Genomic DNA, 72,089 nt, shown 5'->3' with positions numbered 1-72,089 from the left:
TGTAATAGCAGTGTGTGGAGACCCATACAATAATTAAGAAAATGGAAACTCCCATCCTGGGGCATCCTGCTGTGTTCTCAGTTAGAGGGACAAGAATTCCTTGAGAACATAGGCAGTGCCTAATAAAAACAGACAGTATGTCAAGCCTTAATATTAATGCAAGAACTATGAATCTCATTCTTCAAAAATTGAAATTCAGTGGTGCTGAGGGGAGGGGTAGGAAAGAATAGAATAGCTGGAAATGTAGGGCATTTGTAGGGCATCAGAATGATCTTCCATAATGGCATGATCTTCCATAATGGATACAGGCTGCTTCAAATTTTGTCATTTCACTCTTTACTGCCTCCTTTTGTATTTAGTTGCTCTTTGGTTGTAAACTGATTTGAATCACTTCTCATTTCCTTTTTTGCATAGTTTTTTAAAAATATTTTCTTTGTGATTGCCATGGGGGTTAATTTAACATCTAAATCTGTAACATTATCTTTAGATTTGATACCTACCTAACTTGAATATCATCCAACAGCTATGTTCATGTACTCCTCCATCCTCCCCTCTTTATGAAGTTGTTGTCACAGATTACATCCAAATTTGTTTTGAGTTCGAAACCATACATTAATCATTATTAAGGCATTTGCATGGTATGTTCTGTATGTGGAGTTACTTGCCAAAAAGTACAATAAAATAGTACTGGCATTTATAATTTCCCAGGCAATTACCTTTACTGGAGATCTTTATTTTTAATGCTGCTTTGATCTTTTTTTTTTTTTCCCATCTGATGAACGCCCTTTAGTTTTGCTTGTGGGTCAGGCTAGTAAGATAGGAAATCAGTAGATGGATGTGGAACCTGGCAAGAAGTCCACGTGGACATCAGCAACCCCAAGATGGCTGCTGGAAGGTTCTCCCCGAGATTCTGCCACTGAGAAGAAGACTTCCTCCGGAAGCCAGGAGAAGCCCCGGATATTCCCTAAGAACTTTATAATTTGGCCCTCTTGGGAGATGGATGGAGGAAATAAGCAATCAGAACAGTCAACAGCTGGAACTCCTTCCTTGCCATAAACAAAGGGGTGGGATAATTAACAGGTCAAAAGGCAGGCAGGCATGGGGCCTAAGCAAGCTCTAGTGTGCTCTCTTGCCTCTGGACCTGGAATGCAGCTGCTACTCCCATACTTGAATCATAATGTAAGTAAAACCTGGGCATTTATAACCTATAATGGGAAATTATAGCCCATAAATCAGCCCTCTTTATCACTTTTCAGCCCCTTCCTCTCTACCTGGGACCCCTGCTGTTATTTTCTCCCACTTCTCTTCCCTCCCTGCCTGAATAAATTACTGGCCTAACTCACCCAGCCTGCTCTTGAAATGCATTTCTGCAGCATAGCCAAGTACCGAAATAAAATCTGGTAAAAGGTGAGGAACACTCAGCTTTTGTTTATCTGAGAATGCCTTAATCTCCCCCTCAGTTTTGAAAGAGAGCGTCTCTGGACATAAAAACTCTTGGTTCTAATGATTTTCTTTCAGTACTCTATAAGTATTTCTTCCAACTGCCTTCTTACCTCCAACATTTCTGATGAGAAACTGGCACTTAATGTTATTGGGGCTCCCTTGTACATGACACAGTACTTCTCTCTTCCAAATTTCAGTATTCTCTTGTTATCTTTGGTGTGTGGCTCATTCTTTTAAGTAAAATTAGACCTTGTTCCTCTCAATTTCTTGAACCTGTTGGCTTCTTTACTAGAATTCTGGAATTTTGACTCAGCCCAGTGGTGCTTTCTCCAAAGTTATTTAAGCAATGTCCTTAGAAACGTGTGCCCCAGAGTACCTGGCATATTCCTTTCCATGGGTTTTTGTTTAATGTGGTGCACTGTGGCCCGTAGCTGATTGCATGTGTTTTCTGTGAAGCTTCAGAACTGAAATTGTCCATTGATGACAAAACACTGAAAACTGCCAAGTTAACTTATTATTGATTTATAAAAGTGAAAGTTCTGCTGAAAGTTCATTACAACAGTAATGCAATTGAGAAGATTTGGTTGCTTCTGCGAAATTGGGACCAATAACACTATACTGTTGTCTATGGTAGTGAAAAAATGGTGCTCACTGGGACATGGAGACTGGGGATTGCAGGCAGGAAGGAGTTTATTGTGAAGCTCTCCCACTGGAGGGATCTGAAGATGAGGCTTAAGCTCACTCATGGAAGGTGCAGATGTGAATTTATACAGTACATCAATAGGCAGGAAAGCATTAGTTTGAGGAGAGGGTGTTAGACTCTGAGTATAGCCTCTGGTTAATAAGGGGCTGTAAAAGTGAATTATTGAGGCTCTTTGGGACCGCGCTGTTTCGGGGATTTTTGCTGGTTGGAAGGTGTCTGGATGTCAATTCGGTGGGAAGGTAACAGAGAGGATACGTCTATAATATATAAACGGAGGTCTCAGCTGGGCTCGGGAAGTTCCCTCCTTGGGTGGGCGGAGCCACGGGGTAGCGGGCGCTCCTGAAGCTCCGGAGCCACGGCGGCCAGGGTTTTTGTTTTCTGTTTTTCCTTTTTCTGGAGGCTTTGCGGTGCTGAGAAATTTGCGGATACTGGGCTGGCTGGTGAGGGATTGTTGGGACAAGACTCCTTTGCAGATCGATTTGGGGAGACAGACGGTGCTTTGTTGTGAAGCGGGGGACATTTTGGTCGCCGGACGGGGGGGGTAGCGCTTCCGCCTGGAGGCCCATCCCCACAGGTCCGACTGCCGATCTGCAATGGAATTGGATTTTGTGCAATAAGGGGACACAATTGGGAGACTGTTGTAGGGTGCAGTGAGGGAGGAGGACATGTCTGGAAGCTGATTGGGGAATATTTTGCGAAGTTTGGGATTTCGGATCTTAGAGTCTGTTTTCGGAGTTTCCAGCTGAAGCCCACCCCACCCGGCGGGGCTTGGGATCTGGGTCATTGAACTGGCCATGGTGTAGAGGCGCCCTCAAGTGGCCGTTGTGTGGGAGCACAGGGAGGGAGCGGTCCAAAGGCTGAAACCCTGAGGAGTAGGTGAATTTCAGGGATCAGACATTCAATATAGAATTCGCGGATCTGGCTTCCCCCACGGGGCTGGCACCCAGCTACGGGGATCCCTGAGGGCTGTGTTGCACTGCGGGGCTCCTAAGCTTTCTGTGGACCAGATTTGAGGTTGCCAGGTCTGGGTCCCCTGGACTCTGGCGGTCCACACCCCAGACTCACACCTCTTGAGTCTTCAGTGTCTCAGACTTTCCACCCCTGAATCCATCATGCCCTGGGGTCTACCTGGGGTCCATGAGTGCCCTGGACCTTAACGTTTGCGTTTTATCTTTATTGGTTCATATTGTTTTGTTTTTATTTTCACTCTATCTTATTTTTTACTCTTTTTGACGCCCTGATTGCTAATATTGCATTATCCCCTAGTCTTTTCTCCTAGCGTGTCCCCCAAAGTCCTTTTTTTTTTATACAGTTATTTAGGGGTTTTTTTGGTTGTTGTTTTAGATAGTATTGCAATTGTGACACGTGTATACCTGCATCTCTCTTCCCCCTATCTGTTCCCCACTGTTTGCCTATCCTCTTTTTATTTCTTCCTTTCTTCTTGTCTTTCTTTTTTTCTTTATTATAATTAGTTTCTTTTTTTTTTCTCGGTTTTCTCTTTCCCTCTTGTCCCTCATTTTCCATTTATTTTATTTTAATTCAAGTACACAATAGGTGCTACAGGGAACACCTCACATTTGCTGGGTTTTCCCATCCTCCACTGCCTCATTTCTGTGTGAACTGATTTAGGCTACCTACACTATCCCCCTTCCCCTGCATCTTGATATCCACTATCATCTTCTGTCTCTCCTATATTCCACCCCCCACCTCCCGTTCTTTGATCCACAAAGTGTCTAACTCTTAATTTCTAATGCCTTTGTTCTGTTTTCTGTCTGTTATCCACTCTTGAAACTATTACCTTTCTTTTCTTTTTCCCTCTCTCATGAAAACAATAACTTTGTAGTTCATACCATATTCCACCCATATTCAGTCATCTACTTCATAAAAGGTACTCTACCTACAGCTATAACTCTATACAATCTACATGAATCTAACCTCCATCCTCCCAGATCTCATATTCTTGCTTTGTTAACATACATTACCAAAACTACTTTACACTTTTCCCTTGCTTACACAATTGCCTTTCCCCAACACTAATACTTTCCTCTAAAGTGAACTTAACCAACAACAAGTAACTAGAATAAGAAGAAAAAAGTGACAAAGAGAAGATATAACACCTATGCAAAAATAACAACTAATTAACCTCCAAAAGCAGACAAAGAAGCTAAGGAACTGATTAAATTCGTCAAAATAAAGAGATGACCAGAAAGCAACAAAAATCTACAAACCAAACCAATAATCAGGAAAACATGACTGAATCCAATCAACAAACCAATAATCATGAAGGGGAGCAAAACTTGGCACAAGCAATGAAAGAACTCAGAACATTTATCACCAACAAATTTGATGCAGTAATGAAAGAGGTTAACAACATGAAGACATCACTTGGAGGGGAAATTGCAGACATACGCAAAAACATAACAGATATGATGGGAATGAACACCACAGTTCAAGAAATCAAAAATACACTTGCAGCAAATATCAGCAGACTAGAAGAGACAGAGCAGAGAATTAGTGATGTGGAAGACAGTACATCAGAAATCAAACAGATAGTAGAAGGGGTCAATAAGAAGATAGAAAAAATCCAGTTAGGATTTAGGGACCTGAATGACAATGCAAAACGCTCAAACATACGTATTATAGGCATTCCAGAAGGAGAAGAGAAGGGAAAGGGGTCAGAAGGAGTGTTGCAGGAAATAATGGCTGAAAACTTCCCAAATCTACTGAAAGAGACAGAGGTACATATCCAAGAAGCACAGCACACTCCACAAGTCATAAACCCCAACAGGCCCACCCCAAGACATATACTTATCAAATTATCCAAGGCTCAAGACAAAGAGAAAATCCTAAAAGCAGCAAGAGAAAAGAAAACCATCACATACAAGGGAAGCTCAATTAGATTAAGTGCTGATTTCTCTTCTGAAACCATGGAGGCAAGAAGACAGTGGTATGATATAGTCAAGGTACTAAAGGAAAAAAACTTCCAACCAAGAATACTCTATCCAGCTAAACTAGCATTCAAACATGATGGAGAGTTCAAAATATTCACAGACAAACAGAAACTGAAAGAGTGTACTAACAAGAAACCTCCCCTTCAAGAAATTCTAAAGGGAGTTCTGCAGGAAGAAAGGAAAAAACAGGAAAGGCAAAGTTGGAGGAGAGTATAAGACCAACAACAACAACAAAAAAGACAAAAAAAATAAATCTCTGGACTGACAATGTGATAGCCAGGTCCTGAGCCTCAACAGACTCCAGCACCTATAATCTGATTTATTGGACTTACCACACTCAGCTAAGATGGAGTTGAAGAAGGATAATCACCACACCATGGAGCCTAGAGTGATTACAACTGAAAATGGGAGGATTGCATCCAGCATCCATGTGGAATCTGAGCCTCCTCTTGACATAGAGGTGCAATGGACACAACCAATCCAATGTCCACATAGAAGAGGTGACATTGGATTGGGAAATGTGGACATGGTGGACGATGGGTATGGGGAAAGGCAGGAAGAGATGAGAGGTGGAGGCGTCTTTGGGACATGGAGCTGCCCTGGATGTGCCTCAGAGGTAATCACTGGACATTGTAAATCCTAACAGGGCCCACTGGATGGAATGGAGGAGAGTATGGGCCATGATGTGGACCATTGTCTATGAGGTGCAGAGGTGCCCAAAGATGTACTTACCAAATCCAATGGATGTGTCATGATGATGGGAACGAGTGTTGTTGGGGGGGGAGAGGGGGGGTGGGGCGGTGGGGTTGAATGGGACCTCACATATATATATATTTAATGTAATATTATTACAAAGTCAATAAAAAAAAGTGAATTATTCTCCTTCAGGGCTTGGGGTATTGGGCTAGGAGGGTATTCTTGGAATGCAGGGGCTTGGAAGTGATGGTTCCTTATTGGCTGCATTTCCATTGAGCTGTCCTCTGCAGTAAGCAGCTTTGCTCAATGAATAGGAGTGGAGTCACAGCCTTATGATCTGTTAATCAGTGCAAGCCTTGTAACTCTAACATTCCCAACTCTTAGATTATATGTATATGATGAAGGACCTAAGTAATGGGAATACTGGGCAGAAAGAAAGGGCAATTGCAGGCAAAGATACATTGGGAAGCTTTCACAACCGAGAGGATCTGAAGAATAAACTTCAGCCCAACTCTGGCAGAGGCAGTCATGAGTGGAGGAAAGGGGGTATCGACTCATTCTGGCTCCTTTCTGCTATTAGGGGGCGTTAGGGGTTCTCTTCTCATGTAGCTGGTGGGTTTGGCATTGTGGGGTGGTTATTGACTGTTCTTGTAATAGGAAGGTTTCTTTTACATATTCTTGGGTGGTTTGAACAACTTGGTGGATGAAATCAGGTGAGAAGCTGTAGGAGATAAGAACCACACATGAAAAGGAGAAAAATTATTAGTGGGGTTATTCGGGGTATTAGTATAGCATTAAAGATGAAGGAAAATATGAGAGGCATGTAAAAGCGAAAATGTTCTGAGAGTTTCCATCTAGAGAGATTGTGAAAAAGGCATCTTTGACGTCCATTACTGTGTAATGTGTGGTTTGGGGAGGGGTATGTGATAGGGGTTGGGGACTAAAGGGACTATAGGTTGGGATGCTTGGTTGACAGCTCTTACGTCTTGAACTAGACAATAACTGCCACTAGGTTTTTTAACAGCTAGGATGGGTGTATTGAATGGAGAGTTTGTGGGGCATAACAGGACTGTGGCACAGTTTGTCAATGGTGGCTTCCACTACCCTGGATATGTGACTGACAAAGATTTTCTCCCATTGAATTGGCTGCCTTTTCACCCTTTTGACAAGATCCTTTGAGGTGCAAAAGTGTTTAATTTTGAGGCAGTCCCATTTATCTATTTTATCTTTTGCTGCTCCTGCTTTGGGTGCAAAGATTAAGAAACTACCACTGGTCACAAGATGTCAAAGATGATTTCCTACATTTTCTGTGAGCACTTTTATGGTTGTCTCTTTAATATTTAGGTCTTGACCCATTTTGAATTAATTTTTGTGTAAGGTTTGAGATAGGTGTCCTCTTTCTTTTGGCTATGGATATCCATTTCTCCCTGCACCAAGGGAGTAGACTGTTCTGGCCCAGCTGGGAAGGCCTGACAGGCTTGTCAAAAATACTTGACGATAGATGTGAGGGTCTATTTTTGAATTCTTAATTTGTTTCCTCTGGTTAATCTGTCTTTATGCCAGTACCATGCTGTTTTTACCACTAGCTCAGTTAATATCCTTTATTTTTCTATATTTTAAAAAGATCTATTTCTTTCTTTATTCCCCTTCCTGCTCTCTGTGTCATTTCCTGTGTGTTCTTCTGTATCCACATGCATTCTTGTGAGTAGCACTGGGAATCTGTGTCTCTTTTCATTGTGTCATCTTGCTGCATCAGCTCTCCATGTGTGCTGTGTCTCTCCTGGGTGAACTGTGCTTTTTTTTTCATGTGGGGTGGATTTCCTTAGGGGGTGCACACTCCTTGCACGTCACACTTCCCTACATGGGGCATACCCCTGCGTGGCACGGCACTCCTTGTGCACGGCAGCACTGTGCGTAGGCCAGCTCACCACGTGCGTCAAGAGGCCCCGGGTTTGAACACTGGACTACCCATATGGTAGGTGAACACTGTATCAGTTGAGCCAAATCTGCTTCCCTTGGTAATATCCTTTAAAGTCCAGAAGTGAGAGTCCTCCAACTTTGTTCTTTTTTCAAGCCATTTTTTTATCTGTTCAGGGACCCTTTCCCTTCCAAACAAATGTGATAATTGGTTTTCCCATCTTTGCAAAAAAAGGGTGACAGGACTTTTATTGGGATAGCATTGAATATGTAAATCTGTTTGGGTAGAATTGACATCTTAATGATATTTAGCCTTCCAGTCCAGGAACAAAGGCTGCCCATTTATTTAAGCCTTCTTTGGTTTCTTTTAGTAATGTGTTGGAGTTTTCTGAATATGGGCCCTTTATATCTTTGCTTAATTTTATTCCTAAATATTTTATTTTAGCTACTATTATAAATGGATTTTTTTTCTGATTTCCTTCTCAGATTGCACACCAGTAATGTATAGAAGCGCTATTCATTTTTTTTGCATATTAATCTTGTATCCTGCCACTTTGCTGAACTTGTCTATTAGGTCTAGTAGCTTTGTTATGGATTTTTCAGGAGATTCTAGGTATACAAACATATCCTCAGTGAATAGTAGAAGTTTTAATTCTTCCTTTCTTATTTGGATGCCTTTTATTTCTCTATCTATCCTGATTGTTCTAGATTGAATTTCTAGTACAATATTGAATAACAGTAGTGACACTGGGCATCCTTGTCTTTTTCCTGATCTTAGCAGGAAGGCTTTCTACTGCTGTGATCAGCTCACAATAGGAAGCATCTTAAACATCTACAATAAGGTAACATTTACAAAAACAGGAAGAAATTGCAACGTCATCTTTAATAACAGGAAGCAACAAATAGGTAAACCAGTTTCCCACAACATTCTACCTTTCACCATTGAGTACCATGCTAGCTGTAGGGTTTTCTTATATGCATTTTATCATATTGGGAAAGCTTCCTTCTATTCTTATCTTTTGGGTGTTTTTCTCAAAAAAGATGCTGCTGTATTTTGACAAATGCCTTCTCTGCATCAATCAAGAAGATCATGTGATTTTTCCTCTTCAATTTATCAATGTGGTTTATTACACTAATTGATCTTCTTTTTTTTTTTTAAAGATTTATTTATTTATTTTCTTTCTCTCCCCTTCTCTGCCCCCCCCCCCCATCCCGGTTGTCTGTTCTCTCTCTCTATTTGCTGCATATTCTTTGTCTGCTTCTGTTGTTGTCAGCGGCATGGGAATCTGTGTTGCTTTTTGTTGCATCATCTTGTGTGCCAGCTCTCCGTGTGTGCAGCGCCACTCCCGGGCAGGCTGAAATTTCCTTCACACTGGGTGGCTCTCCCTAGGGGGTGCACTCCTTGCGCGTGGGGCTCCCCTACATGGGGGACACCCCTGCGTGACAGGGCACTCCTTGCGTGTGTCAGCACTGCGCATGGGCCAGCTCCACACGGGTCAGGGAGGCCCAGGGTTTGAACGATGGACCTCCCATGTGGCAGACGGACACCCTAACCACTGGGCCAAGTCCACTGCCTACATTGTCTAGTTTTTTGCACACAGTACTTCATAGCATCCTTTTTTGATCTCTCATTTCTGCAGGGTCCATGGTAATGTGTCCCTCTCATTTTTTATTTTATATATTTGCATCTTTTTTTATTACTCTCCCTAAGAATTTGTCAAATTTGTTGAACTTCTCAAGGAACCAACTTTTCATTTTGTTGATTCTCCCTATTGCATTCATTCACTCACTTATTTATTTTCATTCATTCATTCATTCCATCCCCCCCACTGAGGTGAGGCAGGCTGAAGTCTGGCTGGCAAGCATAGCCGCGCTCAGTGGGGGATATGCGCAGCCCACCACTCGGGTGTAGGGCGCTGGAACGGGTGAACTGCCCTCAGCCATGGAACGGGCGCACTGCCCTTGGCCCCACCCAGGCAACGGACACCGGCTTGCTGATAGCCAGCAGGAGCTGCCTACGCTCACATCCCCCCTCCCGCACTGTCAAGCCGCAGCACAAGCCGCACCATAAAAGGCAAGGAACTAGTCCCTACCAATCACTCCCAGCCCTGTTCCCCTTTCCCGCCGGTGCCGCCCCTTCACCAACCTAGAATCTGCCTCTTCCCCCCACCAACTGCTCACCACCGCCAATCCAATCCCCCTTTGGCCACAGCCAATCAGTCCCCTGCTCACTCCCCCGTAACCCTATATAAACATATGTACTTCCCTTAATAAATTAGACCTGCGTGCTCACCTCGTCTCCGTGGTGGTTTCTCCGCCACGCGCCCTCCACGCCTGCGAGCCCCCGCAGGAGCCTAGGCCTCTCCTGCCCCATTGTCCACCGGACAGGACGTACCGACCGCACCCCACCCCCCACCCCCACCCCTTGCAGGTTGCTTGCTGTCTGCTCTCTGTGTCCATTCACTGTGTGGTCTTCTGTGTCTGTATTTATTTTTTATTTATTTCCTCTCACCCTCCCCCTTTGTGGCTTTCTTGTTTTCTGTTATCTGTGTCCATTCACTGCGTGCTCATCTGTGTTTGTTTTTCTTGTCTCTTTTATGTTGCATCACCTTGCTGTGTCAGGTCTCTGTGGCACTTGTGGGCAGCAGCACTCTGTGGTGCTTACAGCCTGGGCAGCACTCTGCGGCGCCTGGGCCTGTGGCTCACCACAGTGTATGGGCAATCCTGCCTTCACGATGAGGCCCCAAGATGCGAACCCAGAGCCTCCCATATGGTAGATGGGAGCCCAACTGATTGAACCACAGCTGCTTCCCACTCCCTATGAGTTTTTTTTGTTCTTTATCTCATTTATTTCTGCTCTGATCTTTACTATTTCTTTTCTTCAGCCTGGTTTAGGATTAGTTTGCTGTTCTTTTTCTAGTAACTCCAGAAGTGCAGTTAGCTCAGTTTTAGCTCTGATTTTTTGTTTGTTTGTTTGTTTTTATGTACCAGAGCTGGAGAGTGACCCCTGTACCTTGTATGTGGGAAGCAGGTGCACAACCACTTGAGCTACAACTGCTTCCTTATTTCTTCTTTTTTAATAATAAGCATTGCAGGCTATAAATTTCTCTCTTAGCAATGTCTTTGTGATGTCCCACAGTTTTTGATATGTTTTGTTCTCATTTTCATTCAACTTCCAAATATTTTCTTCCATTGTGCAGGCTTCTTTATTGACCAGGACCTCTTAAGCACAAATGACTTGATTATGAGGAGGTTCCCTTTATCTATTTTTTCTTTCAATGCATGTGCTCTGAGTGTAAGTCTAAGAAACAGTTGCCCAGCACAATATCTGAAGGTCCTTCCCCACATTTTCTTCTGTGAGTTTTATGATCCTGGTTCATATCTTTCAGGTCTTTGTTCATTTTCAATTAATTTTTGTTTAAGGTGGTAGATAGGAGTAAGGTGTGAGAAGGTGAAAAAGAAACCGATTTAGTGGAAAAGGATTTTGGAAATCACATATCCAATAAAGGTTTAATATCCATGATACATAAAGAGATCCTACAGCTCAACACTAAAATGACAAATTACCAAAGTTAAAAATGAGTAAAAGACTTAATTTAACCAACTTAGTAAAGATCCTACATACATACAAAGTGTTGATAATAGGGAAACAATTAGTTAAGATGTGAAGGATCTTTTGGGATTAAGCTTTCCTTTCTATCACCCAGGAGAAAGAAAAACGTGTCCTGATATAAAGGACATATACATGGACGATCATAATATCCCAAACTCAAAGGACCAAAATATCCACCAAGAGGAACATGAATAGACATTTTGTAATATAGTCATTCAAAGTCAAAGGGCACAATGATAAAAAATGAGGGAACTGCTGATCTATCAAACATGAATGATTCTGAAACAATGTTTTGGGCAAAAGATGCATGCACCAAAATGTAAACTCAAGTTTATTTCATTTTTATGACTTTCAAGATGTGGCAAAACTGATTTATGATAATAGAAAATCAGAACATGGGTGAATATGTTGGGGGGGGTATGTAATGAGTGAAGGCTATAGGGATTATTTTCCAGATTAATGGAAATGATTCCTATCTTGATAGGGTCATTAGTACTGTAGGGACAGGGGATGAAACTTTTAAAAATATGACAAAACATGCAGTTAAGATCAGTGCATTTCACTATTTAAATGTTTTACATCAATTTAAAAAAAAACAGATCGAAAAATATTCATAAGATTATACAGAATTACATTCATTTATAGGATCTCTACACATGGCTCTTCTGCCTCTTTATTTGAACCTATATTTAGCACTATACTTGATAAAAATATGTTCAAGAGACTTAAACCTTTGGTCCATCCATGTGACGGTTGAGCCCTGAAGTACAGAAGCACTGTGACACTTACTCTCCAATTCATTGGACTCACCCAGGACAACCAACCAGGAGATGATGAAGGATAATGTCCATCCCAATGAACAGAAAGTGTCTTTTGAATGGTCACTGGGAATCTGTGAGAGGTGGGGAAGGAGCCCAATGACACTAGTCCAGACCTCACATTCCACAGCCTCCACGGGGAACTGGGGCATGTGTCAATATTCACCAGCATTCTGTTGTGTTTCAGTATTTTTGTTCAGACTTGTGCAGTCTGTTAAAAGCCAAATTTTTATAAGACATGAAGAGCAGCTTGCAGACAGACACACTAGCTACACTGACTGACAAGCAATGTCAACTTCTTGATAAGATGAGTGCTGCTCACCAGAGGTAAGCAGAGAGTGAGTGATCTTTAGGGGATGCTAGGCTAGAGAAAGCAACTTTATTTACCTTTTTAAAGATTTATTTTATTTATTTCTCTCCCCTTCCCCCCTCCCATTGTCTGCTTTCTGTGTCCATTTGCTGCATGTTCTTCTGTGTCCACTTGCATTCTTGACAGGCAGCATCAGGAAACCATGTCTCTTTTTTGTTGGGTCATCTTGCTGTGTCAGCTCTGCATGTGTGTAGTGCCACTCCTGGGCGGTCTGTACTTTATTCACATGGGGCAGCTCTCCTTGTGGGGCACACTCCTTGCATGTGGGCACCACTATGCAGGGGAACCCCTGTGTGGCAGGGTATTTCTTGTGCGCGGCAGCATTGCACATGGGCCAGCTCACCACACGGGCCAGGAGGTGCTGGGTATTGAACTCTTCCATGTGGTAGGTGAATGCTCTGTCAGTTGAGCCATGACTACTTCCTGAGAAAGTGACTTTAAAAATGTCCAGCCTTATTGACACCTACAGAAAGGCTAAGGGAACAACAGCAATGTTGATGGAGGAATTAATTTCGGTGGTCCTAGAACTACAGGAAGAAGATCCAAATGTTCCAAACAAGAAGAAGAGATGAAGAAGATGCTGGAAACACCAAAGTCTCAAGCAGATAATATGAGAACCACCAGAGCACCAGGCACTTTTCCAAACTAAATTTGTTTGGAATCCCTCCCACTCCCTGATGTTCCCTCCTCCAGCAGTGGGCCATGGTTGTTCTTAAAGCAGCACTGAGCTTCTGCTCCACTCAGGCCTGCAGAGCCAACAGGCAGGAACGACCCTCTCCAATTCCATCTGAGAGTCTTTGAGGCCAGTGGATCAACAGAACTTCTTCCATGGGCTGGAGATCCTCTACCTTCACCTCCTAGACACACACACGATTTCCTCCTTGGTCAATTCCTCCTTCAAGCACACATGGTTTGAACTTGAGGAACACACCGGAAATGTGTGACTTTCTCATTGTAGAATCTCAACATGAAAGGACCTAGTACGACTGATGAGATGGTTAATATAATTAAGAAACTATTCAAGAGACTTAGCTCTTTGTTTATATATGATCACTTGCATGTTTATTAACCTTATAGTTATAATTTAATTTTTTGTTGCTTTCATAAGTGTAAATTTTCTTTTATTTGTTCTCATTTACATTATATTTAGGGATTGCCTCCGTGGACATGACCTGTTCTGAGATGCACAGATAGCGTCAAACTGTCACAGTTGGGTTCATGCTCTCCTTTCTAAGGATCAGAAAATATGCTCTTCCTGTAGCGAGTCCTGCAGAGGTGAGTAAAGGCCTCCTCTTTCTGCTAGTTTTCAGGAGAGCCATGTAATGAATGGCAAAGGCTGTGAGGTTGTCTGTGTAATGGTGCATGCAGTAACCACTACGTGCATGTGGACACGGACATATATATGTACATACAAATATATACATATGAAGTTACATATGCATATCCTTTCATTTATAACCCATATTCCCTTATCTCACTGATGGTCATAATTTTTTTCCTAAAGTCTCCTATAAGTTTTTCTCTTTTCTTCACTCCCTTTTTTAGTATGCTTGTTTGATCTCTATGTTTCCTACTACTAATCTCCTCAAATATCCAGTGTTCCTGGTTGCTTAGTCACACGTAGCTACACCTGTCTAAGAAACTCTGTGTGTTTAGGTGGGGCCTGTGTCTCTTAGTGTATTTCTGTGGGTTGATGGAGTAGTTTTTTATGGCAATTTTATTGAGATATTATCATGCCTAGAGTCCACCCAAAGTGTGCAATCAATGGCTCTCAATGTAACTAGGGTTATGAAGCCATCACCACAAGCAATTTTAGGACATTTTCATCATTCCAAATGGAAAACCCCATAACCAACAGCAGCTACCTCTCAATTCCTCTGTCCTTCCCTTGCCCTACATAACCACTAATAACCATTCTGTGTCTACAGGTGTATTTATAATCACATTTTAAACAAAAAAGACCTCTACCATTTGTAGTCCTTTGTGTCTGTTTTTTTTCATATAGGAAAATGGTTTTTATTGTGGTGATTTTCTAGTTAGAGGTGTTGTAGGTTTATATAAATTCATGAAAAATACAACATTCCCATATCGCCCCTCTTGTTGACACTTTGCATTGGTGTGCTACCTCTAGTGCGATGGAGGAACAATATTGAAATATTACTGCTAAGTAAAGCCTGTAGTTTTCATTAGTTATATTTTCACCCTGTTCCACCCTATTGCTAGTACCTGTAATACGGATGTGCATTTGCTGTATCTTCTGAAAGAACATACTTAGATACTTTTAACCACAGTCATCCTCCACACATGGTTCACTGTGGTATACCCATGTTCTACCCTCTAGCTTTCCTCCTAGTGATACACATGACCGAAATCTTCCCCTTTAAAGACATGTTCATGTGTAATTCAGTGCTGTCAATTACACTCATGATAATATGCTCCCATCACCTCTGCCCATTTCCAAAGATTTCCAATCAACCTGATGAAAAATTCTGCACAATTAACTGTCAGTTCCCCATTTTTACACTCCTTCCATCTCTGAGTAACCTATATATATATATATATAACCTATAAACCTGTAGATTATAACCTTATAAGCTAGTGTTTTGTAATTACTTGATGAGTGTGCAATCATATTATATTTTTCTTTTTGTGCCTGGTTTATTTCACAGAACTCCATAATGTGACATGAATATGGTCTTCATTCTTTCTTACATCCAAATTGCATTCCTATATGTATAAATATGTATATTACCTTTTGTTTATCCATTCATCGGTTGATGGACACTTGTCTCCATCCTTTGGTAACTGTGAATAGGGCCACTATGAACATCAGTGAACAAATGTCTGCTCATGTCCCATCTTACAGTTCCTCTGATTATGAACCCAGTAGCATGATTGCTCGATCATATAACAAGTCTATCCTTAGCTTCCCGAGGAACTGCTAAGGTGTCTTCCATAGTGGCTACCCCATTTTACAATGCACCAAGCAGTGTATGACTGTTTGTCTTCCTTCACATCCTTTCCAACAACTGCAAGTTTTCTGGTTGTTTTTTATACTGCCCATTCTAGTAGGTGTGATATGAAATCTCATTGTGGTTTTGGTTTGCAATTCTCTAATAGGCTAGTGGTGGAAAGCACTTTTGATCCATTGTGTAGGCTGCTTTCTTGACCAGTCCTTTTGGCAGAAATGATTTTATTGTGAGGAGGTTCCATTTATCTCTTTCTCTTTCATTGAAAGTGTTTAAGTGTAAAGTCTAAAAAACGTTGCCCAGTGCAATGCCTGAAGATTCTTCCCCACATTTTTTTCTATGAGTTTTATGGTCCTGCTTCTTATCTTTATATCGTTGATCATTTTTGGTTAATTTTTGTTTAAGGTATGAGGTAGGGGCAAGGTCTGAAATGGTGGAAAGGCAGCTGGTTATTGGGAGGAAATACTTGGAAATCACAGGTCTGAACAGGGCTTAATATCCATGATCTATAAAGAGATTCTACAACTTTACACTTAAACAACAAATGACACAATTAAAAAATGAGCAACAGACTTGTTTGAACAAATGATCAAAGTTCCCACACACATGCACGGTGTTCATAATAGGGATGCAGTGGACCTGGGTGGTTACATTAGAGTGCTGTTTTTCCTGAATGATTTTTCAGTGAACCTTAAAACTTTTCTAGTTAAAGTGATGAGTTATCTGGAAATAGATAACAAATTATGTTAACTTTAAATCTGAGAAGGCAAAGAAAAACATCTTTCATACATAACTACTAAAATAAATACAAAAATAGTGTATGTCTTCTAAAGAAATAGAAAAGATAAGATTGAATAAAGACTATGATTCCAAAGAAGATATTCAGGAGACGAAGAAGAATATTGAACACTGAGACTAAGAAAACTTATATTGAAGGAAGGAAAATTAAAATTAAACTTGAAAAGTAATTACAGTCATATAAGTGTTCCACCTAGTCAAAATTTTCAAAAGGATATTTTAAGAACTCTATGTGTTTCATTTTAAAACCCAGGCCCTCCTGACCCATGTGGTGAGATGGCCCTTGCCCACCTGGTTGATGCCCCAAAGAGTGCCATGCCATGCAGGGGTGTCCCCGCATAGGGGAGCCCCATGCTCAAGGAGTGCACCCCGTAAGAGAGCTGCCCCGTGAGAGAAGAGAAAAACACAGCCTGCCCAGGAATGGCACCACACACACGGAGAGCTGATGCAGTAAGATGCCACAACAAAAAGAGATACAGATTCCCCATGCCACGGACAAGAATAGAAGAAGACACAGAAGAACACACGGTGAATGGATACAGAGAACAGACAACTAGGAGGCAGGGGAACAGGAAGGGGAGAGAAATAAATGAAAAAAGTAATTCTATATGTCAAAAAACAAAACCCATCTAAGGGGGAGCAGATGTAATGCAAGTTGTTGAGCACCTGCTTCCCATGTTCAATCCCGGGTACCTTCTGAAAAAAATCAAAGATAAACAGCATGTTTGGGAGTAAAATATGGATTTTATATAATCACAGATAAACACAAATATAAGTAAATCTTGTGTCAGTATGGCAACAGCAAATACACAATCATTAAGGAAAAAGTACCAGACTTGTAGGGTCTTATATCATTACAAGGTTTAAATTCCAAGAAAAAAATAGCAAATTACAATTGAAGTGCACCTATTTGCAAGCTTTTGCAAAATGACAGAATTACAACATGTAAGAGCCAAGTAAGAGCCAAACCCAAATCCCAATAGGAGATCCTGGGATGACTCTCTCAGCAAGGGATGGGATAGAAGAAAAATTATCAACAAGGATAAGAGACTACTTCATTATCATGAATAATACACTTTACTTAATGCACATTTTTCCTTAAGCCATCTATATAAAACATGGCAAGGAGGAAAATACACTTCTTTTTCATGAACTTAAGGAACTGTAGGGCTGCGGCAGGAGAAGGAGAGTATATAGAAGGCAACCATGGTCATCCTGCCAGCAATGAAGCAGGCTCTAACAAGAGAGAAAGAAGAAGCAAAGCAGAAGGGGCCAGATGAACACAGGAAGTGAAGGATGGAAGTAACATGGAAAGAGAGAAGTAATAAAAGGCCACAAAGCTTTGGCCTGAACACTTATCAGGAGGGAAATGCTGACTATGGAAAAGGGAGAGACCAAGAAGGAGGAGTTTGGGGGAGGAGTCTAGAGTTTGGCGTTGGCACATTACACACAGAAGTGGGATGTCCTGGATACAACTCTCTGTAAATCTGGACTGTGTGGAAAAATTGGGTTAGATAAAAATGGTTAATACTCATGCCAGGATAGATAGAATGTAAAGCCAAGATCACATGACCAGCAAGTGAACCGATTTCTGAAGAAGGAAAGAGGACAAAGTACAGAGCCCTGGGGGAAAACAAAACTAAAGCTGAGCAGGAATTTTTGGAAGAAAACACAAACCAGCAGAGGAGACAGACATGGAAAGACTAGAGAGTCCAGATGATAAAAAGAAAAAGGAGAATGTGGTTAAACAGAAATAAGTGATGGGAGCACTTGAAGAATTACAGAGGAACCAACTGTGCCAAACGCAGCTGATGGAACAGTTAGTGGGATGTGAAGGATCTTTTGGGAGTAAGCTCTCCTTTTCTATCACCCAGAAGAAAGGAAAACGTGTCCTTATATGAAGGATACCTATAATACCTCTAGGTCATAATACCCTAAACTTGAAAGGTCCAAATATCCACACCGAAAGGAACAAGAATTTTATAATAGTCATTCAGTTTCAAAGGATTCAGTGATTAAAAAAAAACAAACAAACAGGGAACTATTGATCCACCAAACAAGAAGAATGAATCTCAAAACAGTTACTTTGAGCAAATGATGCAGGCACCAAAATGTAAATTCCAATTTATTTCATTTTTATGAATTTCAAGATGTAGCAAAACAAATGTTATGAGGATAGAAAATAAGAACGAGAGTGAATATGTTGGGAGGTGGTTATTGATTGACGTGTATAGGGATTATTTTCCAGATTCTTGGAAATGATTCATATCTTGATAGGGCAAGTGGATACTGTAGGTGAAGGAGATGAAAGGTTTGAAAAATTTGACGTCATTCAGTTAAGAGAAAAACAGTTAACTATATTTAAATTTTACATCACTTTGAAACAAGCAATAAGAGAGAGAGAGAAGATGGCTCGTCAGAGTACAATGGAGAAAAGCACATTTTATTTTCAGTATCTTTCCCCCACTGACCACGTCACTGATGAGCAGCCGGGCTGTCAGTTGCTTGTGGGTTCCAGGCAGAAGGTTGGGGAGTTCTCTGGGGTTTGTTGTGGATACAGGGTTACTGGGCAGAGTCCTGTGGTGGCATCAGTGCCACGGAGGGCCAGTAGCACCTGTGGAGCTGGTCTTTTGGATGATCCTAGGGAAGCTTTGAGAGGCGGTGATGGAGCACAATGGCACCACTCCATACCTCACATTCCACAGCCTCCAGTGGGACGTGGGGGCATTTCAACCCTTCTTCAGCATTCTGGTGTGTCTCCTCCTGTTCAGACTTGAGCAGTCTGTTAGAAGCCGACTTTATATAAAACATGAAAAACAGCTTGTGGACACACTAGGTCCACTGATTGTCAAGAAATGTCAACTTCTTGATAAGATGAGTGCTGCTAACAGGAGGTATGCAGAGGCTAAGTCATCTTTAGGCGAAGCTAGGCTAGAAAAAGTGACTTTAAAAATACCCAGCCTTATTGACACCTACAGAAAGGCTAAGGGGACAACAGCAGTGTTGATGGAGGAATTAACTTCAGTGGTCCTAGAACTACAGGAAGAGAGATCCAGATGTTCCAAACAAGAAGATGAGATGAAGAAGATGCTGAAAACACTGACGGCACAAGAAGACATCATAAGGACCACCGCAGCACCAGGTGCTTTTCCATACTCCGTGTGTTTGGAATCCCTTCCCCTCCCTGGAATCCCTCCTCCTCCAGCAGTGGGCCTGGATCAGTCTTAAAGCAGCACTGAGCTTCTGCTCCCCTCAGGCCTGCAGAGCCACCAGCAGGAAGGACCCTCTCCAATTCTTCCATCGGAGAGTTTTTGAGGGCAGTGGATCAACAGAACTTGCTCCATGGGCTGGAGATCTTCTACCTCACCTCCTGGACACACAAGGGATTTCCTCCATAGTCAATTCCTCCTACAATCACACAGAGTTTCAACTTGAGGAACACACCAGACATATGGAACTTTCTCTTGACAGAAACTCAAAATAAAAGAAAATACTACGACTGACAAAATTGTTCACATACTTAAGAGACTTCTAAATATATATTCATTATTTATTAATCTGTTCTTATATTTATGTTACAGTTTTTGTGTGGATCTTATAAGTATAAACTTTCTGTCATTCTTATCCTTATAATATGTATTACATATATAATTGTAAGTTGAACATATATGCGGTTGTCATGAGTTTTTTTTAAGAAAAAAGCATTATAACTTCCAAGAGTTCATTGCCAAGAAACCTAAATTATCAGTAAAATTTAATAGATGTAAATTTTAAAATTTTAATAGATGTAAAATAAAAATGAGATTATCATCTTTCTTGGGAAGAAGGCAAACAATATACTTATAAAGAATTTTACATAATTCAATGGTCTATTTGAAAATAGATAAAGAATAAAAATTTAAAAGTTGTATCTTTACATGGAGCAGTTTTTATTCCCATACAAGAGGGCTGCAGCATGAGTTGTACAAGCAGGAAGAAATCCCTCTTGGGCAAGATCACAAAATCTACACTCCCCATCCCATACCCATCTGGCACTCCTGCTTTCCATTTAAATGACACACCCCCAAGGAAAGCTGAGGGAGCAGCAAGGAGCTCTTCTCCCACGGAGACAGCGGACATCACTAAGATAATAATTCTAGTCGTATATAATGATGCTAGTCATGAAGCCCTGAAGAGAGCTCAGGAATTGGCCTGACCCATCGCACATATTCATGGTCTAGGAAGGAAGGGCTGTGCTTGCCCTTTGGCTAATAAAAGTTCATGCCAACCATGGTATTACCTGGGATACTCTCTCTGGCTGGCACTGGGCTTTTATTTCTGGCGATCTGACTTCAGCACCATGTGATCCTCACTATTGGGGTAACTTGCCAAATCCTCATGCTTCTGAAAGTCATTCTGAGAATTTTTACCCTATTGCACATTAAATGCCTTTTTATTCCACCCCAGTCTCCAAGCCAGGGGTCCAAAATGCTTAAGCCAGAATTTCTCAGCCCATTCAATCAGAATTCATTCATAGGGCCTGCCTGGAAGTTAGCCTGAGAGGGTTAAGGGAATCCTGAGAAGAAATTCAAAGCTAGACTTATTATTAGTATTAAGTCATTCATCCCTCATGAAGAGAGTTCAAGTTTGTAAATGTTATTCCACGTTCACCACTTTGGAATGAAATGTTCGATCCTCAGTGTCTCCTCAGAAGTAATAGCTCAGTGGGATAAGGAGGCCCGTGTTCACCATGGAGCCAGAGTGCCAGGAGAAACAGTGCTGACAGTTCTACCCTTAGTTTGCATTACTTATCTTTTCCCCATATTCCACCCTATTTTTAGTACTTGTAATGTGCATTTCTTGTATTTCTACTATTAAAAATAGTTACCACCCACTAGATGGTTCATTGTGCTATATTCATGTTTTATCCTGTAGCTTTCCTTCTATTACCATACATGACCCAAAACTTCCCCTTTAAACACGTTTACTCACATAATTGACTGCTGTCAATTAAATTATTCTCACAATAATATGCTACATCACCTCTACCCATTTCCAAACATTTGTAATCAACACAGTGAAAAATTCTTCACAAAGTAAGTGTCAGCTCCCCATTTTTACACTGTTTCCATCTCTGGGTAACCTATATTATAGATCATAACTCTATGAGTTAGCTTTTATAATTAGTGGATATTAGTGAAATCATAATATATTTGTCTTTCTGTGCACGGATTATTTCAAAAAGTCCATAATGTGACATGTATAAGGTCTTCCTTCTTTCTTACATCCAAGTTGATTTCCTCTGTATGTATATATCACATTTCCTTCGTCCATTCATTGGTTGATGGACACTTAAGAATATCGGTGAACAAAGGTCTATTCACGTTCCATCTGTCACTTCCCCTGAGTATGAGCCTAGTAGCATGATTGCCGGATCATATACCAATTCCATGTTTAGCTCCCTAGGAAATGCTAAACTGTTTTCCCCAATTTCCATTGCCACCAGCAGTGAATGACTGTTCCTCCTTCTCCACATCCTTTCCTGCAATTGCAGTTTTCTGGTTGTTGTTTTTTTATAGTGGCCATTCTAGTAGGTGTGTTATGATATCTCATTGTGCTTTGACTTACATTTCCCTAATAGCTAGTTGCGGAAAGCACCTTTTCATGTGCTTTTAACTCATTTGTGCTTGCTCTTTGGAAAAATGTCTTAAGCCTTTTGCCCATTTTGCCATTTTGTTTGTCTTTTCATTCTTGAGGTGTGGTTTTGCTTTATATATTTTGGAGAGTAAGCCCTTATTAGGTATATGGTTTACAAGTGTTTTCTTCCATTGTGTAGGCTGCTTTCTTGACCAATCTTTTCAAGCACAAATGGTTTGATTGTGAGGAGTTTCCATTTATTTATTTTTTCTTCCATTGCAAGTGCTTCCATTGTAAATAAGAAACCTTTGCTCTGCCCAAGGTCTAAAGATACTTCCTGACATTGTCTTCTGTGAGTTTAATGGTCCTGGCACTTTTCTTTAGGTCTTTGATCATTTTCAGTTAATTTTTGTATTAGGTATGAGGTATGGGGTAAGGTCTGAAAGGGTGAAAAGGAGCTGGCTTAAAGAGAGAAAGTATTTGGATGTCACAAATCTGATAGGGTTTACTATCCATGATTTATAAATAGATTTTACAACTCAACACTAAAGCAACAAATGACCCAGTTAAAAATGGGCAAAAGACTTCACTGAACAAATCATCAAAGTTCCCACACACATGCACAGTGCTGGTAGCAGGGAAGCAGTGTGTATATGGGTGATTATATTGGGAAAATCATGCCTGATTTTTCAGTAAACCTTACAAGTTCTCTAAGTAATATGATATATCATCCTGGAAATGCATAACAGATTATGTTAATGTTAGATTTGATAAGGCAATGAAAAATGTTGTCTTTTCATATATAACTACTAAAAGAATATAAAAATAATGTATATCTTCTAAATAACAGACATGCAAAGCCAAGAGAGTCCAGATGATAAAAGAAAAAGGAGAATGTGATGAACCAGGAATAAGTGATGGGAGCACTTCAAGAAGTACAGAGGAACCAACTGTGCCAAAAGCGGCTGATGAAGCAATTAGTGGGATGCGAAGCATCTTTTAGGATTGATCTTTCCTTTTCTATCACTCGGAGGAAAGGAAAACATGTCCTTATATAATGGATACTTATAATAACTTTAGCTCATAACCCAAACTTAAAGGACCCAATCATCCACCAAGAGGAACGTGAATGAATATTTTTTAACACGGTCATTCAATTTCAAAGGAGTAAATGATAAAAAATGAGGGAACTGCCGATACACCAGACAACAAGAATGAATCTCAAAACAATATTGTGAGCAAAGGATGCAGGCACCAAAATGTTAATTCCAATTTATTTCATTTTTATGAATTTCAAGATGTGGCAAAATGAATGTATGAGGAAAGAAATAGAGAATGAGGGTGAATATGTTGGGAGGTGGTTATTGATTGAAGTGAATAGGGATTATTTTTACAGATTATTGGAAATGATTCATATCTTGATAGGGTAATTAGATACTGTAGAGGAAGGTGATAAAAGGTTTGAAAAATTTGACGTCACTCAGTTAAGATCAATATTTTTAACTGTATTTAAATTTTACATCAATTTTAAACAAACAGAGGAAGAGAGAAGACTGCTCATAAGAACCAAGAGTGCCTACAACTGGAAGCAGGAGGATTGCATCCATCATCTATGTGGAATCTAAGCCCCTCGATCTAGAGGTGGAGTGGACATCACCTTCCCAGGGTCCACAGAATGGAGAAATAAAATATGGATTAGAGTGGACTTACTGATATTCTACTATAAAACTATTGTGACTAGTAACATAAGAAATTGTATCATTGACTTGGAGAAAGTGGTCACAGTAGTTGCTGAGGACAGGGAGAGGGAAGAAGAGACATGATGAGGGGGCATTTTTGGGACTTGGAGTTGTCCTAAATGATATTGCAGGGCCAGATGCTGGACATTATATCCCCCCATAACCCACTAAATATACTGGGGGAGCGTGTGAATGACAGGATAAACTATTATCCATGTGGTGCAGCAGTGCTCCAACATGTGTTCGCTCAGTGTGATGAGTGTGCCACAATGATGGGGGAAGTTGTTGGTGTGGGAGGAGTGGGGTGGGGGAGTGGCGGTATATGGGAACCTCTTATGTTTTTTATAATATAACCTTATCTGTGATGTATGTATCTTCAAAAAATAGAATTTACAAAAATGGGGAGTGGGTTTTATGGGAGCCTGTTATGTTTTTTTAAAATGTAACTTTCTATGTTAGCTGCTAATTTTAATTTAAAAAGTTTAAAAAAAAAAGTAAAATGGAGGAGGAAGGCAAGATGGCATGAGACTAAGTGCACCCACATCATCTCTCCTACAAAATAAATGGCTGAGTGGGGGCAAAATCCTGCCTGAGTGAGCTGTTCGGGAACCCACAATGCAGGGGCTTCAGGGCATCAGTCTGAAGAAGCCCGACAAAAAGAATGTTTGTTCAAGGTAAAACCATGAGTTTCTTATGCTCAAGGCTGGAGCTGTGGGATGGCTAAGCCCCTCCCTCAGGGCAGGAGACCATGGCATTCCCTGACCTTTGCCAGTCACCTAGCTAAAGGACACAAACTCTGAAAGTGGGAGCGTTCTGCTGAAGGGTGGAGAGGGGTCCCCCAAGTGCAGGTTCAATTGTCTGGACCATCTTTTTTCAGCTTTGAGGAGCATACCAGCTGGCTCGAGGAGAAACCAGGAAGAGTGGAGAGGTGAATATGATGAGGCAGCCTGATTTACCTAACCTCCCTGGGATAGGGAAAATTGGTCTGGGCAAAGGTGGAATCAGGCAATTAACTAGTCCTGTGCAACTCACCTAAGGCAGGGGGACAGTAGGAAGTGCTTAAAAGGCTTCCAAGACATATTTAGGGTTCCTGGCCAGGTGTGGGTGCTCTCTCTCCAAGAGACGGAGAGTAATTTTTTCCTGTGGTGAGTTAATTCACCAGGGCCACATTTGAATTTCAAAAGGGAACTCTCACAGGCTATTGCTTCCTGCTGCCCTGGGAGAAAAAGCAGTTAGAAAAACCAGGGCGGGAGCAGGGGACGGGGACGGGACACAGAGTCCTAGTCAGCAGTTTATCCATATCCAATTGCAAAGAGTCAATCCCGCCCTAGGGAAAGGGGCTCTTTGTGAAGAGCTAATGAACCCAACAAGAAAGTTTAGATCAGTGGAGGAGTTTCAGCCTTGGGTATACAAGGTGTCTAGTTTGATTCTTAGCTCCTCTTAGAGTAGTGACCCACTGGGATATTAAACATCTAGCTGATACTTTAGGACAGGGAAAACATAGACATTATCCTTGCATAAGCTTCCCTATGGCTGGTTATTTTTCATTGAAAAAAAGGTTATTTTTTGTTATATACTTTAACTTAGTTTACTCACTAAAACCCACTGCAAAATCTGCCATGAGAAGGCTACAAGGTAATTTATTAACACCAGCAGCCTGACAAGCTCCACATGGGCTTGAGAAGTCTGTTTTTTTCTTAGTGTTTGGTTGACTCCTTGCTTGTGGGTTTGTCATTTTTCTTTTCTTGTCCTTCCTTCCTCTTCATCTCCCCCACCCCGTTTTACTTAGGTGCTGCCGGTTTGTTTCTTGTTTGCTGTGTTTCCTCTTCCTCCATTTCCTCCTTTCTATGTGTACTGATTTTGGCCACCAACACTATTTCTTTTCCTTCCTACATCTTTCTGTCTTCTGCCTTCTGCTGTTGCTCTTACAGTCCACCTGACCTTGTGTAGCACCCAATTTTTCTGGCTTTTTACTTCTAACACTTCTGTTTTTTATCTTTTATTAACACTTTCTGTTTTTTCTATTCTTTTCTAGTTCCCTCTCTCCTCATCACGCTAGCCTTTTAATTCATACTATATTCTTCTCCATATTAAGTTTCCCATTTCATTATAGGTGCTCCAGTTTTTTATCCCTATACCTCTACACTGCTTACACAAGTTTAATGTTCATTCTCCTAGGTCCTATATGGTTCTTCTGCTAAACTTTACTGTTAATATTACCATTATACTTTTTCTTTTCTTACATCTTTTACTTTCCCTGGCCCTAATCTGTTTCCTTCAAGGGACCTTAGACAAAATCAAGAAATAGAAGAAGAAGAACAAAGTGTTAAAGAGAAAACTTAACACACACACACAAAACAGCAACTAAATAATACCAGAGGCTACACAGAGAAGCTAATCAACTGAACAAGCCCATCAAGATAAAATAATGACCAGACAACAACAAAAAATTACAGACCATACCAATAATTACGAAGACATGGCCCAGTCCAATAAACAAACTAAAAACCAGGAAGAGGAACAGAACATCAACTAATCAAAGCTCTCCAAACTAATATCATGGGCCAACTCAGTGAAGTGAAGGAAGAGATTAAAGATATTAAGAAAACACTTGGAGAGCATACTGAAGAAATTGTAAACACACACAAAAGATAACAGATATGATGGTGATGAATGGCACAGTCCAAGAAATCAAAAATACACTCTCAGCAAATAACAGGAGATTGGAATAGGCAGAGGAAAGAACTAGTGATGTGGAAGATGGCAAATTTCAAATCAAATGGCTAGTAAAATTGAGAGACAGAAAGATAGAAAAAGTGCAGCCGAGTTTTGGATTTAGAGTGACAATGCAAAATGTGCAAAAATATGCATTATAGGCATCCCAGAAGGAGAAGAGAAGGGAAAGGGGACAGAAGGGGTACTGTAGTAAATAATGGCTGATAACTTCCCAAACCTATTGAGGGAGTTGTATGTGTATGTCCAGGAAGCACAGTGCACCCCAAACATTATAAGCTGAACAGGCCTATTTCAAGACATATACTTGTCAAATTATCCAATGCTCAAGACGAAGAGAAAATACTGAAGGCATCAAGAGAAAAGAGAACCATCACATACAAGGAAACTCAACAAGATTAAGTGTTAATTTCTCATCTGAAACCATGAAGGCAAAAAGGCATTTGTATGACATAGTCAAGGGACAAACAGAAAAAAATTTCCAGCCAAGAATACTCTATCCAGAAAAGCTGGCATTCAAATATGATGGAGATTTCAAAATACTCACAGATAAATAGAAACTAAGAGAGAATGCTAATAAGCAATCTGCCCTTCAAGAAATACTGAAGGGGAAGCAGACATGACTCAAGCAATTGGGCTTACATCTACTATATAGGACATCCAGAGTTTGATGCCCAGGTCCTCCTGCTGAAGGCAGCCTGGCCTGTGTGACAAGGTGGCCCATGCAGAGTGTGGGCCCATGTTGAATGCAGACCCACATGGAGTCTTGGACTGCATGGAGTGCTGGCCTGCACAGAGTACTACACTGCACAGGAGTGTTTCCCCACACTGTAATGTGGCACAGTGCAGGAGTGCTAGTCCACTCAGCTGGTGTAGCAAGATGATGAAACAAAACAAGACACAGAGGAGACATAATAAGAGATGAAGTGATCAGGGACCTGAGGTGATGCAAGAGAATGATTGCCACTAACTCACTCTGGAAGGTCTGAAGATCAATTCCCAGAGTGACCTAATGAGAATACAAAAAGACACAGAAGACCACACAGTGAATGGACGCTGAGAGCAGGGCTCAGTCACTGAACCCAATTGGCTTCCCAGAGTTGTTTTTTCAATTGTTTGCTTGTTTTCTTTTGTTTGTTTTTCAGGAGTCACTGGGAACTGAACCCAGGGCCTCCCTGTGGTTTGAGGGAGCTAAACCGCTTGAGCCACATCCACTCCCTCAGTTAAATCTTTGATTTTAACTCCTTCTTTTTTAATATAGTCATTTAGGACTATAAATTACCCTCTCAAGACCACCTTTGCTGCATCCCATAAGTTTTTTAAGTTGTGTTCTCATTTTCATTTGTCGCAATATATTTCTTGATTTTCCTTGCAATTGCTTCTTTAACACACTGATTATTTAGGAGCATGATATTTAGTCTCCACATGTTTGAGAATTTACCTCATTCCTGTCTTTGATTTCTAGTTTCATTCCATTATGATATGGGAAGTTGCTTTGTATAATTTCATTATTTTTATACTTATTTAGAGCTGCATTAGGCCCTAACGTGTGTTCTACACTGGAAAGTAATCCATGGTGCCTTGAGAAGAATGTATAACCCACTCAGCTTGGATGCAAAATTCTGTATATGTGTGTTAGGCCTAACTCGATAATATTATTGTTGAAGGTTTTCTGTTGCCTTGTTGATCTTCTGTCTAGTTGTTCTATCTAATGATGTGAGTGGTGTGTTGAAATCAACAATGATTTTGTAAAGGTAGCTTTTTCTCCCTTCAGGTTGCCAGAGTTTCTCTCATGTATTTTGGGACACCCTGGTTAGGTGCATAGATATTTACAAAGGCGTATCTTTTAGTAATGTTTAATGGATTTCTGTATCTCTTATACCTCTTTTTCATTTAAAGTGTGTTTTGTCTGATATTAGTAGAGCCAACCCTGCCCTTTTTGGTTACAATTTGAATGGAGTATCTTCTTCCAACCTTTCGATTTCAGCCATTTTGTGTCCCAGGGTCTAAGGTGAGTTTCTGGTAAGCAGAACTTGGATGGCTCATATATTTTTATCCATTCCATCAACCAATACCTTCTAATTGGGGAGTTTAATCCACTCACATTCAATGATATTAATGTAAATGCATTATTTATTTCCACCATTTTACTCTTTGGTTTTCATATGTCATATCATATTTTCATCATTTTTTTAACTTTTGATTATTCTTTCTGCTACTCTTTCTTATATACTCTGGTGCAAGCCGCTCTCTTGTCTTTGTCTTTCAGGCTCTAAGGCTTCCTTTAATATTTGCTGCAAAGTGGATTCTTTTTTTCTTACCATTTATTTATTTTTAAAGATACATACATCACATAAAATGTTACATTAAAAATTATGAAAGGTTCCTATGTATCTCATTCACCCTCACACATCAACAACTTCTTTCATTAGTGTGGCACATTCATTCCATGTGAAGAATACATTTTGGAGCACTGCTAGAAAGCATAGATTATTGTTTACATTGTTGATTATACTCTCTCCCAGTCCATTCAGTGGTTTATGGCATGATATATAGTGTCCTGCATCTGTGCCTATAATATCATTCAGGACAACTCCAAGTCCCAAAAATGCCCCCATATCACACTTCTTCTACCCTCTCCCTCCTCTCAGCAACAGCCATGGCCACTGTCCCCACATCAATGATATAGTTTCTCCCATTGCTAGAGTCACAATAATTCTGTAGTAGAATACCAGTAAGTCCACTCTAATCCCTGTTTTATTCTTCTGTCCTCAGGACCCTGGGATGGTGATGCCCAATCAACATGCAAATTGAGAGGGGGCTTAGATCCCACATGGTGGATCGATGGCATTCTCCTGATTGCAGTTGTAGACTCTTTCAGTTCCTTGGTGTGGTGGTTGACCATCCTCACCTCCTTGTTAGCTGACCTAGGTAAGTCCAACAAACTGGGGAGTATGTTTTACAACTCTGCTGAGGCTCAGGGCCCAGCTGGTACATAGAAAGTCCAGAGATTCAAGTCTCCTGGGCATACACCAACCCTATTGCCAACCACAGGTTCAGTAAATGTAACAGAAGAGGCATGTGTAGAGAAGTCACATCTGAGTCCAACTCCATTACACTCAGGAGTACAAATTCTGAATTAGGGTCCACTGGCAAGGCACTGAACTACTCCAGAGCCATCAGCCATGACTCTAGGACCTGGTGTCTCCATACCCCTCAGGAGCACCACTAACTGGGGTTTATCTACTATGGCTTTTTCAAGATCTTGCTGAGATGTGCATAAGCACAATGCCTCTGATGACCTCCTGACTCATTTTGGAGTCTTTTAGCCATATAGACTCGTTTGTCTTTACAATTTTCCCATTTTATTCAAGGTCTTTTTCTAGTTGCATCACCAGGTGGTACTTGGTAGTAATCCTTTGGTCCCAGTGAGGCTCATCCCTGGGAATCATGTCCCACACTGGGGAAAAGGTAATGCATTTAAATGCTGAGTTTGGCTTAGAGATTAGCCACATTTGAGCCGCATGAAGCCCCTCAGGAGGTAACTGTTAAGCACCATGAATCTCTAGGCCAAATTGAAATTTGAAATGCACAGGCTCATAAGCATAGTTGTCAGTATCAAGGACCCATCACTGCACCATCCTTCTTGACTGGTCTTTGCCCTTACACTTGGAGGATTGTTGCTGTTCCATTGGGAATGCAGCAGAGCTCCCCAGGATGGAAACTCAGCATTCCCTCAATTGTTGTGTGAAACTCTACCCCACTATTTCAACACCCAACAAAAATCTGATCATATCTATATACCCTATATGCATGCCCAGGCGAACTGCCTCCTACCCATGCAACCCCCTTCAGTGACACCCCACACCAATGCTCCAGCCTGCCATAGTTTATCCAAAACTCTGTGATCCAAAACTTCTTCAGAAATGAAGCTTAATATATTACCAAATTGTGTTAATAGGAAAATGAAATAGTAATGATAGGTTTAAAGATTAGAAGTAAAATACATAATAATTGAGAAAAATTAACATAAGTGAAAAATGAATTGTGGTATTAAAAAATGAAAAATGTCATAAAATTTTTTTGAGGTTGTGCCTTTCATTACTGTAATAGGTGTTGTCCTATATGTACAGAGGCAAGGCAATCTCATCCATTTCTTCCTCAGTGTCTTACATCATTTTGTTTTTAATCTTAGTTTTATATAATATCTTCAGAAAAGTTTTTTTAAACTATTTATTTATTTTATTTATTTCTCTCCCATTACCCCCCATTTTCTGCTCTCTGTGTCCATCCATTCGCTGTGTTCTTCTGCATCTGCTTGTGTTATCTGGCAGCACAGGGAAACTGCATCTCTTTTGTTGCATCATCTTGCTGCATCAGCTCTACATGTATGTGGTGCCACTCCAGGGATGGCTACACTTTTCTCATGTGTGGCAGCGCTCCTTGCAGGGCGCACTTCTTGCACATGGGGCACCCCTTCACATGCATGACCCTGCATGGCATGGAACTCTGTGCACAGCAGCACTGCGCATAGGTCAGCTTACCACACATGTCAGGAGGCCCTGGGGATCAAACCCTGTACCCTCCATGTCATAGATGGGCACTCTTATCAGTTGAGCCACATCCACTTCTCTCAAAAAAAGTTTTAAGTCACAGTGAAGCAAATATAGAATATAGGAGACTCCCATATACCCAGCATCCTCCCGTTTTCCCCATTTCCCAGCAATGATCTTTTTACATGTGGATGTTACATTTGCTACATCTGATGTACAAATAAGGAAACACAGCTACTAACCATGGTTATGTTATGGTTTACATTATGGTTTACTTTTTAGACCATACATTTTTATACATTTTTGTTGAAATTTAACATAGCATGCATCCATCATTGCACATTCATGCAGAACGCTTCCATTGCTCCCAGTTACACCCTCTTCCATCTATTCTATTTAAATCTCTCCCTCACTTCAGAGCCCACATTGAGACCCAAGTTCCACTGCTCAAAGAACAAGATTCATAGATACTTGCAACAATGCTAAGGGCTTGACACACAAGTCTCTCCTACCACATTGGGAGTCACCCATACTCACGAGACACTCTTCCCTCAGTTTGAGAACATCAGTCCTCCTCAGGATAGGGGTACAATGCCTTCCCACTCATTGTATGTGTCTCCACCCACTGATATAACACACTATGACAAATGAACACTCACACTCCCTAGAAGCCTGCCCTAGGAGCACCCTGTGCCAAATGCCCCCCTTCAAATATCTTAAACCAGTAACACTTCCTTATTAAATTTTCTAAAGAGTTTTCTCAACATTATAGTTTCAACCATGTACCTGACAATCTTTCATGTTCACCTTCTCCTCCCAACCTTTACCCCAATTCAATGGACCATCTGACCCATCATCCCAACCCTAGCCTCCCTCAAGGTTGTGAATCCCAACCCAATGCTATCCTTAATACTCCATCTTATTCCTTCACTACACAAGTACTTACTTCCACCTTATCATAGGTTTTGCCCAAGTGAACATTAGCTTACAACCTTCCTCTCCCCCTCTATTTCCTATAAGCCTACAGTCCAGTCTCTCTCTCTCTGAGACAGCTTGATTTGCTCAGTGCATATCAGAGAGGTTATGTAGTATTAGTGTTTGAATCCTGGCTTTTTTCACTGAACGTAAGAGCCTCATGATTCAGCCATGTTATCACATGTGTTAGTTTTGTATTCCTTCTTACAGCTGAGTAGTATTCCACAGTGTGTGTATACCACATTTTGTTTATTCACTCTTCTGTTGATGGGCATTTGGGTTGATTCCAAGTTTTGGCAGTAGTGAATAATGCTGCTATGAACATTGTTGTGCCTATATCAGATGGTGCCCTTGTTTTCAGTTCTTCTGGGTATATTTCCAGCAGTGGAACTGCTGGGTCATAATATAGCTAGTTTTTAGAGGAACCATCAAACCATCCTCCACAATGGTTGGATCCGTCTACATTCCCACCCACAGTGGATGAGGGTTCCCATTCCTCCACACCCTCTCCAACACTGGTAGCCCTCTGTTTTTTTAACAGCCACCAGTCCAATGGGTGAAAGATGGTATCACATTGTAGTTTTCTTTTGCATTTCCCTAATAGATAATATTGTTGAGCATCTTTTCATGTGCTTTTTAGTCATTTGTGTTTCTTCTTTGGAGAAGCATCTGTTCAAACCTCTTGCCCATTTTTTCAATGCTTTTTTCGTCTTTTTATTTTTGAGATATAGGATTTCTTTATTTATGCCAGAAATTGGGCTCCTATCAGATATATGGTTACCAAATGTTTTCTCCCATTGGATAGTTGTCTTTTCACTTACTTGATAAACTCTTTTGAGGTACAAAAGATTTTAATTTTCAGGGAGCCTCATTTATCTATTTTTTCTTTCATTGCTCATGCTTTGGGTATGAAATTCCTGAAGTAATATACTATTACAAGGTCCTGTAGATGCTTCCCTACATTGTCTTCCCAGGTCTTTGTGGTCTTGGCTTTTATATTAAGATCATTGATCCACCTTGAGTTGATTTTTATATAAGGTGTGAGATGGGAATCCTCTTTCATTTTTTTGCATAGGACTATCTAGTTCTCCAAGTACCATTTGTTGATGAGGTCATTCTCTCACCTCTTTCCCTTCCAAATTTCATAGTTACTTTTTCCAGTTCATTTAAAAATGCTCTGTTAATTTTCTGGCCCAGGGTTCTTCTTGGTTGGGAGGTTTTTAATCACTGATTCTGTCTCTTTACTTGTGATTGGTGAGTTGAGAGCATAATTTCTTCTTTCATCAGTGTATGCTGCTTATGTGTTTCTAGGAATTTGTTCATTTCCTCTAAATTTTCCTCCTTATTGGTATATAGTTTTTCAAAGTATTCTTTTATGATAGTCTTTAATTCTCTATGGTCAATGGTGATATCCCCTTTCTCATTTCCTATTTTTTATATTTTATCTTCATTTTTTCTTTGTTAGTCTAGCTAAGGGTTTATCAATTTTATTGATCATCTCAACTACCTCTTTGTATTCTTTATTTTTTCTAGTGCTTTCTTATTATCTATTTCATTTAGGTCTGCTCTGATCTTTGTTACTTCTCTCTTTCTTCTTCCTTTGGGGTTAGTTTGTTGTTTTTTCACTAATTCCTCCAAGTGTGCAGTTAGTCTTCAATTTTAGCTCTTTCTCCTTTTTTGATATATGAATTTATAGCTATGAATTTACCTCTCGGTTCAGCTCTTGCTGCATCCCATAAGTTTTGATATGTTGTGTTGTCATTTTCATTATTTTTGATGTAGTTACTGATTTCTTTTGAGATTTCCTCCTTGACCCACTGTTTGTCTAATAGTGTGTTACTTAACTTCCATGTCTTTGTGCCTAAGCTTGTTCTCTGGCCCTTGCATATTTCCAGCTTCAATTCCATTGTGGTCAGAGAAATTATTTTGTATAATTTTAATCTTTCTGAATTCATTGAGACTTTGTGGCCTCGCATGTGCCTATCTTGGAGAATGATCCATGTGTGCTTGAGAAGAAAGTATATCCTGCTGTATTTTGGTGTAGTGTTCTGTCAATGTCTATTAGGTCCAGATCCTCTAATATATTATTCAAAGTCTTTGTTTCTTCTTTGATTCTCTGTTGAGATATTCTGTCTAAGCATGATAATGGTGTATGAATGTCCCCACTATAATTGCAGAGGCATCTATTACTCCCCTTAGTTTTTGCAGTGTTTGCCTCATATATCTTGAGGCATCCTGGTTAGCAGCATAAATAGTTATGATTATTTTTCATTCTTGAAACATCACCCCTTTTACTAATATGTAGTGTCCATCTTTGTCTCTCACCATCATTTTTCACTTGAAATCTATTTTGTCCAATATTAGTATAGCTACTCCTGCCCTTTTTGGGTTATTTTTTGCTTGTAAGATTATTTGCCAGCCATTCACTTTCAACCTCCTTGGATCCCTGAGTGTAAGGTGGGTTTCTTGTAAACAGCATATAGATGTACCATATTTCCTTATCCATTCTGCCTATTTGTGTCTCTTGACTGCTGAGTTTACTCTATTAACATTTAGTGTTATTACTCTAAAGGAGTAATGACATTACATTAGCCATATTTTCTTTGGATTTATTTATGTTCTATGTTATTTTTATTTCTTTTTGTTTTTTTAGTTGTTTTTATACTCTCCTCCAACACTGTCTCTTCTGTATTTTTCTTTCAACCTGAAGAACTCCCTTTTGTATTTTTTTAAATTTATTTATTTCTCCTGCACCCATCCTGCTCTCAGTGTCCATTCACTGTGTGTTCTTCTGTGTCTGTTTGTATTCTCATTAGGTCCCTCTGGGAATTGATCCTGGATCCTTCTAGAGTGGGATAGTGGCAGTCATTCCCTTGCACCACCTTGGGTCCCTGATCGCTTCATCTCTTATTATATCTCCTCTGTGTCTTGTTTTGTTGCATCATCTTGCTGTACCAGTTCTGTGTGTGGACTGGCACTCCTGCATTGTGCCACATTCCTGTGCAGGGTAGTAGTTTGCACAGGTCAGCACTCCATTCAGTCCAGGAGTCCAAGTGGGACTGCACTCAACATGGGCCCACACTCTGTGTGGGCCACCTTGCCACACGGGCTAACGTGCCTTCACCAGGAAGCCCTAGGCATCAAACTCCAGACCTCCTATATAGTAGATGGAAGCCCAATTGCTTGAGCCATGTCCACTTTCCCCTTTAGTATTTCTTGTAGGGTAGTTTGCTTATTTGCATACTCTTAGTTTCTATTTATCTGTGAGTATTTTGAAATCTCCATCATATTTGAATGCCAGCTTTTCTGGATAGAGTATTCTTGGCTGGGAATTTTTTTTCTGTTTGTCCTTTCATTGGAGATTTGGACCTGAAGGGTATCGGGAATGAAAGAGAGATAAGGGAGAAGGAAACAAAGAAAAAGAATGAGAGAGCTGGGATCGGGGGGGGGGGCTGTGAATAATAACTCCTCAGACAACTTTATTGTTTACAAGGGGCTCTCTATATACCCCAGTGTACCTGAGAACAAGCAGGAATATGTAGCCTACATGCCATCAAGCAGCAACACATATTAACTATCAGCATTACCCATAGTCTAAGGAATTTAAAAAAATCTTATCTCAAGGTACAAACTCTAAGTGTTCTATTCACTACAAAAGATATGTACTCATCTTTTCTTTCAGCCTTTAACAACGTCATCCCATTTGCTGGGAACTCTCAATTACCGCATTCCTTATGTTGCAAGCATAGCCATGTAGACAGCATTAGCATGGAGACAGCACATCTCTCCTTGAGAGGCCACTATGCCTCAGTTTTCAACATCTCCCCCTTTTTGTTTTTGTCAAGGTGACCATGTCTGTCTTAGGTTGCCCTCCTCTGAAAGTTTTACCCATCATTGACTACTGGCCAAGATCTTTGACTTGGGGAAATTATTGAAGTGCTTTTGCTAGCACCAGATTATTTGCATGTCCCATGGCTGTTAAGCTTTGCAATTGTCTTCGAAAGTACTGTCTGGGATAGGCAAGGATCGTGAGCAACAGAACAAATATGATTAACCCTATTCCTAAAGCTGACAGGAAATGCTGTGATTTCCACAAATTAACTGGTTTAAATTTTGTAATATGTGAAATAGGTACAGACCTGAGAAATTATCCTTATCTTTGGCTACATGAATTTGATTTTGAGACATTTCTAATATTTTTCTTTGTAATTCCATTATTTCTAGAGATATTACTTTTATGGCCTAGCAAATGATTCTTAATTTTCCCCCACTCTATATCAGATGAATTATACACAAGAGGAGTAATACAAAAGTTGCTTTCATTCCAATCACATTTCAATCCTCTTAAGTTTTGTAAGGTAGGGCAAAATTGGGAAAATAGGAATAGAACTACATTAGGAAATAGGAATTGCAAGTGCCTTCAGATAAATAAATAACTTAGAGCTGCTCATAAAAAAAGTGTAAACAACTTAGGGCTGCACTCATGAAGAGTGCCAATAAATAACTTAGTGCTTAGGGCTGCTCCCAAGAAGAGTACCAATAAATAACTTAGGGCTTAGAGCTGCTCACAAAAAAAGGGCTTTTAAAAAGAAAAAAATAGATATGCCACCTTCAGCTGACCACAGTGTTCCACTTCTGTGCCTGCTTGCTTGCTTGCTTACTAGTAAACCCCCTCGCCCTCCTAAAAGGCTATAAAAACACCTCTTCCCTGAAATTCAGGGCTGCTCTCTCCTCTGCATAGGATGAGACAGTTGCTGCATGGCTAATAAAGCTTTCAATTGGAACTTTATTCAAAGGCTCAGTCTGGTCAATATCACTATCTATAACATTTGAAGGTCCCAGCGAGATTGATCACAACATCTGCCACTCCAGTGGTGTTGATTTCCTCAGACTCAGGAAGACAAGTACATTATGGAGACAGACCAGCAGTCTAGGGGAAGGCCTCAGAGAGACATTCCTCCACCTCGGACACTGCCCAGCCCTGGAACTTGTCTCTACCTAAATTCTATCTGGAGAGCATCAGGAGTTCCTGGGCCTAGGATCAGCAAACCAAATGTCCCTAGGTAAACCTGTTTTCTGGAAAACCTCTGCAGAGTCTGTCCAGCAGATCCATTCGGGCTCCAAGAATATTCTGCTGGATGCAACAAATAGATCCCACCCACCGGTCAGAGCGAGACGTCACTCTTGACCTCAGTTCAGGTTGTCTGCCTTGTCTTTTCATCTGTCTTGTCTTTTCATATTTCTATTCTGTGTAATTTGTGAAAAATTATGAGTCAATTGTAAACTTTATGTTTCTCCTAATGTGTTGTAATTGTTTTCTGTTTGTTTGTTCAATGTCACTGTATATTTTGATACCTCTGGATGGTGATATAAATAAATAAAAAATTTTAAAAAAAGAGCTTTATTCAAATGGCCAAATATAAGCACTTATATTAATACATAAGTTTGAATGTTAATGGGATTTCTACAATAACAAAAAATTGTAAGTCTTAACAAAATTACTGTGTGTTTACATTAAAAAATAGTTCTTGTCTAAATTGAAATGAATATTTTTCTTCACAGGATAAAATGAAGGATGTAAAACTTAAATGAATATTAAAGAAGGTTAAAAGTTTGTGGGAATACTGACTGAAATTTAATGAGTTTTTTCTGGAAGGATGTGTTTTGTTCTAAAATAGGGTGGCTGATTTTCATGAACTCTTGGAATTCAGATATATGTGGCAAGTTGTGGAAGGTATTGTGCTAACTTTAAGGGAATGTGTTCTGTGAAGGTAAAGTTTATCTTAAAATTATAAATAATTATAAAAATTTTAATGAAACATTGTTTAAATTAAGGTATTTAAATGGCTAATTCCAAAAAGTCTTTATTAAACAAAACCTGAATTAATAATACTTGTAATAAAAGGTAATTTTATAACAGGAAAACTTGGTGACCAGCCGCTTCTAAAAGACTGTTTCTGGTATTGCATGCTACTAAGTATTTAAAGTGAAGAAAGCTTCATTGTTTTAACAAGCTTGTTTATTGTTGATGACAATTATATGTTATAAGGAGTTTGCCTGGGAACTTAGTATGTGGGATATATGGAATGCGTTTTTATTGTTAAGGAAACAGGAGATGATTTTGTCCTAAGATAAAATGATTTATTGGAAAGAGCAGAGTGTGGGACAAAACCTGAATGAATACTGAAAGTGTAGAAGGTTTGTGGAAGAGAAATTCTTATGATTAAAATTAAGATTCGAAGGGTCTATCTGTAAAGTTTTAAAAGGTTTAGTATCAAATATTGTACTGATGTAAAATTAAAACTGTTGTTCTTTCTCAAAGTCTCTCAAGTCATTAGTCTCTTTTAGTAAAAGTTTCCTGAATAATCAATATACAAAGAAAGTCTGTTTTATCAAAATAGCTTCTTGTGCTTTAACCTCATCATTTCCTCAGTGTTTGAAGAAGAAAGGGTCTTATCTCCTTTAAAAGAACAATGTTCTAGAAATAAAATCCTAAAAAGTAGCTTTTTATTTCAAACTAACTGCAAGAAATTTGTTCTTTTACCCTAAAAGAAAAATTAAAATAATAGTTAAGTTCATTTAATATGTTATAAGTCAAATAAAAGGTGCTTAAAAGTGTTATAAAATTAACAAGTGAAAATTCTTAAAAAAGCTCCATTCAAATTGTTAAAAATTAAATATGCAGCTATATATGTGAGTAAATATTCTTGGAACCCAAATTAAACAGCAGGATGAAAAGAGTCTTATAAAAGTCTAATTATAAGAACTATTAAAAAAAGAGCCTCCTCTCTGCAAGAGTTTTAAGGGCAGGACTACATGTGGCATATTGAACCTGTCTACTAGGCTGGAGAATTAGAAATCAGTTTACCCTGTAATTTCCCAGTTTGAACCTTTTAACAGCTACAAAATAAGAGTAATTAATAGTTCTGTTAACAAATGTCAGTAAGTAAATGTTGGGGATTTGAACCCAAAGAGTATTGGGAATGAAAGAAAGAGAAAAAGGGGGAAGGAAACAAAAAACTAACGAGCTGGGATCAGGGGATCTGCAAGTAATGACTCCTCAAACAACTTTATTTTCTACATGTGGCATTATATATACTCAAACTATCAAGATAACAAGTAGTGTAACTACACATTAACAAGACTTGTAAATTTAAAGAACTTATATCAAAGTATAAAAATTCAGTATTCCTTTCAAACTACAAAGTGTGTTTACTCGTATTTCTCCCTGTCCTGGGCAGCTCTATCCTGTGAACTTGAAAAGCTTAATTGCTGCATTCCTATGTTAAAAGTGTAGCCATGAAAACAGCACGTCTCTCTTTGTGAGAACAATATGCCTCAGTTTCCAACAAGTAACATGTCCATAAAAACTATGGAAAAATCTTTCCAGGATTATGATTCAGCAAATTAAGTAATTGTATAATGTGTTTTAAAACCAGGTAGTCTGTATGCTTTTGAATATTATTCATTTTTATAACAAACAAAAAAAAAGTTTTAACTTCCTTTAAAGAGAAAAAACATTCCTTGCATAAACTATAGTAATTTCGATTTTGTTTAGCTTGGGTGTAATCTCCCTTGGTTTATGAAGTGCCCATTAAATAAATTTACATTGTATGAATAGAGTCTTTTGAATAACAGAAATTACAAGTTTACATTAATAAAATTAAGCTAAAGAAAAGAGATTGTAAATGTGCTCTCAAAAAAGTAAATTTCTTTGGTTAGTAATTATAATTTAATAAGTTTATTAAAATGTAAAGTAACTGGTCAGTGTGGTTATAGTCAATTATAAAAAAATTTTTAGAGCATCTTCTGGGCTAAGAACATTTAAATAGTTCTAGTTCTAAAAGTCATTGTTAACTAAAAACTTGAATTAATATTAGTTGTGAAAAATAACTTCGTGGTAATAAAACCTGTCAGAAAGCCACTGCAAGGTGCATATTTAAATAAATGGTAATAAAAAATTATCTTGATTCTATTGATAATCTTCTGTTTTTCCTCTATTACTAAAGTAAAATACCTACTATTATCTTCATGGTAAACTTGTATAAGTAAACAGTCATTTGATATATAATGTGTGGCCTTAAATTGTTTAAAATATATATAAAAATAAGTAATAAACTTTAACATTGTCAAACTCTCTTGTGCATTCAAACCAGGCCTTGAATGCATTGCAGGTTGCCTCTCCACATGAGTTATTGTCTAAACTGGTCATTGACCCCTCGATTAAAAATGTTTGCTATGTCAGCCTCCAGTTCTTCGCCTGAAGTTGATGGAAACTATGTTGTAGTTTCAAGCTCCTGCAGCAGCCAATTGTGACTCAGTACAGCCAAGTGTACAATAGATATCGCCTCCAGACTGGCAATGTTCTGTAGTGCCAGAGAGCACTATGCACCAGGCCAGCAGAACACTGGAAACTCTCTCTAAAATCAACAGTGCTGCAACTTGCTAACTGTGTGAAGAACACGCTAAGTGGAGCCACAATACCAAGACACTGTAAGTAAAACTTAAGCACAGTTGGCATTATGGCCTGTACCCATGGAGAGATAACATGTAAAGTATTACAAACCTGAAACTTAAAACTATTTATTGCAACTCTGAATCCTTTGCATTAAATAATACATTAATTAATATTTAAGTGCTGTACTTTTATCCTGTACTAAATATATGCCTAATAATTATAACATTATCTTTTCTGCTTTGGATCAAGTGCCAAAGTATATTAGACATGTTAGATTCCTAGTAAATTCATTTTCTAAACAGGTAAAAAACATGTCTATGAAATAGAGTGGCAGTCTCAGCCAGGCTCAGTAACTTACTATTCTACTGTACTCTACTGTTTAACAAAAATAAAGCTTGCTAGCTAATAATGTCACCTATTAAAAGTCAAAATTACCAGAAATTGTACAATTAAAACAAAAATGCAAAAACCTTTATTCTGTAGTTCTGATCACTCCCACAGCTAAAAACTAAAAAAAATTCAACTTAGTGTACTAATCCTGAATAAAACCAATTGCCCAAAGGGTGCCAGTTCACCAGGAGCATCTGACAGAACACCTGAGTGCCAATCATTAAACAGCTTAAAATGTGTCTTCAAACAAAGCTAAGTATCTATTGCAATTTCTCTCTGAAAATAAATAACTTAGAAAAAATATATATATGTATGTATACTGTTCCCACCAGCTTTTAAAAAGGGGTGCCATCTTTATAAGCACCTAACCTTATCTACCTCTGTAATCCAATGTCCTCTTTTAAAAGTGGGTATTCCAAAATTTTAATTGTTTGTTTCTTTCAGAATGGACATCTTATTAACCATATAAAAACTTCAGCTTCGTACAGAATGCCAGATCCAACTTCCTCCAGTCAAAATAAGAGTTTTATACCTTATTAGGCAATAACTAGAGCCCATGGCCAGCAGGAAGTAGTTACAGAAAAGAGATCATCACCCTTCAACACCCCTTTAAAATTAAAGGTGTAAACTCTTTAAAGGTAAAACAAAATTATTGGATGGATCTGGAGTCTGACTAAAAAATCCATGTGAGCACCAGTGGCCCAGGATGACTGCAGGAGAGCCCCCACCCCGGGATTCTGCTGTCCAGAATAAAAACTTCTAAACTTCTGCTATCTCTATAAACACCATGCCAACTATAAACTGGACAAATTCAGACAAATTCTGGGTGTTGGTTGCCCCTCCGGGAACTTAGTTTGCCTGCATTTCAAGTCTAACCCCTTATATTCTCCCCAACTCCAACAACTTCTGTGTCCTAATAAATATAATTCCCCAGGTTTATTACTATCCAGGGCTTAAAGGCAGGGAGCTCTTCAACTTACTAGAAGTACCAAAACCAGGCCACCAAATATATAAAAAGGCCCCCTTTCTTGTTCTGCTGCTAATAAGTCTAAGGGTAACAAGCTCTGTCACAATAAAATCAGCAGCCTTAGTGAAAGAAAACATTAACTTAAATACCCTGTCCTCCTTAGTTACCCAAAACATTAAAAACCTTGAATATCAAATAAGCCTTCTGAAACAAGCCTTAGACTCCCTCGCTGAAGTAGTTCTCCAGAATAGGCAAAGATTAAATTTACTGTTCCTCCAGCAGGTAGGCCTATGTGTAGCCCTAGATGAAACCTGCTGGTTTTATACTAACCATTTAGGAATTATTAAAGAAAGCCTAGCCTTAGTTCACAGGCAATTGAAAGAGTGTAACAAAACCTGGGAAATACCCAGTTGATATCACAGCCTTTTTAACTGGTCCCCTTGGCTCATAACCCTCGTCAACGCTTTAACAAGGTCTCCATTTGTCCTTCTTGTACTGCTAACCTGTGGCCCATACATAATCAGTAATTTTAAAAATTAGTACAAAAAATTCTAAACTGTTAAACTTATAATTTTAAATGCCCCTACCAGTTAGTGCCTACCGAAGAAGAAATTCAAAGATTTGAATTACCATAAAGGAAAGGGAGAAATGTAAGGATAAGGCCACATTGGGAAAATAGGAATAGAACTACATTAGGAAATAGGAATTGCAAGTGCCTTCAGATAAAGAAATAACTTAGAGCTGCTCATAAAAAAAGTGTGAACAACTTAGGGCTGCACTCATGAAGAGTGCCAATAAATAACTTAGGGCTTAGGGCTGCTCACACAAAAAAAGGGCTTTTCAAAAGAAAAAAATAGATACGTTACCTTCAGCTAACCGCAGTGTTCCACTTCTGTGCCTGCTTGCTCGCTTGCTTACTAGTAAACCCCCTCCCCCTCCTAAAAGGCTATAAAAACACCTCTTTCCTGAAATTCGGGGCTGCTCTCTCCTCTGCATAGGATGAGACAGTCGCCGCATGGCTAATAAAGCTCTCAATTGGAACTTTATTCGAAGTCTGAGTCTGGTCAGTATCGCTAATCTATAACAGTTTAAATCATACAGTTGATCTCCAATATGCAAAACAGCAGATTCTAAATTATTAACCCAATTATGTAACTGTTCATCAATGTGCTTTTGGCTATGCCACAAATCACTAGCATTTTTATGCCAATCATGCACGTATTGTTGAATTTGTACTTTCACGTAAAGCTACCATAGTAGTAGCAGTAGCTGTAATGATTCCAGTCAGTCCCAAATTGCTTATAATAAGCAGTCCAATAAAGCATTTAGTCCATTTCAAGAATTCTTGTGTCATATGTAGCAATAACTGACTTTCAGAAGATGACTTCCAAATCTGCGTCATTCTCACCGGGATCCAGATGCTTTTTCTTCATCTGGCCATGGCTTATCAATGTTCACCTTTTCAGTGGAGCCACTTTTGCCTTTTCTCAGGTTTCATTGGTAGGGCTCTGGATCTTCACAAAGGCATCTGCATCAACAGTCCTAAAAGGGAGTTTAGTGGAGTGGGCAGGGACATGACAGACAGTTACCTGTTACTACTAGCAGGTATCCCAGATGTTTTCTCATAATCTGAGGGTGATTTACAATAGTTCATCATTTCTGTCTTGTTTTTAGTATTTTCAATCTACCCCTGGATAGGGATGGCATTCTTTAGAATGACCAAACACTATTGGGTTAAGTCTTTCACTTTTAGCAGGGCCTCCCATGCTGCACACAATTGCCTTTTTATATTGTACTTTTGGCTTCCTTCCAGAATTGTGATTAAAACCCAAGGGGTACTTGTTTAGAATTTTGCTTTTGCCACAAACTCCACCCAAAGCCAATATGGGTGCTTGCTACATTCAATGCATAGGCTAAGTTAATGTCCACAATTTACCTTCCTTTTATTATTATTTAAAAGCAGCTTGCTGGAGGTTTTCCTACTTCCATGAAGGACTTTTCCCAATTAATATATACAATGGTTAAAATATTTGGGCTCAATGGGGGATGAAAGATTTTCAGTATTCCAACAATATTACAAACTACATTAACATGAGAAAACATTGTACTTTATCAATTACAGCAGGTTATAGTTTTGTTTTGCCAAACTAAACATCATTGAAGAATTTGATAGAACAGCAGGGATCCTGCAGCCTGTCCCAATTGTTTGCTTAGTTCAGGGTCTTAAGATAAGATAGTGTCTCTGATGTTTCTTTTCATTCTGAAAAAAGGATTACTGGTTAACATAATGTCATCAGTAGAGTTTCAGCCACTGGATTTTTTGCAGCTAGATTATTATCACTGCTGGGACAGATGGTTGGACTATGCACACAGCCTTGGGGAAGCACTGCAAAAGTCCATTGTTGACTTTTCTATAGGTAGGAGAATGCAGGCTGGCTTGACTTGCCTAAGGAAATACTAAAGAAAGTCTTAGCACCTTTTAAAACAAAGTGATAGCGACATAGATGGACATTAACTTCTTGCAACAAACTAGCAATATTTGAGACTGCAGCATACTACAGTGTTATTATTTTAATTTATGATAAGAGGTTGTTTCTGTGACACATACCTTTTTCTAATAACTTTTACCCATACAACTTTAACAGGGTTAAAAAATCTTGTTAATTTTATAACACTTTTAAACACTCTCAACTTATATTAAATGAACTTAACTGTTACTTTAATTTTTCTTTCAAGGTAAAAGAACAAATCTCTTATAATTAGTTTGGAATAAAAAGCTACTTTTCAGGATTTGATTTTTAGAAAGCAGGGTTGAACATTATTTTCCCTTAGAAGAGATAAGACTTTTCTTCTTTGAACACTGAGGAAATGATGAGGTTAAAGCACAAGAAGATATTTTGACAAAACACTTTCTTTGTATACTGATTATTCAGGAAACTTTTACCAAAACAGACTAATGACTTGAGAGGCTTTGAAAAAGGACAAAATTTTTGGGCAACGGACTTGGCCCAGTGGTTAGGGCATCCATCTACCACATGGGAGGTCCGTGATTCAAACCCGGGCCTCCTTGTCCTGTGTGGAGCTGGCCCATGTGCAGTGTACATGCGCAAGGAGTGCCGCACCATGCACAGTTGTCCCCCATGTAGGGGAGCCCTACGCACAAGGAGTGCACCCCGTAAGGGGAGCTGCCCAGTGCGAAAGAAAGTGCAGCCTGCCCAGGAATGGCACCATCCACACTTCCCATGCCGCTGACAACAACAGAAGCAGACAAAGAAACAAGACGCAGCAAATAGACACAGAGAACAGACAACTGGGGGGGGGGAATTAAATAAACAAATAAATCTTTAAAAAAAAAGAAGACAAAATTTTTAACTTTGCATTAGTATACTATTTGATACTAAAGCTTTTAAAACTTTATAGATAGATCCTCAAGTTTTATTTAACTTTAATCATAAACATTTCTTTTCCATGAACCTTCTACACTTTCAGTATTCATTCAGGTTTTGTCCCACACTCTACTCTTTCCCAATAATGAATCATTTTATCTTAGGACAAAATTATTACTATTATTTTTAATAATAAAAATACATTCTATATATTCCACATACTAAGTTACCAGGCAAACTTCTTATAACATGTAACTGCCATCAACACTAAACTAAGCTTGTTAAAATAATGAACTTTTCTTCACTTTAACTACTTAGTAACATGCAATACTAGAAACAGTCCCCTAGAAGCAAGTTGGCAGGGGAGGCTGACTTTTTGCAATTAGCCATTTAAATACCTTAATTTAAACAATGCTTTATTAAAATTCTTATAATTATTTATAACCATATAGACTATAATTATATTATTTTAAGACAAATTTTACCTTCACAGAACACATTCCCTTACTTAAAGTTATCACAATACCTTCTACAACATGCATTTAGGTTCCAAGAGTTCATGAAAATTAGCCACTCTATTTGAGGACAAAGCACACCTTTTAGAAAAAACTTATTAAATTTCAATCAGCATTCCCACAAGCTTTTAACCTTCTTTAAAAATTCATTTAAGTTTTACATCCTTTATTTTATCCCATGAAGAAAAATAAACTATTCATTACTATCTAGGCAAGAACAACTTTTCATGAAAAGACATAGTAATTTTGTTAATGAAGACTTATAATTTTTATCATTGTAGATATCTTATTAATATTTAAACTTATGTATTACTATAAGTGCTTATTTAATTTTTGGCCATTTGAATAGAGCTCTTTAAAAAATTTTTACTTATTAATTTATAGTACCATCAGGAGGTATCATAATATCACTGACATTGAACAAACACAAAACAATTACAATAACAGAAACATACAGTTTACAATTGACTCATAATTCTTACTTTCTGCTTTTAAGTTCTCAATATATCACATCTTAGATTGTACTTTTTAAAATTTCTTCTGGAATCCATGTTGCCTGTAACATGGATGCTTGTGCTTGGAAACATTTTTATTCATTATCAGGTATCAGTTAAGATAACTTGAGCAGCATAAATGTAGCTAAGCTCTTATTTAGCACTTAGACTGTTAACACACATTTGGGTTACTACTCTGTAAGACTATACTGAGACTTGAAGTTCCTGTTCTTGTTCCAATTTACTTTGTTTCATTTCAAGTTTACTTATGAGCTTAGCAAATATAGTAATTTCATCTTTCTCTCCTTCTTCAGACTGTAAAGGATCTAACGGTGCTGTTATCTGGGTGGCATAAGGCCCATACTGATAATGGAATGAATTCCCTTTTTTGATATGCTGCTCTTCGTAAAGCTTTCATTACACATCTCCACTGTTTCAAATTTAAAACATTATACTCCTGAGGCTGAAGCTAGCAACAGTGCTTTTGTATTAAAGCTAAAAATTCCAGCTTTTTACAGGCACCCCATTAACTTTCAGTAAAGTTTCTAATGCTTGCAAATATGCTTCCACATGTCACATTTGATTACCTATTATCCTGATGACTTCACAGAAAATGTTACTTACTTAAAAGAAGATTCAAGTCACACTGCTTTAGATGCCTCATGACCCTTAATGAGGTCTTTTCCGCAGTTCCTGATACTGATTTGGAAGACTCACTAACTTCTACAGGTCCCATGGTGGGCCCCAGATGTTGGAGATTTGGACCTGAAGGCTATTGGGAATGAAAGAGAAAAGGGAGAAGGAAACAAAGAGAAAGAATGAGTGGAGAAAAAAATGAGAGAGCTGGGATCAGGGGGGCTGCGAGTAATAACTCCTCAGACAACTTTATTGTTTAAAAGGGGCTCTCTATATACTCCAGTGTGTGTGAGAACAAGCAGGAATATGTAGCCTATGTGTCATGAAGCAGCAACATGTATTAACTATCAGCATTACCCATAGTCTAAGGAATTTTTTAAAAATCTTATCTCAAGGTACAAAGTCTAAGTGTTCTATTCACTACAAAAGGTATGTGCTCATCTTGTCTTTCAGCCTTTAACAGCTTCATCCCATTTGCCAGGAACTCTTAGTTACTGCCTTCCTTAGGTTGCAAGCATAGCCATTGAGACAGCTCTAGCATGGAGACAGCATGTCTCTACCTGAGAGGCCACTGTGCATCAGTTTCCAACATCCCTTGACTATGTCATACAAATGCCTTTTTGCCTTCATGGTTTCAGATGAGAAATTAACACTTAATCTTGTTGAGTTTCCTTGTATGTGATGGTTCTCTTTTCTCTTGATGCCTTCAGTATTTTCTCTTCGTCTTGAGCATTGGATAATTTGACAAGTATATGTCTTGAAATAGGCCTGTTCAGCTTATAATGTTTGGGGTGCACTGTGCTTCCTGGACATACACATACAACTCCCTCAATAGGTTTGGGAAGTTATCAGCCATTATTTACTACAGTACCCCTTCTGTCCCCTTTCCCTTCTCTTCTCCTTCTGGGATGCCTATAATGCATATTTTTGCACATTTTGCATTGTCACTCTAAATCCAAAACTCGGCTGCACTTTTTCTATCTTTCTGTCTCTCAATTTTACTAGCCATTTGATTTGAAATTTGCCATCTTCCACATCACTAGTTCTTTCCTCTGCCTATTCCAATCTCCTGTTATTTGCTGAGAGTGTATTTTTGATTTCTTGGACTGTGCCATTCATCACCATCATATCTGTTATCTTTTGTGTGTGTTTACAATTTCTTCAGTATGCTCTCCAAGTGTTTTCTTAATATCTTTAATCTCTTCCTTCACTTCACTGAGTTGGCCCATGATATTAGTTTGGAGAGCTTTGATTAGTTGATGTTCTGTTCCTCTTCCTGGTTTTTAGTTTGTTTATTGGACTGGGCCATGTCTTCGTAATTATTGGTATGGTCTGTAATTTTTTGTTGTTGTCTGGTCATTATTTTATCTTGATGGGCTTGTTCAGTTGATTAGCTTCTCTGTGTAGCCTCTGGTATTATTTAGTTGCTGTTTTGTGTGTGTGTGTTAAGTTTTCTCTTTAACACTTTGTTCTTCTTCTTCTATTTCTTGATTTTGTCTAAGGTCCCTTGAAGGAAACAGATTAGGGCCAGGGAAAGTAAAAGATGTAAGAAAAGAAAAAGTATAATGGTAATATTAACAGTAAAGTTTAGCAGAAGAACCATATAGGACCTAGGAGAATGAACATTAAACTTGTGTAAGCAGTGTAGAGGTATAGGGATAAAAAACTGGAGCACCTATAATGAAATGGGAAACTTAATATGGAGAAGAATATAGTATGAATTAAAAGGCTAGCGTGATGAGGAGAGAGGGAACTAGAAAAGAATAGAAAAAACAGAAAGTGTTAATAAAAGATAAAAAACAGAAGTGTTAGAAGTAAAAAGCCAGAAAAATTGGGTGCTACACAAGGTCAGGTGGACTGTAAGAGCAACAGCAGAAGGCAGAAGACAGAAAGATGTAGGAAGGAAAAGAAATAGTGTTGGTGGCCAAAATCAGTACACATAGAAAGGAGGAAATGGAGGAAGAGGAAACACAGCAAACAAGAAACAAACCGGCAGCACCTAAGTAAAACGGGGTGGGGGAGATGAAGAGGAAGGAAGGACAAGAAAAGAAAAATGACAAACCCACAAGCAAGGAGTCAACCAAACACTAAGAAAAAAACAGACTTCTCAAGCCCATGTGGAGCTTGTCAGGCTGCTGGTGTTAATAAATTACCTTGTAGCCTTCTCATGGCAGATTTTGCAGTGGGTTTTAGTGAGTAAACTAAGTTAAAGTATATAACAAAAAATAACCTTTTTTTCAATGAAAAATAACCAGCCATAGGGAAGCTTATGCAAGGATAATGTCTATGTTTTCCCTGTCCTAAAGTATCAGCTAGATGTTTAATATCCCAGTGGGTCACTACTCTAAGAGGAGCTAAGAATCAAACTAGACACCTTGTATACCCAAGGCTGAAACTCCTCCACTGATCTAAACTTTCTTGTTGGGTTCATTAGCTCTTCACAAAGAGCCCCTTTCCCTAGGGCGGGATTGACTCTTTGCAATTGGATATGGATAAACTGCTGACTAGGACTCTGTGTCCCGTCCCCGTCCCCTGCTCCCGCCCTGGTTTTTCTAACTGCTTTTTCTCCCAGGGCAGCAGGAAGCAATAGCCTGTGAGAGTTCCCTTTTGAAATTCAAATGTGGCCCTGGTGAATTAACTCACCACAGGAAAAAATTACTCTCCGTCTCTTGGAGAGAGAGCACCCACACCTGGCCAGGAACCCTAAATATGTCTTGGAAGCCTTTTAAGCACTTCCTACTGTCCCCCTGCCTTAGGTGAGTTGCACAGGACTAGTTAATTGCCTGATTCCACCTTTGCCCAGACCAATTTTCCCTATCCCAGGGAGGTTAGGTAAATCAGGCTGCCTCATCATATTCACCTCTCCACTCTTCCTGGTTTCTCCTCGAGCCAGCTGGTATGCTCCTCAAAGCTGAAAAAAGATGGTCCAGACAATTGAACCTGCACTTGGGGGACCCCTCTCCACCCTTCAGCAGAACGCTCCCACTTTCAGAGTTTGTGTCCTTTAGCTAGGTGACTGGCAAAGGTCAGGGAATGCCATGGTCTCCTGCCCTGAGGGAGGGGCTTAGCCATCCCACAGCTCCAGCCTTGAGCATAAGAAACTCATGGTTTTACCTTGAACAAACATTCTTTTTGTCGGGCTTCTTCAGACTGATGCCCTGAAGCCCCTGCATTGTGGGTTCCCGAACAGCTCACTCAGGCAGGATTTTGCCCCCACTCAGCCATTTATTTTGTAGGAGAGATGATGTGGGTGCACTTAGTCTCATGCCATCTTGCCTTCCTCCTCCATTTTACTTTTTTTTTTAAACTTTTTAAATTAAAATTAGCAGCTAACATAGAAAGTTACATTTTAAAAAAACATAACAGGCTCCCATAAAACCCACTCCCCATTTTTGTAAATTCTATTTTTTGAAGATACATACATCACAGATAAGGTTATATTATAAAAAACATAAGAGGTTCCCATATACCGCCACTCCCCCACCCCACTCCTCCCACACCAACAACTTCCCCCATCATTGTGGCACACTCATCACACTGAGCGAACACATGTTGGAGCACTGCTGCACCACATGGATAATAGTTTATCCTGTCATTCACACGCTCCCCCAGTATATTTAGTGGGTTATGGGGGGATATAATGTCCAGCATCTGGCCCTGCAATATCATTTAGGACAACTCCAAGTCCCAAAAATGCCCCCTCATCATGTCTCTTCTTCCCTCTCCCTGTCCTCAGCAACTACTGTGACCACTTTCTCCAAGTCAATGATACAATTTCTTATGTTACTAGTCACAATAGTTTTATAGTAGAATATCAGTAAGTCCACTCTAATCCATATTTTATTTCTCCATTCTGTGGACCCTGGGAAGGTGATGTCCACTCCACCTCTAGATCGAGGGGCTTAGATTCCACATAGATGATGGATGCAATCCTCCTGCTTCCAGTTGTAGGCACTCTTGGTTCTTATGAGCAGTCTTCTCTCTTCCTCTGTTTGTTTAAAATTGATGTAAAATTTAAATACAGTTAAAAATATTGATCTTAACTGAGTGACGTCAAATTTTTCAAACCTTTTATCACCTTCCTCTACAGTATCTAATTACCCTATCAAGATATGAATCATTTCCAATAATCTGTAAAAATAATCCCTATTCACTTCAATCAATAACCACCTCCCAACATATTCACCCTCATTCTCTATTTCTTTCCTCATACATTCATTTTGCCACATCTTGAAATTCATAAAAATGAAATAAATTGGAATTAACATTTTGGTGCCTGCATCCTTTGCTCACAATATTGTTTTGAGATTCATTCTTGTTGTCTGGTGTATCGGCAGTTCCCTCATTTTTTATCATTTACTCCTTTGAAATTGAATGACCGTGTTAAAAAATATTCATTCACGTTCCTCTTGGTGGATGATTGGGTCCTTTAAGTTTGGGTTATGAGCTAAAGTTATTATAAGTATCCATTATATAAGGACATGTTTTCCTTTCCTCCGAGTGATAGAAAAGGAAAGATCAATCCTAAAAGATGCTTCGCATCCCACTAATTGCTTCATCAGCCGCTTTTGGCACAGTTGGTTCCTCTGTACTTCTTGAAGTGCTCCCATCACTTATTCCTGGTTCATCACATTCTCCTTTTTCTTTTATCATCTGGACTCTCTTGGCTTTGCATGTCTGTTATTTAGAAGATATACATTATTTTTATATTCTTTTAGTAGTTATATATGAAAAGACAACATTTTTCATTGCCTTATCAAATCTAACATTAACATAATCTGTTATGCATTTCCAGGATGATATATCATATTACTTAGAGAACTTGTAAGGTTTACTGAAAAATCAGGCATGATTTTCCCAATATAATCACCCATATACACACTGCTTCCCTGCTACCAGCACTGTGCATGTGTGTGGGAACTTTGATGATTTGTTCAGTGAAGTCTTTTGCCCATTTTTAACTGGGTCATTTGTTGCTTTAGTGTTGAGTTGTAAAATCTATTTATAAATCATGGATAGTAAACCCTATCAGATTTGTGACATCCAAATACTTTCTCTCTTTAAGCCAGCTCCTTTTCACCCTTTCAGACCTTACCCCATACCTCATACCTAATACAAAAATTAACTGAAAATGATCAAAGACCTAAAGAAAAGTGCCAGGACCATTAAACTCACAGAAGACAATGTCAGGAAGTATCTTTAGACCTTGGGCAGAGCAAAGGTTTCTTATTTACAATGGAAGCACTTGCAATGGAAGAAAAAATAAATAAATGGAAACTCCTCACAATCAAACCATTTGTGCTTGAAAAGATTGGTCAAGAAAGCAGCCTACACAATGGAAGAAAACACTTGTAAACCATATACCTAATAAGGGCTTACTCTCCAAAATATATAAAGCAAAACCACACCTCAAGAATGAAAAGACAAACAAAATGGCAAAATGGGCAAAAGGCTTAAGACATTTTTCCAAAGAGCAAGCACAAATGAGTTAAAAGCACATGAAAAGGTGCTTTCCGCAACTAGCTATTAGGGAAATGTAAGTCAAAGCACAATGAGATATCATAACACACCTACTAGAATGGCCACTATAAAAAAACAACAACCAGAAAACTGCAATTGCAGGAAAGGATGTGGAGAAGGAGGAACAGTCATTCACTGCTGGTGGCAATGGAAATTGGGGAAAACAGTTTAGCATTTCCTAGGGAGCTAAACATGGAATTGGTATATGATCCGGCAATCATGCTACTAGGCTCATACTCAGGGGAAGTGACAGATGGAACGTGAATAGACCTTTGTTCACCGATATTCTTAAGTGTCCATCAACCAATGAATGGACGAAGGAAATGTGATATATACATACAGAGGAAATCAACTTGGATGTAAGAAAGAAGGAAGACCTTATACATGTCACATTATGGACTTTTTGAAATAATCCGTGCACAGAAAGACAAATATATTATGATTTCACTAATATCCACTAATTATAAAAGCTAACTCATAGAGTTATGATCTATAATATAGGTTACCCAGAGATGGAAACAGTGTAAAAATGGGGAGCTGACACTTACTTTGTGAAGAATTTTTCACTGTGTTGATTACAAATGTTTGGAAATGGGTAGAGGTGATGTAGCATATTATTGTGAGAATAATTTAATTGACAGCAGTCAATTATGTGAGTAAACGTGTTTAAAGGGGAAGTTTTGGGTCATGTATGGTAATAGAAGGAAAGCTACAGGATAAAACATGAATATAGCACAATGAACCATCTAGTGGATGGTAACTATTTTTAATAGTAGAAATACAAGAAATGCACATTACAAGTACTAAAAATAGGGTGGAATATGGGGAAAAGATAAGTAATGCAAACTAAGGGTAGAACTGTCAGCACTGTTTCTCCTGGCACTCTGGCTCCATGGTGAACACGGGCCTCCTTATCCCACTGAGCTATTACTTCTGAGGAGACACTGAGGATCGAACATTTCATTCCAAAGTGGTGAACGTGGAATAACATTTACAAACTTGAACTCTCTTCATGAGGGATGAATGACTTAATACTAATAATAAGTCTAGCTTTGAATTTCTTCTCAGGATTCCCTTAACCCTCTCAGGCTAACTTCCAGGCAGGCCCTATGAATGAATTCTGATTGAATGGGCTGAGAAATTCTGGCTTAAGCATTTTGGACCCCTGGCTTGGAGACTGGGGTGGAATAAAAAGGCATTTAATGTGCAATAGGGTAAAAATTCTCAGAATGACTTTCAGAAGCATGAGGATTTGGCAAGTTACCCCAATAGTGAGGATCACATGGTGCTGAAGTCAGATCACCAGAAATAAAAGCCCAGTGCCAGCCAGAGAGAGTATCCCAGGTAATACCATGGTTGGCATGAACTTTTATTAGCCAAAGGGCAAGCACAGCCCTTCCTTCCTAGACCATGAATATGTGCGATGGGTCAGGCCAATTCCTGAGCTCTCTTCAGGGCTTCATGACTAGCATCATTATATACGACTAGAATTATTATCTTAGTGATGTCCGCTGTCTCCGTGGGAGAAGAGCTCCTTGCTGCTCCCTCAGCTTTCCTTGGGGGTGTGTCATTTAAATGGAAAGCAGGAGTGCCAGATGGGTATGGGATGGGGAGTGTAGATTTTGTGATCTTGCCCAAGAGGGATTTCTTCCTGCTTGTACAACTCATGCTGCAGCCCTCTTGTATGGGAATAAAAACTGCTCCATGTAAAGATACAACTTTTAAATTTTTATTCTTTATCTATTTTCAAATAGACCATTGAATTATGTAAAATTCTTTATAAGTATATTGTTTGCCTTCTTCCCAAGAAAGATGATAATCTCATTTTTATTTTACATCTATTAAAATTTTAAAATTTACATCTATTAAATTTTACTGATAATTTAGGTTTCTTGGCAATGAACTCTTGGAAGTTATAATGCTTTTTTCTTAAAAAAAACTCATGACAACCGCATATATGTTCAACTTACAATTATATATGTAATACATATTATAAGGATAAGAATGACAGAAAGTTTATACTTATAAGATCCACACAAAAACTGTAACATAAATATAAGAACAGATTAATAAATAATGAATATATATTTAGAAGTCTCTTAAGTATGTGAACAATTTTGTCAGTCGTAGTATTTTCTTTTATTTTGAGTTTCTGTCAAGAGAAAGTTCCATATGTCTGGTGTGTTCCTCAAGTTGAAACTCTGTGTGATTGTAGGAGGAATTGACTATGGAGGAAATCCCTTGTGTGTCCAGGAGGTGAGGTAGAAGATCTCCAGCCCATGGAGCAAGTTCTGTTGATCCACTGCCCTCAAAAACTCTCCGATGGAAGAATTGGAGAGGGTCCTTCCTGCTGGTGGCTCTGCAGGCCTGAGGGGAGCAGAAGCTCAGTGCTGCTTTAAGACTGATCCAGGCCCACTGCTGGAGGAGGAGGGATTCCAGGGAGGGGAAGGGATTCCAAACACACGGAGTATGGAAAAGCACCTGGTGCTGCGGTGGTCCTTATGATGTCTTCTTGTGCCGTCAGTGTTTTCAGCATCTTCTTCATCTCATCTTCTTGTTTGGAACATCTGGATCTCTCTTCCTGTAGTTCTAGGACCACTGAAGTTAATTCCTCCATCAACACTGCTGTTGTCCCCTTAGCCTTTCTGTAGGTGTCAATAAGGCTGGGTATTTTTAAAGTCACTTTTTCTAGCCTAGCTTCGCCTAAAGATGACTTAGCCTCTGCATACCTCCTGTTAGCAGCACTCATCTTATCAAGAAGTTGACATTTCTTGACAATCAGTGGACCTAGTGTGTCCACAAGCTGTTTTTCATGTTTTATATAAAGTCGGCTTCTAACAGACTGCTCAAGTCTGAACAGGAGGAGACACACCAGAATGCTGAAGAAGGGTTGAAATGCCCCCACGTCCCACTGGAGGCTGTGGAATGTGAGGTATGGAGTGGTGCCATTGTGCTCCATCACCGCCTCTCAAAGCTTCCCTAGGATCATCCAAAAGACCAGCTCCACAGGTGCTACTGGCCCTCCGTGGCACTGATGCCACCACAGGACTCTGCCCAGTAACCCTGTATCCACAACAAACCCCAGAGAACTCCCCAACCTTCTGCCTGGAACCCACAAGCAACTGACAGCCCGGCTGCTCATCAGTGACGTGGTCAGTGGGGGAAAGATACTGAAAATAAAATGTGCTTTTCTCCATTGTACTCTGACGAGCCATCTTCTCTCTCTCTCTTATTGCTTGTTTCAAAGTGATGTAAAATTTAAATATAGTTAACTGTTTTTCTCTTAACTGAATGACGTCAAATTTTTCAAACCTTTCATCTCCTTCACCTACAGTATCCACTTGCCCTATCAAGATATGAATCATTTCCAAGAATCTGGAAAATAATCCCTATACACGTCAATCAATAACCACCTCCCAACATATTCACTCTCGTTCTTATTTTCTATCCTCATAACATTTGTTTTGCTACATCTTGAAATTCATAAAAATGAAATAAATTGGAATTTACATTTTGGTGCCTGCATCATTTGCTCAAAGTAACTGTTTTGAGATTCATTCTTCTTGTTTGGTGGATCAATAGTTCCCTGTTTGTTTGTTTTTTTTTAATCACTGAATCCTTTGAAACTGAATGACTATTATAAAATTCTTGTTCCTTTCGGTGTGGATATTTGGACCTTTCAAGTTTAGGGTATTATGACCTAGAGGTATTATAGGTATCCTTCATATAAGGACACGTTTTCCTTTCTTCTGGGTGATAGAAAAGGAGAGCTTACTCCCAAAAGATCCTTCACATCCCACTAACTGTTCCATCAGCTGCGTTTGGCACAGTTGGTTCCTCTGTAATTCTTCAAGTGCTCCCATCACTTATTTCTGTTTAACCACATTCTCCTTTTTCTTTTTATCATCTGGACTCTCTAGTCTTTCCATGTCTGTCTCCTCTGCTGGTTTGTGTTTTCTTCCAAAAATTCCTGCTCAGCTTTAGTTTTGTTTTCCCCCAGGGCTCTGTACTTTGTCCTCTTTCCTTCTTCAGAAATCGGTTCACTTGCTGGTCATGTGATCTTGGCTTTACATTCTATCTATCCTGGCATGAGTATTAACCATTTTTATCTAACCCAATTTTTCCACACAGTCCAGATTTACAGAGAGTTGTATCCAGGACATCCCACTTCTGTGTGTAATGTGCCAACGCCAAACTCTAGACTCCTCCCCCAAACTCCTCCTTCTTGGTCTCTCCCTTTTCCATAGTCAGCATTTCCCTCCTGATAAGTGTTCAGGCCAAAGCTTTGTGGCCTTTTATTACTTCTCTCTTTCCATGTTACTTCCATCCTTCACTTCCTGTGTTCATCTGGCCCCTTCTGCTTTGCTTCTTCTTTCTCTCTTGTTAGAGCCTGCTTCATTGCTGGCAGGATGACCATGGTTGCCTTCTATATACTCTCCTTCTCCTGCCGCAGCCCTACAGTTCCTTAAGTTCATGAAAAAGAAGTGTATTTTCCTCCTTGCCATGTTTTATATAGATGGCTTAAGGAAAAATGTGCATTAAGTAAAGTGTATTATTCATGATAATGAAGTAGTCTCTTATCCTTGTTGATAATTTTTCTTCTATCCCATCCCTTGCTGAGAGAGTCATCCCAGGATCTCCTATTGGGATTTGGGTTTGGCTCTTACTTGGCTCTTACATGTTGTAATTCTGTCATTTTGCAAAAGCTTGCAAATAGGTGCACTTCAATTGTAATTTGCTATTTTTTTCTTGGAATTTAAACCTTGTAATGATATAAGACCCTACAAGTCTGGTACTTTTTCCTTAATGATTGTGTATTTGCTGTTGCCATACTGACACAAGATTTACTTATATTTGTGTTTATCTGTGATTATATAAAATCCATATTTTACTCCCAAACATGCTGTTTATCTTTGATTTTTTTCAGAAGGTACCCGGGATTGAACATGGGAAGCAGGTGCTCAACAACTTGCATTACATCTGCTCCCCCTTAGATGGGTTTTGTTTTTTGACATATAGAATTACTTTTTTCATTTATTTCTCTCCCCTTCCTGTTCCCCTGCCTCCTAGTTGTCTGTTCTCTGTATCCATTCACCGTGTGTTCTTCTGTGTCTTCTTCTATTCTTGTCCGTGGCATGGGGAATCTGTATCTCTTTTTGTTGTGGCATCTTACTGCATCAGCTCTCCGTGTGTGTGGTGCCATTCCTGGGCAGGCTGTGTTTTTCTCTTCTCTCACGGGGCAGCTCTCTTACGGGGTGCACTCCTTGAGCATGGGGCTCCCCTATGCGGGGACACCCCTGCATGGCATGGCACTCTTTGGGGCATCAACCAGGTGGGCAAGGGCCATCTCACCACATGGGTCAGGAGGGCCTGGGTTTTAAAATGAAACACATAGAGTTCTTAAAATATCCTTTTGAAAATTTTGACTAGGTGGAACACTTATATGACTGTAATTACTTTTCAAGTTTAATTTTAATTTTCCTTCCTTCAATATAAGTTTTCTTAGTCTCAGTGTTCAATATTCTTCTTCGTCTCCTGAATATCTTCTTTGGAATCATAGTCTTTATTCAATCTTATCTTTTCTATTTCTTTAGAAGACATACACTATTTTTGTATTTATTTTAGTAGTTATGTATGAAAGATGTTTTTCTTTGCCTTCTCAGATTTAAAGTTAACATAATTTGTTATCTATTTCCAGATAACTCATCACTTTAACTAGAAAAGTTTTAAGGTTCACTGAAAAATCATTCAGGAAAAACAGCACTCTAATGTAACCACCCAGGTCCACTGCATCCCTATTATGAACACCGTGCATGTGTGTGGGAACTTTGATCATTTGTTCAAACAAGTCTGTTGCTCATTTTTTAATTGTGTCATTTGTTGTTTAAGTGTAAAGTTGTAGAATCTCTTTATAGATCATGGATATTAAGCCCTGTTCAGACCTGTGATTTCCAAGTATTTCCTCCCAATAACCAGCTGCCTTTCCACCATTTCAGACCTTGCCCCTACCTCATACCTTAAACAAAAATTAACCAAAAATGATCAACGATATAAAGATAAGAAGCAGGACCATAAAACTCATAGAAAAAAATGTGGGGAAGAATCTTCAGGCATTGCACTGGGCAACGTTTTTTAGACTTTACACTTAAACACTTTCAATGAAAGAGAAAGAGATAAATGGAACCTCCTCACAATAAAATCATTTCTGCCAAAAGGACTGGTCAAGAAAGCAGCCTACACAATGGATCAAAAGTGCTTTCCACCACTAGCCTATTAGAGAATTGCAAACCAAAACCACAATGAGATTTCATATCACACCTACTAGAATGGGCAGTATAAAAAACAACCAGAAAACTTGCAGTTGTTGGAAAGGATGTGAAGGAAGACAAACAGTCATACACTGCTTGGTGCATTGTAAAATGGGGTAGCCACTATGGAAGACACCTTAGCAGTTCCTCGGGAAGCTAAGGATAGACTTGTTATATGATCGAGCAATCATGCTACTGGGTTCATAATCAGAGGAACTGTAAGATGGGACATGAGCAGACATTTGTTCACTGATGTTCATAGTGGCCCTATTCACAGTTACCAAAGGATGGAGACAAGTGTCCATCAACCGATGAATGGATAAACAAAAGGTAATATACATATTTATACATATAGGAATGCAATTTGGATGTAAGAAAGAATGAAGACCATATTCATGTCACATTATGGAGTTCTGTGAAATAAACCAGGCACAAAAAGAAAAATATAATATGATTGCACACTCATCAAGTAATTACAAAACACTAGCTTATAAGGTTATAATCTACAGGTTTATAGGTTATATATATATATATATAGGTTACTCAGAGATGGAAGGAGTGTAAAAATGGGGAACTGACAGTTAATTGTGCAGAATTTTTCATCAGGTTGATTGGAAATCTTTGGAAATGGGCAGAGGTGATGGGAGCATATTATCATGAGTGTAATTGACAGCACTGAATTACACATGAACATGTCTTTAAAGGGGAAGATTTCGGTCATGTGTATCACTAGGAGGAAAGCTAGAGGGTAGAACATGGGTATACCACAGTGAACCATGTGTGGAGGATGACTGTGGTTAAAAGTATCTAAGTATGTTCTTTCAGAAGATACAGCAAATGCACATCCGTATTACAGGTACTAGCAATAGGGTGGAACAGGGTGAAAATATAACTAATGAAAACTACAGGCTTTACTTAGCAGTAATATTTCAATATTGTTCCTCCATCGCACTAGAGGTAGCACACCAATGCAAAGTGTCAACAAGAGGGGCGATATGGGAATGTTGTATTTTTCATGAATTTATATAAACCTACAACACCTCTAACTAGAAAATCACCACAATAAAAACCATTTTCCTATATGAAAAAAAACAGACACAAAGGACTACAAATGGTAGAGGTCTTTTTTGTTTAAAATGTGATTATAAATACACCTGTAGACACAGAATGGTTATTAGTGGTTATGTAGGGCAAGGGAAGGACAGAGGAATTGAGAGGTAGCTGCTGTTGGTTATGGGGTTTTCCATTTGGAATGATGAAAATGTCCTAAAATTGCTTGTGGTGATGGCTTCATAACCCTAGTTACATTGAGAGCCATTGATTGCACACTTTGGGTGGACTCTAGGCATGATAATATCTCAATAAAATTGCCATAAAAAACTACTCCATCAACCCACAGAAATACACTAAGAGACACAGGCCCCACCTAAACACACAGAGTTTCTTAGACAGGTGTAGCTACGTGTGACTAAGCAACCAGGAACACTGGATATTTGAGGAGATTAGTAGTAGGAAACATAGAGATCAAACAAGCATACTAAAAAAGGGAGTGAAGAAAAGAGAAAAACTTATAGGAGACTTTAGGAAAAAAATTATGACCATCAGTGAGATAAGGGAATATGGGTTATAAATGAAAGGATATGCATATGTAACTTCATATGTATATATTTGTATGTACATATATATGTCCGTGTCCACATGCACGTAGTGGTTACTGCATGCACCATTACACAGACAACCTCACAGCCTTTGCCATTCATTACATGGCTCTCCTGAAAACTAGCAGAAAGAGGAGGCCTTTACTCACCTCTGCAGGACTCGCTACAGGAAGAGCATATTTTCTGATCCTTAGAAAGGAGAGCATGAACCCAACTGTGACAGTTTGACGCTATCTGTGCATCTCAGAACAGGTCATGTCCACGGAGGCAATCCCTAAATATAATGTAAATGAGAACAAATAAAAGAAAATTTACACTTATGAAAGCAACAAAAAATTAAATTATAACTATAAGGTTAATAAACATGCAAGTGATCATATATAAACAAAGAGCTAAGTCTCTTGAATAGTTTCTTAATTATATTAACCATCTCATCAGTCGTACTAGGTCCTTTCATGTTGAGATTCTACAATGAGAAAGTCACACATTTCCGGTGTGTTCCTCAAGTTCAAACCATGTGTGCTTGAAGGAGGAATTGACCAAGGAGGAAATCGTGTGTGTGTCTAGGAGGTGAAGGTAGAGGATCTCCAGCCCATGGAAGAAGTTCTGTTGATCCACTGGCCTCAAAGACTCTCAGATGGAATTGGAGAGGGTCGTTCCTGCCTGTTGGCTCTGCAGGCCTGAGTGGAGCAGAAGCTCAGTGCTGCTTTAAGAACAACCATGGCCCACTGCTGGAGGAGGGAACATCAGGGAGTGGGAGGGATTCCAAACAAATTTAGTTTGGAAAAGTGCCTGGTGCTCTGGTGGTTCTCATATTATCTGCTTGAGACTTTGGTGTTTCCAGCATCTTCTTCATCTCTTCTTCTTGTTTGGAACATTTGGATCTTCTTCCTGTAGTTCTAGGACCACCGAAATTAATTCCTCCATCAACATTGCTGTTGTTCCCTTAGCCTTTCTGTAGGTGTCAATAAGGCTGGACATTTTTAAAGTCACTTTCTCAGGAAGTAGTCATGGCTCAACTGACAGAGCATTCACCTACCACATGGAAGAGTTCAATACCCAGCACCTCCTGGCCCGTGTGGTGAGCTGGCCCATGTGCAATGCTGCCGCGCACAAGAAATACCCTGCCACACAGGGGTTCCCCTGCATAGTGGTGCCCACATGCAAGGAGTGTGCCCCACAAGGAGAGCTGCCCCATGTGAATAAAGTACAGACCGCCCAGGAGTGGCACTACACACATGCAGAGCTGACACAGCAAGATGACCCAACAAAAAAGAGACATGGTTTCCTGATGCTGCCTGTCAAGAATGCAAGTGGACACAGAAGAACATGCAGCAAATGGACACAGAAAGCAGACAATGGGAGGGGGGAAGGGGAGAGAAATAAATAAAATAAATCTTTAAAAAGGTAAATAAAGTTGCTTTCTCTAGCCTAGCATCCCCTAAAGATCACTCACTCTCTGCTTACCTCTGGTGAGCAGCACTCATCTTATCAAGAAGTTGACATTGCTTGTCAGTCAGTGTAGCTAGTGTGTCTGTCTGCAAGCTGCTCTTCATGTCTTATAAAAATTTGGCTTTTAACAGACTGCACAAGTCTGAACAAAAATACTGAAACACAACAGAATGCTGGTGAATATTGACACATGCCCCAGTTCCCCGTGGAGGCTGTGGAATGTGAGGTCTGGACTAGTGTCATTGGGCTCCTTCCCCACCTCTCACAGATTCCCAGTGACCATTCAAAAGACACTTTCTGTTCATTGGGATGGACATTATCCTTCATCATCTCCTGGTTGGTTGTCCTGGGTGAGTCCAATGAATTGGAGAGTAAGTGTCACAGTGCTTCTGTACTTCAGGGCTCAACCGTCACATGGATGGACCAAAGGTTTAAGTCTCTTGAACATATTTTTATCAAGTATAGTGCTAAATATAGGTTCAAATAAAGAGGCAGAAGAGCCATGTGTAGAGATCCTATAAATGAATGTAATTCTGTATAATCTTATGAATATTTTTCGATCTGTTTTTTTTTAAATTGATGTAAAACATTTAAATAGTGAAATGCACTGATCTTAACTGCATGTTTTGTCATATTTTTAAAAGTTTCATCCCCTGTCCCTACAGTACTAATGACCCTATCAAGATAGGAATCATTTCCATTAATCTGGAAAATAATCCCTATAGCCTTCACTCATTACATACCCCCCCCAACATATTCACCCATGTTCTGATTTTCTATTATCATAAATCAGTTTTGCCACATCTTGAAAGTCATAAAAATGAAATAAACTTGAGTTTACATTTTGGTGCATGCATCTTTTGCCCAAAACATTGTTTCAGAATCATTCATGTTTGATAGATCAGCAGTTCCCTCATTTTTTATCATTGTGCCCTTTGACTTTGAATGACTATATTACAAAATGTCTATTCATGTTCCTCTTGGTGGATATTTTGGTCCTTTGAGTTTGGGATATTATGATCGTCCATGTATATGTCCTTTATATCAGGACACGTTTTTCTTTCTCCTGGGTGATAGAAAGGAAAGCTTAATCCCAAAAGATCCTTCACATCTTAACTAATTGTTTCCCTATTATCAACACTTTGTATGTATGTAGGATCTTTACTAAGTTGGTTAAATTAAGTCTTTTACTCATTTTTAACTTTGGTAATTTGTCATTTTAGTGTTGAGCTGTAGGATCTCTTTATGTATCATGGATATTAAACCTTTATTGGATATGTGATTTCCAAAATCCTTTTCCACTAAATCGGTTTCTTTTTCACCTTCTCACACCTTACTCCTATCTACCACCTTAAACAAAAATTAATTGAAAATGAACAAAGACCTGAAAGATATGAACCAGGATCATAAAACTCACAGAAGAAAATGTGGGGAAGGACCTTCAGATATTGTGCTGGGCAACTGTTTCTTAGACTTACACTCAGAGCACATGCATTGAAAGAAAAAATAGATAAAGGGAACCTCCTCATAATCAAGTCATTTGTGCTTAAGAGGTCCTGGTCAATAAAGAAGCCTGCACAATGGAAGAAAATATTTGGAAGTTGAATGAAAATGAGAACAAAACATATCAAAAACTGTGGGACATCACAAAGACATTGCTAAGAGAGAAATTTATAGCCTGCAATGCTTATTATTAAAAAAGAAGAAATAAGGAAGCAGTTGTAGCTCAAGTGGTTGTGCACCTGCTTCCCACATACAAGGTACAGGGGTCACTCTCCAGCTCTGGTACATAAAAACAAACAAACAAACAAAAAATCAGAGCTAAAACTGAGCTAACTGCACTTCTGGAGTTACTAGAAAAAGAACAGCAAACTAATCCTAAACCAGGCTGAAGAAAAGAAATAGTAAAGATCAGAGCAGAAATAAATGAGATAAAGAACAAAAAAAACTCATAGGGAGTGGGAAGCAGCTGTGGTTCAATCAGTTGGGCTCCCATCTACCATATGGGAGGCTCTGGGTTCGCATCTTGGGGCCTCATCGTGAAGGCAGGATTGCCCATACACTGTGGTGAGCCACAGGCCCAGGCGCCGCAGAGTGCTGCCCAGGCTGTAAGCACCACAGAGTGCTGCTGCCCACAAGTGCCACAGAGACCTGACACAGCAAGGTGATGCAACATAAAAGAGACAAGAAAAACAAACACAGATGAGCACGCAGTGAATGGACACAGATAACAGAAAACAAGAAAGCCACAAAGGGGGAGGGTGAGAGGAAATAAATAAAAAATAAATACAGACACAGAAGACCACACAGTGAATGGACACAGAGAGCAGACAGCAAGCAACCTGCAAGGGGTGGGGGTGGGGGGTGGGGTGCGGTCGGTACGTCCTGTCCGGTGGACAATGGGGCAGGAGAGGCCTAGGCTCCTGCGGGGGCTCGCAGGCGTGGAGGGCGCGTGGCGGAGAAACCACCACGGAGACGAGGTGAGCACGCAGGTCTAATTTATTAAGGGAAGTACATATGTTTATATAGGGTTACGGGGGAGTGAGCAGGGGACTGATTGGCTGTGGCCAAAGGGGGATTGGATTGGCGGTGGTGAGCAGTTGGTGGGGGGAAGAGGCAGATTCTAGGTTGGTGAAGGGGCGGCACCGGCGGGAAAGGGGAACAGGGCTGGGAGTGATTGGTAGGGACTAGTTCCTTGCCTTTTATGGTGCGGCTTGTGCTGCGGCTTGACAGTGCGGGAGGGGGGATGTGAGCGTAGGCAGCTCCTGCTGGCTATCAGCAAGCCGGTGTCCGTTGCCTGGGTGGGGCCAAGGGCAGTGCGCCCGTTCCATGGCTGAGGGCAGTTCACCCGTTCCAGCGCCCTACACCCGAGTGGTGGGCTGCGCATATCCCCCACTGAGCGCGGCTATGCTTGCCAGCCAGACTTCAGCCTGCCTCACCTCAGTGGGGGGGATGGAATGAATGAATGAATGAAAATAAATAAGTGAGTGAATGAATGCAATAGGGAGAATCAACAAAATGAAAAGTTGGTTCCTTGAGAAGTTCAACAAATTTGACAAATTCTTAGGGAGAGTAATAAAAAAAGATGCAAATATATAAAATAAAAAATGAGAGGGACACATTACCATGGACCCTGCAGAAATGAGAGATCAAAAAAGGATGCTATGAAGTACTGTGTGCAAAAAACTAGACAATGTAGGCAGTGGACTTGGCCCAGTGGTTAGGGTGTCCGTCTGCCACATGGGAGGTCCATCGTTCAAACCCTGGGCCTCCCTGACCCGTGTGGAGCTGGCCCATGCGCAGTGCTGACACACGCAAGGAGTGCCCTGTCACGCAGGGGTGTCCCCCATGTAGGGGAGCCCCACGCGCAAGGAGTGCACCCCCTAGGGAGAGCCACCCAGTGTGAAGGAAATTTCAGCCTGCCCGGGAGTGGCGCTGCACACACGGAGAGCTGGCACACAAGATGATGCAACAAAAAGCAACACAGATTCCCATGCCGCTGACAACAACAGAAGCAGACAAAGAATATGCAGCAAATAGAGAGAGAGAACAGACAACCGGGATGGGGGGGGGGGGCAGAGAAGGGGAGAGAAAGAAAATAAATAAATAAATCTTTAAAAAAAAAAAAGAAGATCAATTAGTGTAATAAACCACATTGATAAATTGAAGAGGAAAAATCACATGATCTTCTTGATTGATGCAGAGAAGGCATTTGTCAAAATACAGCAGCATCTTTTTTGAGAAAAACACCCAAAAGATAAGAATAGAAGGAAGCTTTCCCAATATGATAAAATGCATATAAGAAAACCCTACAGCTAGCATGGTACTCAATGGTGAAAGGTAGAATGTTGTGGGAAACTGGTTTACCTATTTGTTGCTTCCTGTTATTAAAGATGACGTTGCAATTTCTTCCTGTTTTTGTAAATGTTACCTTATTGTAGATGTTTAAGATGCTTCCTATTGTGAGCTGATCACAGCAGTAGAAAGCCTTCCTGCTAAGATCAGGAAAAAGACAAGGATGCCCAGTGTCACTACTGTTATTCAATATTGTACTAGAAATTCAATCTAGAACAATCAGGATAGATAGAGAAATAAAAGGCATCCAAATAAGAAAGGAAGAATTAAAACTTCTACTATTCACTGAGGATATGTTTGTATACCTAGAATCTCCTGAAAAATCCATAACAAAGCTACTAGACCTAATAGACAAGTTCAGCAAAGTGGCAGGATACAAGATTAATATGCAAAAAAAATGAATAGCGCTTCTATACATTACTGGTGTGCAATCTGAGAAGGAAATCAGAAAAAAAATCCATTTATAATAGTAGCTAAAATAAAATATTTAGGAATAAAATTAAGCAAAGATATAAAGGGCCCATATTCAGAAAACTCCAACACATTACTAAAAGAAACCAAAGAAGGCTTAAATAAATGGGCAGCCTTTGTTCCTGGACTGGAAGGCTAAATATCATTAAGATGTCAATTCTACCCAAACAGATTTACATATTCAATGCTATCCCAATAAAAGTCCTGTCACCCTTTTTTTGCAAAGATGGGAAAACCAATTATCACATTTGTTTGGAAGGGAAAGGGTCCCTGAACAGATAAAAAAATGGCTTGAAAAAAGAACAAAGTTGGAGGACTCTCACTTCTGGACTTTAAAGGATATTACCAAGGGAAGCAGATTTGGCTCAACTGATACAGTGTTCACCTACCATATGGGTAGTCCAGTGTTCAAACCCGGGGCCTCTTGATGCACGTGGTGAGCTGGCCTACGCACAGTGCTGCCGTGCACAAGGAGTGCCGTGCCACGCAGGGGTATGCCCCATGTAGGGAAGTGTGACGTGCAAGGAGTGTGCACCCCCTAAGGAAATCCACCCCACATGAAAAAAAAAGCACAGTTCACCCAGGAGAGACACAGCACACATGGAGAGCTGATGCAGCAAGATGACACAATGAAAAGAGACACAGATTCCCAGTGCTACTCACAAGAATGCATGTGGATACAGAAGAACACACAGGAAATGACACAGAGAGCAGGAAGGGGAATAAAGAAAGAAATAGATCTTTTTAAAATATAGAAAAATAAAGGATATTAACTGAGCTAGTGGTAAAAACAGCATGGTACTGGCATAAAGACAGATTAACCAGAGGAAACAAATTAAGAATTCAAAAATAGACCCTCACATCTATCGTCAAGTATTTTTGACAAGCCTGTCAGGCCTTCCCAGCTGGGCCAGAACAGTCTACTCCCTTGGTGCAGGGAGAAATGGATATCCATAGCCAAAAGAAAGAGGACACCTATCTCAAACCTTACACAAAAATTAATTCAAAATGGGTCAAGACCTAAATATTAAAGAGACAACCATAAAAGTGCTCACAGAAAATGTAGGAAATCATCTTTGACATCTTGTGACCAGTGGTAGTTTCTTAATCTTTGCACCCAAAGCAGGAGCAGCAAAAGATAAAATAGATAAATGGGACTGCCTCAAAATTAAACACTTTTGCACCTCAAAGGATCTTGTCAAAAGGGTGAAAAGGCAGCCAATTCAATGGGAGAAAATCTTTGTCAGTCACATATCCAGGGTAGTGGAAGCCACCATTGACAAACTGTGCCACAGTCCTGTTATGCCCCACAAACTCTCCATTCAATACACCCATCCTAGCTGTTAAAAAACCTAGTGGCAGTTATTGTCTAGTTCAAGACGTAAGAGCTGTCAACCAAGCATCCCAACCTATAGTCCCTTTAGTCCCCAACCCCTATCACATACCCCTCCCCAAACCACACATTACACAGTAATGGACGTCAAAGATGCCTTTTTCACAATCTCTCTAGATGGAAACTCTCAGAACATTTTCGCTTTTACATGCCTCTCATATTTTCCTTCATCTTTAATGCTATACTAATACCCCGAATAACCCCACTAATAATTTTTCTCCTTTTCATGTGTGGTTCTTATCTCCTACAGCTTCTCACCTGATTTCATCCACCAAGTTGTTCAAACCACCCAAGAATATGTAAAAGAAACCTTCCTATTACAAGAACAGTCAATAACCACCCCACAATGCCAAACCCACCAGCTACATGAGAAGAGAACCCCTAACGCCCCCTAATAGCAGAAAGGAGCCAGAATGAGTCGATACCCCCTTTCCTCCACTCATGACTGCCTCTGCCAGAGTTGGTCTGAAGTTTATTCTTCAGATCCTCTCGGTTGTGAAAGCTTCCCAATGTATCTTTGCCTGCAATTGCCCTTTCTTTCTGCCCAGTATTCCCATTACTTAGGTCCTTCATCATATACATATAATCTAAGAGTTGGGAATGTTAGAGTTACAAGGCTTGCACTGATTAACAGATCATAAGGCTGTGACTCCACTCCTATTCATTGAGCAAAGCTGCTTACTGCAGAGGACAGCTCAATGGAAATGCAGCCAATAAGGAACCATCACTTCCAAGCCCCTGCATTCCAAGAATACCCTCCTAGCCCAATACCCCAAGCCCTGAAGGAGAATAATTCACTTTTTTTTATTGACTTTGTAATAATATTACATTAAATATATATATATGTGAGGTCCCATTCAACCCCACCGCCCCACCCCCCCTCTCCCCCCCCAACAACACTCGTTCCCATCATCATGACACATCCATTGGATTTGGTAAGTACATCTTTGGGCACCTCTGCACCTCATAGACAATGGTCCACATCATGGCCCATACTCTCCTCCATTCCATCCAGTGGGCCCTGTTAGGATTTACAATGTCCAGTGATTACCTCTGAGGCACATCCAGGGCAGCTCCATGTCCCAAAGACGCCTCCACCTCTCATCTCTTCCTGCCTTTCCCCATACCCATCGTCCACCATGTCCACATTTCCCAATCCAATGTCACCTCTTCTATGTGGACATTGGATTGGTTGTGTCCATTGCACCTCTATGTCAAGAGGAGGCTCAGATTCCACATGGATGCTGGATGCAATCCTCCCATTTTCAGTTGTAATCACTCTAGGCTCCATGGTGTGGTGATTATCCTTCTTCAACTCCATCTTAGCTGAGTGTGGTAAGTCCAATAAATCAGATTATAGGTGCTGGAGTCTGTTGAGGCTCAGGACCTGGCTATCACATTGTCAGTCCAGAGATTTATTTTTTTTGTCTTTTTTGTTGTTGTTGTTGGTCTTATACTCTCCTCCAACTTTGCCTTTCCTGTTTTTTCCTTTCTTCCTGCAGAACTCCCTTTAGAATTTCTTGAAGGGGAGGTTTCTTGTTAGTACACTCTTTCAGTTTCTGTTTGTCTGTGAATATTTTGAACTCTCCATCATGTTTGAATGCTAGTTTAGCTGGATAGAGTATTCTTGGTTGGAAGTTTTTTTCCTTTAGTACCTTGACTATATCATACCACTGTCTTCTTGCCTCCATGGTTTCAGAAGAGAAATCAGCACTTAATCTAATTGAGCTTCCCTTGTATGTGATGGTTTTCTTTTCTCTTGCTGCTTTTAGGATTTTCTCTTTGTCTTGAGCCTTGGATAATTTGATAAGTATATGTCTTGGGGTGGGCCTGTTGGGGTTTATGACTTGTGGAGTGTGCTGTGCTTCTTGGATATGTACCTCTGTCTCTTTCAGTAGATTTGGGAAGTTTTCAGCCATTATTTCCTGCAACACTCCTTCTGACCCCTTTCCCTTCTCTTCTCCTTCTGGAATGCCTATAATACGTATGTTTGAGCGTTTTGCATTGTCATTCAGGTCCCTAAATCCTAACTGGATTTTTTCTATCTTCTTATTGACCCCTTCTACTATCTGTTTGATTTCTGATGTACTGTCTTCCACATCACTAATTCTCTGCTCTGTCTCTTCTAGTCTGCTGATATTTGCTGCAAGTGTATTTTTGATTTCTTGAACTGTGGTGTTCATTCCCATCATATCTGTTATGTTTTTGCGTATGTCTGCAATTTCCCCTCCAAGTGATGTCTTCATGTTGTTAACCTCTTTCATTACTGCATCAAATTTGTTGGTGATAAATGTTCTGAGTTCTTTCATTGCTTGTGCCAAGTTTTGCTCCCCTTCATGATTATTGGTTTGTTGATTGGATTCAGTCATGTTTTCCTGATTATTGGTTTGGTTTGTAGATTTTTGTTGCTTTCTGGTCATCTCTTTATTTTGACGAATTTAATCAGTTCCTTAGCTTCTTTGTCTGCTTTTGGAGGTTAATTAGTTGTTATTTTTGCATAGGTGTTATATCTTCTCTTTGTCACTTTTTTCTTCTTATTCTAGTTACTTGTTGTTGGTTAAGTTCACTTTAGAGGAAAGTATTAGTGTTGGGGAAAGGCAATTGTGTAAGCAAGGGAAAAGTGTAAAGTAGTTTTGGTAATGTATGTTAACAAAGCAAGAATATGAGATCTGGGAGGATGGAGGTTAGATTCATGTAGATTGTATAGAGTTATAGCTGTAGGTAGAGTACCTTTTATGAAGTAGATGACTGAATATGGGTGGAATATGGTATGAACTACAAAGTTATTGTTTTCATGAGAGAGGGAAAAAGAAAAGAAAGGTAATAGTTTCAAGAGTGGATAACAGACAGAAAACAGAACAAAGGCATTAGAAATTAAGAGTTAGACACTTTGTGGATCAAAGAACGGGAGGTGGGGGGTGGAATATAGGAGAGACAGAAGATGATAGTGGATATCAAGATGCAGGGGAAGGGGGATAGTGTAGGTAGCCTAAATCAGTTCACACAGAAATGAGGCAGTGGAGGATGGGAAAACCCAGCAAATGTGAGGTGTTCCCTGTAGCACCTATTGTGTACTTGAATTAAAATAAAATAAATGGAAAATGAGGGACAAGAGGGAAAGAGAAAACCGAGAAAAAAAAAAGAAACTAATTATAATAAAGAAAAAAAGAAAGACAAGAAGAAAGGAAGAAATAAAAAGAGGATAGGCAAACAGTGGGGAACAGATAGGGGGAAGAGAGATGCAGGTATACACGTGTCACAATTGCAATACTATCTAAAACAACAACCAAAAAAACCCCTAAATAACTGTATAAAAAAAAAAGGACTTTGGGGGACACGCTAGGAGAAAAGACTAGGGGATAATGCAATATTAGCAATCAGGGCGTCAAAAAGAGTAAAAAATAAGATAGAGTGAAAATAAAAACAAAACAATATGAACCAATAAAGATAAAACGCAAACGTTAAGGTCCAGGGCACTCATGGACCCCAGGTAGACCCCAGGGCATGATGGATTCAGGGGTGGAAAGTCTGAGACACTGAAGACTCAAGAGGTGTGAGTCTGGGGTGTGGACCGCCAGAGTCCAGGGGACCCAGACCTGGCAACCTCAAATCTGGTCCACAGAAAGCTTAGGAGCCCCGCAGTGCAACACAGCCCTCAGGGATCCCCGTAGCTGGGTGCCAGCCCCGTGGGGGAAGCCAGATCCGCGAATTCTATATTGAATGTCTGATCCCTGAAATTCACCTACTCCTCAGGGTTTCAGCCTTTGGACCGCTCCCTCCCTGTGCTCCCACACAACGGCCACTTGAGGGCGCCTCTACACCATGGCCAGTTCAATGACCCAGATCCCAAGCCCCGCCGGGTGGGGTGGGCTTCAGCTGGAAACTCCGAAAACAGACTCTAAGATCCGAAATCCCAAACTTCGCAAAATATTCCCCAATCAGCTTCCAGACATGTCCTCCTCCCTCACTGCACCCTACAACAGTCTCCCAATTGTGTCCCCTTATTGCACAAAATCCAATTCCATTGCAGATCGGCAGTCGGACCTGTGGGGATGGGCCTCCAGGCGGAAGCGCTACCCCCCCCGTCCGGCGACCAAAATGTCCCCCGCTTCACAACAAAGCACCGTCTGTCTCCCCAAATCGATCTGCAAAGGAGTCTTGTCCCAACAATCCCTCACCAGCCAGCCCAGTATCCGCAAATTTCTCAGCACCGCAAAGCCTCCAGAAAAAGGAAAAACAGAAAACAAAAACCCTGGCCGCCGTGGCTCCGGAGCTTCAGGAGCGCCCGCTACCCCGTGGCTCCGCCCACCCAAGGAGGGAACTTCCCGAGCCCAGCTGAGACCTCCGTTTATATATTATAGACGTATCCTCTCTGTTACCTTCCCACCGAATTGACATCCAGACACCTTCCAACCAGCAAAAATCCCCGAAACAGCGCGGTCCCAAAGAGCCTCAATAATTCACTTTTACAGCCCCTTATTAACCAGAGGCTATACTCAGAGTCTAACACCCTCTCCTCAAACTAATGCTTTCCTGCCTATTGATGTACTGTATAAATTCACATCTGCACCTTCCATGAGTGAGCTTAAGCCTCATCTTCAGATCCCTCCAGTGGGAGAGCTTCACAATAAACTCCTTCCTGCCTGCAATCCCCAGTCTCCATGTCCCAGTGAGCACCATTTTTTCACTACC

This window comes from Dasypus novemcinctus, chromosome Y (assembly GCF_030445035.2).
Source record: "Dasypus novemcinctus isolate mDasNov1 chromosome Y, mDasNov1.1.hap2, whole genome shotgun sequence".
NCBI lineage: Eukaryota > Metazoa > Chordata > Mammalia > Cingulata > Dasypodidae > Dasypus > Dasypus novemcinctus.
Note: the sequence above shows the minus strand (reverse complement) of the source record.